The sequence below is a fragment of the Nicotiana sylvestris genome, chromosome 8 (genome assembly GCF_000393655.2).
Source record: "Nicotiana sylvestris chromosome 8, ASM39365v2, whole genome shotgun sequence".
Taxonomy (NCBI): Eukaryota; Viridiplantae; Streptophyta; class Magnoliopsida; order Solanales; family Solanaceae; genus Nicotiana; species Nicotiana sylvestris.
Window position 1 is genome coordinate 8,596,265 of NC_091064.1, and position 72,089 is coordinate 8,668,353.

General features: G+C 38.3%; 5 protein-coding genes across 5 annotated transcripts; 1 reads left to right on the forward strand and 4 right to left on the reverse strand.

Moving 5' to 3' along the window:
* The first annotated feature begins 1,927 nt into the window (after window positions 1-1,927).
* Window positions 1,928-8,984, forward strand: LOC104249751 (serine/arginine-rich splicing factor SR45). The gene is made up of 12 exons (XM_009806233.2): window positions 1,928-2,227; window positions 3,326-3,394; window positions 4,439-4,527; window positions 6,128-6,174; window positions 6,270-6,350; window positions 6,452-6,617; window positions 6,699-6,933; window positions 7,008-7,073; window positions 7,507-7,623; window positions 7,925-7,991; window positions 8,103-8,140; window positions 8,723-8,984. The coding sequence occupies exons 1-12, from the start codon at window positions 2,016-2,018 to the stop codon at window positions 8,781-8,783; spliced, it is 1,248 nt and encodes a 415-aa protein (XP_009804535.1). The 5' UTR covers window positions 1,928-2,015; the 3' UTR covers window positions 8,784-8,984.
* Window positions 8,985-15,440: 6,456 nt separating this feature from the next.
* Window positions 15,441-19,564, reverse strand: LOC104249752 (uncharacterized protein At4g15545-like). The gene is made up of 10 exons (XM_009806234.2): window positions 19,166-19,564; window positions 19,002-19,070; window positions 17,288-17,341; window positions 17,051-17,114; window positions 16,835-16,906; window positions 16,491-16,748; window positions 16,190-16,235; window positions 16,024-16,102; window positions 15,829-15,941; window positions 15,441-15,711 (listed from the first exon to the last, which is right to left on the reverse strand). The coding sequence occupies exons 1-9, from the start codon at window positions 19,472-19,474 to the stop codon at window positions 15,849-15,851; spliced, it is 1,044 nt and encodes a 347-aa protein (XP_009804536.1). The 5' UTR covers window positions 19,475-19,564; the 3' UTR covers window positions 15,441-15,711; window positions 15,829-15,848.
* Window positions 19,565-32,949: 13,385 nt separating this feature from the next.
* On the reverse strand, window positions 32,950-33,567 carry LOC138874653 (secreted RxLR effector protein 161-like). Its single transcript, XM_070153426.1, has one exon. It carries the CDS (start codon window positions 33,565-33,567, stop codon window positions 32,950-32,952), a length of 618 nt encoding a protein of 205 aa, XP_070009527.1.
* A 15,379-nt stretch (window positions 33,568-48,946) lies between these two features.
* On the reverse strand, window positions 48,947-49,714 carry LOC138874654 (uncharacterized). The gene has a single exon (XM_070153427.1). The coding sequence runs from the start codon at window positions 49,712-49,714 to the stop codon at window positions 48,947-48,949; it is 768 nt and encodes a 255-aa protein (XP_070009528.1).
* Window positions 49,715-52,479: 2,765 nt separating this feature from the next.
* LOC138874655 (uncharacterized) lies at window positions 52,480-54,976 on the reverse strand. The gene is made up of 5 exons (XM_070153428.1): window positions 54,761-54,976; window positions 54,623-54,691; window positions 54,232-54,351; window positions 53,704-53,862; window positions 52,480-52,557 (listed from the first exon to the last, which is right to left on the reverse strand). Exons 1-5 carry the CDS (start codon window positions 54,974-54,976, stop codon window positions 52,480-52,482), a joined length of 642 nt encoding a protein of 213 aa, XP_070009529.1.
* Between the last annotated feature and the right edge of the window lie 17,113 nt (window positions 54,977-72,089).

Below are 72,089 nucleotides of genomic sequence, written 5' to 3' on the forward strand. Positions count from 1 at the left end.
TGCAAAATGCAAGAGAACCTTCCTCTGTTTTTGCTAGTATAGAAAGAGTACTTAGAATTTCCCCCCCAAAATGTGCACCTTTTGGCTAAGAATTCCAGTAGACTGCGACTTAAAGATATACAAAATATATTTATTTTAAAGATAAATCATAGCAGAAAAATAGACCGAATTCCTCAATAATACAGGCCGTAGGCATATAAATTTTATTAAAATTAAATCCATAAAATAATTTGGATTATATTTTAAATTCAAGATATATTGGTCCAAATAAATACTATGGGCTAATATAATAGAATTAATTATATAAGTCCAATATATATGGATTAAATAAATAAGTCTTAATCCATTGGGCTAGCCCATTTAATTGGGCTAAAGTGATGAACCCACTTCATTAAGCCCAAGATGTCATCTTCCTAGAGGCCCAGTTTGGCGCCACGTGTCAAATGATGTGACACGCCAAGTCAAACGAAAGAGTCAATGGGATCATGCCACGTGTCAAAATGACAAGGCTTGCCAAGTCAAATTAAAAGGCGAATGAAATCATGCCACATGTGCAAGCGACATGTTTGGCCAATCAAATATGGTCTTGTCACTCTTCAATCTGATTGGTCGGAAAGAGTTTGTTCTTATCATAACTCTTCCCTCCCACAACTATAAATAGGGGTCTTCATAACCCAGAAAAAATACCAAAAGTTATAACAAGAAGCAAGAGAGATCTCGTGGATCAAACGCCGCAAATTTCTCTACAAGTTTCAAGCTTCAAGCTCAAGAACGAAGAACAAATCAAGGTTCAAGTAGTACGAGTTCAAATCAAAGTTCGTGCTAGTTGAATTCAAGATCATCGTTTGTGGCAACAAACATAAATTCAAGATCAAGCTCAAAGGCCCTGGAATTTATTTACTATTGAAAAGAAGAATCCAGAAGATTCATATAGATTGTAACACTCAAATATCGAAATAAAATACTACGATTGTTGCGATATTTTCCGGTCCCGATTTTATTTTCTCGACGCAATTTATTGTCTACACAGGCCATTGATTGTATATGCCAAAAGGCATTTGTCAATTACGTATCTGTCGTATTTGGTAATTTTTATAAGTCGTAATAAGTGATAATTGCGATTTCTAAGTCGTATTTGGTTAAATGCGATTTATACATCGCAATAGCCAATTGCGATTTATGAGTGGAATTATAAGTCGCAACTTCCAATTGTGTTTTATAAGTCTCAACTTCCAATTGCGTTTTATAAGTCATAATTCTCAATTGCTTTTTATAAGTCGCAATTGTCAATTGCGCTTATGAGTCCAATTGTCTACTTATAGAACAATTGCATTGTATAAGTCGCGTTGATTACATTTATATTGGTCCATTTAGTGGATCCTCGCTAATAAAAAATATCATATTGAGCTGCAACTTCGAGGAAGATAGTACTGAGACATGCTAGTATTTGTCCGAGTGGGCTCAAGCTAAAGCAGATAAGAGAGTTAGCTTTCTTGTGAATGAGCCCAAACAGGAGCAGACACGCACTAGATCAGAGCAAATTTAGCTGGTCCAATAGCGGAAACACCTACTAAGATAAGGCATAGCGAGAATTGAACCAGCATCTCGTTGAGCTGTTCCAGTAAGCACCCCTTCAGAAGCTCAATTTGTAGGACCGGGGTAGAACACTGGCAGACGTGCAGCCTTTTTGAGAGGGCGCAAAATTCTAACTTGTGTAAATGCGTCAATTGCATTTCATAAGTCATATTTATCAATTGTGTTTTGTAAGTCACATTTGCCAATTGCGTTTTATAAGCCATTTTAATTTCCAGTGTCGTACTGCTTCCGGTTAAATGCGCTTTGGGTCACTTTACCCAATAGCGCACTCGGTCGGCCCATTTTAATTTTGGCCCGTTTTATATAGTAGCCATAACCCGATAACCATTTCTTGCCCAAATGTACATCTGACGTCTCTTTCTGTCGTTAGGGTTTATCCCAAGGGTTTGTAGTAGTATCAGTAAACTGTAGCTGTGCCAATGGCGAAACCAGGCCGAGGCCGTGCGGCTTCGCCGTCAGGCTCGTCTTCTCGTTCTCCATCGCGGTCTCGCTCTCGCTCTTACTCTTCTCGCTCCTCCAGTTCCCGCTCTCCCTCTCGATCTAGATCCCGCTCCAGATCGTTTTCTTCCTCTTCCTCAAGTGGAAGTTCTCGCAGCCCTAGCCCCCGCCCTCCTCCTTCTCAGCGAAAAAGGTTCTATACTTTATCTAAATACGTAGTTGGTTGCATAATACGCTTTTATTGTATTTTCCACTTCATTTTGCTTTAAGGTCAAAAATCCCTTGTTTTATCTGTTTTAACGTGAAATTGGCTGTTTAGAGATTTATATTCTAGTAAAAAACCTGTAGTGTTAGATAATTAAAAGAGAAACTGTAGAGTACTGACTGAAATGGGGCTAAATGGACAGTAAGGATTCAATGAACCACTCTCAACTTGTTTGAATTGAGGTGTAGTAGTTTGCTGTTGTTTGTTAATGTGCACACGGTTACTGGAAATATATTAGATACTCAGGGGTTTATGACTTTGAAATGTTGTAAGTTTGTCATGCTCTGTTATATGTTATGCTGCCAGTTCACTACCCTTTTAAGTGTCGTCGTTATTTTTGTTTATAATTTCGGTAGCATGTTAAAAGTGTTCAGTCATGCTGTTGATGCATTAAGAGAGCTTAGCTATTACATTTTTAGATATCTTTAAGGTGGTTAAAGTCTCCACACATTTGAACTCAGTAATTAGAAGAACATTATTAGCCATTACTTATCTAAATTTGGATATATTGGGCCTAGAGTACTTCAGACTCACCTTAAAAGTGCTAGTTGCTTTTGTTGGTGCTGAATTTGAGTTATTGGGCTGTGTGAATCATTTCTTTGGTATTATTCAGTTCTACAAGTGCAGATAGCTTACATAATCTTGTAAATATGGATTTTCCTGCTGCTTTCCTTCAATTGTCCCAATATGCAAGTGGCAAAACTAGAACATTGGTTGCATCCCTCTTTCTTTTCTTGCTCTTCTTCCATTTAGACAGCTAAAAACTTATTTTCATCACTATGGGACATTGCATAAGATGAGCTGTAAACTAGCTATAATAATGGTTAATTTTGAAGACTGGACTTGTTTTCATCTTCATATATTTTTATTAATTTAAGCTGGAGAAGTGGAAGTAGAATGAAGATTTATTCTAATATTCCTGTGCTATTAGTTATCCTTTCAGGAAAAACTGTTAAATTACTGCTAGAGTTCTCTCATTGTTGAATGATTCTAACCTACCTTTTGGTGTCAATATGGTTTTGCTAGCCCTGCTGGAGTATCTAAGCGAGGCCGTTCACCACCACCACTATCTAAGAAAGCTTCTCCACCTCCAAGGTAATGGTGTTCTTTTACTCTGCGACCGAGCTTCGGTTCGTTCATGCAATAACTACATGCAAACCTTTTCCTATATTTAATGTTACATTCAGTTTCTTTTTGGGATCCCTTTTTTCTCCTTGGTTCTGTCTTTCTCCTCTTCTTCTGAGTGAGAATAAACATACTGAAGGTGGTTGGATAATGATGAGACATGATTTATGAATAATTGGGGTAAAGAAGACCGTATGTAGTATACCAAAAGAGAACCTAAAAAAATTCTAGTTTTATACAAACGAGAATCTCATGGGTGCACCAAAAACTACAAAAAATTAGAAGAGATCCTAATCTCACAGGATCATATTCAGTACCATACGCAATTTTTTGCGAGTGATGTCACAAACCAGTGGAGAAAGATTAATACACCTGTTATTCCTAATATCGACAATCACAAGAACTAAGTAATCAGAGATTATAATTAAACTTATCAACCTAATTAACAATAACCCATGTACTGGCACCTCCATTTTGTTACGATGATGGTAAATTGAAAAATGAATTAAAGAACAGTCACTTCCAAGTTCAAGCTATGATAACCCGACAATTCCATTAACCTCCAAAATAAATCACACACACCCAGCAAAAATACATTATAAATTAAACTATCATAATTATGTGGATTCATCATGAATTGGCAAGTTTACAATGGCTGTTAGCCTACCGCAACCATCCTCTTTATCCGGGCTTGGGGCTGACACTGTGAGCAAACTCACAGTTATGGTCATGAATAAATAAAACAATAAAAACTTAAACACTTGAAGAAAAAGATTCTCTTCAAGCGGGTGTTAAAGAAATAGAATAGCCGGTAAAGTGAATTAGTTCTAACCTGGTGGAAACAATAATAGGATCCCTCACGAGTTCTTTGGAAATTGGACAGCTATATTCGTTGAAGTATTTTATTATTCATATTCTTCTTTTTAAAAAAAAAAAAATGAAACTGCATGTAGCACTTCTGGCAGATGCCTTTATGCGCTTTTGTGATGTGTAACACTTGAGATATGATTCCAGGAAAGTCTCTCCAACTCCTGAGTCACGTGTGCTTCATGTGGATCAGCTCAGCAGGAATGTCAATGAAAACCATCTGAAAGAAATATTTGGTATGTTCAGCACTTCGTTCTGATTACTGAAGTGTTTGTTTGCCAGAATTGTTGAAATTCTAGTCTGAGCTAGGGCAATTACAACCCTTAGCATTGCAATCTGGCCAGAGTTCATTGAGTTAGGTTTACTGGTAAATAGACAGGTCAAGATGCGCTTGGCCTAAAATTTCTCTACATAAGTTTGGTCATAATTTTTTATCCTTTTTAAGTATCCACGAAAAAGCTAATGTCAATATGTTAGTCCTGGAAGAATTGGGTAAAATATAGTTTATTCCTCCTTTTGGGGTAGTTTTTCTATGGAGAAATAAAAAATCTGAGAAATGTTGAGGATGCATAATCCTTTGATCACAATGAAATGACAAAACCAAGTTGATAATTTTCATTTTGTTTTGAGTCATATGTTTATTCCTTACAGGACAACAAATATTTTACATTTTGAAGCCATAAAGTACCACTCTAAAACTGGTTAAGAAGTTCGTTTCAATGAAATGCATATCTGCTTTGCCAATAAAGATGTCTAATATACATCTCTTGGACTCTTAGTTTTCTAAAATAAAAGGGATATGAAGTTTTCCTACCTCAAATCATTGTTTATATTGGTGTGTTTTTTAGTTTTTCCCGGAGAACTTTTTGATGACAAGACTCCCAAGGAAACTAGTAGTTCTCACTTCTCATTTCTTGGTTTTTTAAGTATCAGAGTCGTGGTCAAGGATATGAATCCGTTTCAGGCAATAAAAAGTGGAGTATCGTGCATATATTAAAAGCTAAGGAATATGATTTGTTCATTGATTATGTTGGGTCAGTACAGTTGCTCCCAAGGAAAATTAATAGTTTTCAGTTCTTTGATTCTTAAGCATGGTGTAAGGTGTAAATTTCCTGCTTCTTCAGCTAGATTGCACTCGTTTAGGTTTTAACTTAAATTTGGATTGATAACTTGTATTTATATAAGAAAATATAGAAGTCAAGCAGCTAGTTTGCGCTTTGACACAAGTATTTGTATTGGGCATATGACCCATGACTGACCAGCACAAAGATTTCTCGTCAATGAGCAAGGGAGTTTGGCCCACTATTGTATACCTGTTATTACCCACTAAGTTTATCCAACTCGCTCAATTGCCACCCATAGCCAACCCTTTAGTTATAGATGTTACTTGTTCTGCTCCTTAAGCAGTTATATGATATGCCATACGTTCTAGTCTGACCCTGTTATTGCAAATTATAAGTAACCGTTTAAGGGAAGAGATAATTTCATATAAGTGTTACTTTGGAAGCCAGGGTGTGCTTGTGTACCTTCATAATGACTCTTCATTTTCTCATTAATTTGGTTTTCCAGCAGTAGCTTTTGTTAGTAAAACATCGACATGTTTGTATGGCGTGCTAGTTCCAATGTATACATCATACGATGAGTTCAAGTAAAATATATAAATGGGCATATAAAAGAATGAAAAAGACTTGCTCCGAAAATAGTATCTCCAGGTTTACAGAAATGTTGACTGGATTCCATCCATTATTTGATTTAAATACAAAGACAAGTTGCTGTCTCTCTGTCCAGCTCATGATCTTCATGATGGTTAATGTCTATAACTTTTCTTTTCTGCAGGTAATTTTGGTGAAATTCTGCACGTGCAGTTGGTCATTGATCATGTTGTAAGTTAACAAGTCGCATATTCTTTAGCCGGTGTGAGCTCTAGGAATTTTTTTCTTCCCCCCCCCCCAATATTACAAGAATAAACTTTTTGCAGGTTAACCTTCCAAAAGGGTTTGCTTATGTTGAGTTCAAGACTAGAATTGATGCTGAGAAAGCCCAACTACACATGGATGGTGTATGGTTTTAAGATTTGCACGTTCACTCAGTAACTGCATCCCACCATTTTCATTTTTGATATGGGGGATTAACTAATATGCTTTGTTGGTGTTAATGCAGGCACAGATTGATGGGAAAATAGTTCATGCCAAGTTCACCCTGCCAGAGCGGAAAAAGGCTCCCTCACCACCAAGGGCTGCTGCAACTATCTCAAGAAGAGATGCTCCAAGAACTGATAATGCCCCTGTTGATTTGGAGAAAGATGGACCAAAACGGCAACAAGAGTGTATGATATACTTGCTATATTAGGGATTGCTTATTGGCTCTATGATGCATTGTTTAATCTGGTTTACTTTGATATGATCAGTATCTCCTCGTCGAAAACCTCTCTCTCCACCTCGAAGGTCTCCTATAGGACGAAGAGGATCTCCTAGACGTGAGCCAGATTCTCCTGCCCGTCGACGTGCTGAGTCTCCTATTCGTCGTCGCGCAGGTTCTCCTTATAGGCGCGGCAGTCCACCAGCCCCAAGGAGGAGGCCTGCATCTCCTGTTAGACGACGTTCACCATCCTCTCCACCAAGACGTTATCGAACACCTCCTAGGTTGGGTATTTCACATTTGCTTTTGAATTTTTGGAAATTTGATCTGGACCTTTACTAATTAAAATATTAAGCAGGGGCTCTCCCAGAAGAATTCGTGGCAGTCCTGTTCGAAGACGTTCTCCCCTTCCGCCAAGGCGACGGTGAGTTAGTGTTTTAATTGCATAGACTTGAATAGTTGAAGTAAGTGATAAAAAAATATCTTCTCCCTCACTCCATATCTAGAAAGTCCCTTTAAAGATTTGCATAAATGATGATAAACATGATGCTACATGTTTCAAAGCAGTTCTTTAAATTGTTAAACCTTAGTTACTTATAAAAAAATTGGTAAACCTGTGTGGCAGCGTAGATATGTGTGACATATTTAAAATGATGTCGAGTAGTTGATTCTGCGCAACTGTCAAACTAGTGTTTTCCCATTATGAGTGGCAGTTGTCTTTCTTGTTTTTAGTAGTACTTGTTATATTAAAAATATAGTGAATTGTAGCCTGAACAATGTAAATACAGATTTGTGCTGTGTTAACTAATGTTCAAACTGAAAGTTGAAGCTCATGGTACCTTTGTGTTTGTTTGTAGTTCTCCACCACGACGTGCTAGAAGTCCACCCAGAAGATCTCCGGTTGGTCGCCGGTCTAGCCGCTCACCTATTAGGAGACCTATCCGTTCACGATCAAGATCCATCTCTCCTAGGCGGTAATGCATAAATTTTATCATCTTTATCATTTAAATTTCTAATATCGAGTTATAGCAAATTCTTTTCTGGTGTCTTGAATAGGTGGTCTGCTGCTATACTTGTGGTCTGTAGTTTTTCTCTTTATGCCCACCTTCCTCATTTTAAAATTAATATACTTTCTAATGCCTGCTTTTTTGCTCTTGGGTGTATCTTATCCTCCACAATATTGTCAGAGAACATAACGTTTGTTACATTTCTGAAAGAATTCATTTCTTATTTATATGAAATTTTTTATTTATTTGTGATTGCTTCATGTAATAGGGGAAGGGCTCCAGCCGCAAGACGTGGGAGGTCATCATCCTACTCTTCTTCTCCCAGTCCTCGAAAGGTCTGTGTTTGAGACTCTAATTTAACAAACTTATCGGTTAGATCATCTGATTTTTCTTTGGGTCAACCTATTGATTGTTTGATGTGGATATAATCTGTTTGATTATTTCAGGCACCCCGCAAGATTTCAAGGAGTCGTAGTCCTAGAAAGTGAGTTCCTTGTAATTTGTTGCTAGTTTGTACAATTGGATTGTCTTATGTGCTTGTCATTGTTTTGGATTTTAATTCTTGCTTTAGTCATACATACGGTAGGTTTTTCCTTACAAGTAGGGAAAGCTAAACTCTAGAACTAAGACACTTAGGGGTCGTTTGGTTGGAATACGGCTTATGCCGGTATAAGTTATGTTGGGATAAGTTATACTGGGATTAGTTATGCTGGTATTGTTGTTTATTCACTGTTTGGTATGTTGTATTAAGAATGACAATTACATAATTTTTAAGAAGAAAATATAAGTTATACCGGTGCTAATTACACCACCCTCTATAAGGTATAAGTTATCCCGGTGTTAAAATTAACATCGGGATAACTTATACCTGGTTTGCTAACCAAACAGAGTATTAAGGTGGTATTAAATTTTTATACCACCCTTATACCTTCTTATACCTCATACCAAACGACCCCTTAGTAGACAGTTCTGCAATTTGTATACAGAAATGGCTGAATACCTGAAAACCACTTGAGAATTATCTTATGTTACTGCTTTTGATGTCCCGGTACTTCATCAAATGCAGGCCTTTAAGAGGGAGGAGCCCCAGCAACAGTGACAGCAGCAGTTCGCCTCGTAAGCCCTAGGTTATTGCTCTTGCAAGGAATCTATCTTAATGGATGATTTTTCTGATCTTATTCTGCTGGAGAAGTCAATTAGGATACCCTTCATTTCACTTGATGACTTGATGTGAACGTATGAATGTGAATTCTTTTAATGGTTGTACTATTGTCCAAATCCCCATTTACTTTACCTTACCTTATCAGAGGAAAAAACTATTGTCCAAATCCACTGTGTTTTTTGGTTAGTTGCACCACCCAACAGTGAACATATAAATGAAAAAGGAGGAAAATATGAACATCAGAAGACTAAGTCTTGCTCGTTTAGTCAATGTAAACTCTTGCCTTAAATCCATAGCTTGTGGCATTAACTTAAAGTGAATTGGTTCATCATCGTCGAACCAAAAAATCCCATATAACAATATCTTGCAAGTCTTCTCTTAGATTCCTATTACTTACCTGTATCTCGTTCATCTTCAATAATGCTACTCTGAATTTCTATCACGAGGTCTTGGAAAATTGGAGTGTTTATGAGCTTGACAATATCTTGTATGGCGCTTCAATTCGATCTCAAGCAACAACTACGTCTCAGTCTCAATCCAGACTAGTTGGAAACGAAATTGGCTATGTGAATCATAAGTATTCATTCAACTCCATTTGGATTCATTTCATCTCAATTCTCGATAACCTTAGATTCTCTTGTACAACGCTGCCTTGCCTTTCCTACATCTGAAAATTATTTCCTTGCAAGCATAGACTGACATTACGCAATTGGAAGTGTAAGTTAGTCAACCATGGAGTTACCTATAGGATTAAGTTCCTTAACAATTGATATGAATCAAATTCTTTTCTCAACTACTTAATTAACCTGATGCGGAAAACGGGTTAAAACTCACAACTATACTCTTTATGCATGAAAATAGGAATTAGCTAAATTAATACTACTAAATAAGCAACTTCAGTTTAGGATAAAGAACAGTATGATCAGTGAAGTGCCGTGAGATACAAAGTCCAGTAATGTCCATGAGTTGAGTTTTTGAATCTCCAGATGCAATTCTTCCAAAATGCACCTCAAGTCATATCTCTTATATTTGTCTTTATGACAAAACCAAATAAAACTGGGATTGTTACATAAATAGGCGGCGATTTTCTTTTTCTAGCCGGTATATATAGATTATACACTGAGTATACACAATTATACATAAATTATACATGTATAAAATATCTACCAGCTATTTTTAGTTTAAGAGATTAGGTAGGCCACTATTTGGGTTAAATCTTCGATAAAAAACTCAAACTGCAAAGGATAATAGTCTGTTCTGCTCTTTTTTAAAGTGATTATTTAAGATGTTGCTGGTTTTTTGATATCGAAGAAGCAATCTATCTATCTATATATAATAGGAGAGGCAAAGCAAGGATAGAATGACAAGTGTCAAAACCAAAATTCTACAAATGTCAAATTTTAGGACAAACCTCCTATAAAATTGGAGATTCAAAAAATAATTTGAAATAGAAAATAAGTTCAAAAGTTTAAACCTTCCTATTCAGTTAACATCAAAATTGAATCTCACGTTCAGTATTTTAAATTAATTATCCTAACCTCAAATTAAAAAGACATTTGGTCAACATTTCCTATATAATATCATCAAATAACCAAGTTAGGAAAACTTACATTTTTTTAATCCTTAGGGGGCCTTTTCTTGATTGGAACAGCGTTGTCTGAGACTGTAGATGATGCCATAGGTGCTTTGAAATGTGTAACTAAATATGCATAATAAGATATAGATATCTAATAAATATGTAACCATATAACTATTGTATCAATGTAATTTGATGAAATGATATAGAAATTTAGTTAATTTGTTGAAACTGCTTACCAAGAGCAAAAGATATTTGCCTTGATGAATTACATACTCATATATGTTTTTGCACACAAAATGTGTAGATTCTGAATTTGTGAGTAAAATGATTTACCCAATAATATTACTAATATTCATAATTGAGAATGAGTTAACGATAATAACTACATCTCAATTCAAAAATATTATTAGGTCTAACTTTATTTATCTATATCTATATCTATATTTTTATAAAAGTTAGAACCTCAAAATTTAAAAGTTAAATATTATAGATATAGATATTTATATTTATATTTATATCTGTAGTATTATAAAAGTGGAACCTCAAAAGTTAAATTACCACAATACCTTTCTAAATAACTTAAATATTTTTTTTAAAACTAAATAACCTAAATATCATCTTTTAAAAATAAAAAAATAAGGGAAAAAAACTAATTAGGCCGGTATACTATGGTCTCAAACATATTAGTTTCCTCATACGACACAACTTCTCATGCTAAGGTTGGATATTGTTGATTTGTGGCAGTAAGAATATTCACTAATTTTGCAAATTTCTTATGATTTTCATTTCTCAAATCCCTCTTTTCCTTTAATTTACTTATCTTCTTCTTTTTGTTTGGTCGTGACTATAAGAAAGTGACGAGTATCCAAATATGGAAGTGTAAATTATGTTTAACTATTGAAGTCTTCATCTTTCTTTGTTTGGTCGTGACTATATAAGAAACTGACGAGTTCCAAATATGGAATTGTAAATTATGTTTTACTATTGAATCTTCATCTTTCTTATCTCTTTTTTTTTTTTTTTCTTTTTTCTTTTTAACCGTTCCTTCTCTTTTCACATTTTCTTTTGTGTTTTACTCTATTTTTCTTCTTTGTTTCTTTATGTAGAGTAAAATACTAGAGAAAACTATTTTAATTTTATACACATGAAATATTTTTAAAGGCAAAATAAATTTTATAATATTTACAGTAATGCCTATAAAAGATAAAGTTTCAACTTAATATTCCAAATGATCATTGAGCAGGCGTGGTGTGTGTATATATATGTGTGTGAAGGGGGCAGGGGAATCCTTTTAAACGTTATGACAAAGTTAATAAAAATTATGATGGAAATTCGAATTTGTATAACAAAAGAAAATTTTGAATTTAAATAAAAAGATAAATTATTTGCAATAGATACGAAAGTGTTTAGCTTCAATTTCAAATTATAACTACTTCTAACAGAGTGGATTAGACTGAAGTCTTCTTCTAATCTATATTTGATTATACCACTTTTATTGTGTGTAACAAAACTCATAAAGTCTTCTTCTTTATTTTTCTGCAGCCTGGTACCTATCTAGACCAGAAAGAAAAGTACATCTTATACATTGAATTTGTTAACAAAGAACTTATTGTGTTTTCAGTGGCTGGCCTTCAAAGATCTATTCCATCCGAGAATTAGAATATGATCAATCATCTAAGATTGCAATTCTTTTTTTATAAATGCTTTCCTCACTAGCTGTTTTCTAATGAGTACATGTGTTTCTAATGGGTACATGTGTCTCACTAGCTGGACTCTCTTAATCTACTGTATTTCTCAAGTAACATTTCTTATGAAAAATTATATTTAATATTCTCCGCACAACATGCCTGCGCAATGCGCGGGTACAAATATTAATACTCAAGAATATCACATCATACCCAATGGCATCAATTTGTGGGCTAGAAAATGTAGTGGCAATGATAAAAAACTGAGTCAAATATAGCAAAGGCTTCACAAAGATAACCTTTACACGCCATTTGCAGTTTTAGCCACGGCCTATGTTGCACGGACTCTCCAAAATGCTACTGCACCCCGATTAGTTTCTCCAAAAATGCATTAATTTTGGATGATCCGACACACCGGGTGTCGGGTGATAATTTTAAGAGAGTCCAAGGACTACAAACTGCAACATTCATTAAACTACAAACTAATCTTTTCCCTTTCTTATTAGGATGGGAGAGACCACAATAAAGAACCTTTGTAGTAACAAAACAAGACTATCCTTTAACATGTAATTGACATTGAAAATAAGTGTGTAAAGTTAAGTTTGTTAAACAAGACCTTCTTTATTGTTAAAAATCCTTGAATGCAGAACAACAAATTTGAGATTATTACACAAGACTAGGGCTGTATTCTGGGCCGGGCCCGGGCTTTCGTGGGCCAAACGGGCCGGGCTTCGTGGGCCTGGGCTCTGACGGTTCCGGGCCTGGCGGTCCCGGGCTTCGTGGGCTCAACGGGTGGAACCGGCCCGTGACGGGCCTAAGCCCACATGGTCCTGGGCTTAACAGGCCGGACTCGTGGGCTTCGCGGGCCTAACGGTTTTTTTTAAAGGCAATTTCTTGTAGTATCATGGCTATATTAAAAATATATATGTAGTATATATGTAGATCTAATTATTAAAGTGCTTGACGAAAAAGAAAAATAACAAAACAATAGTAAAACACTAAATTGTCATGCATAATATATTGTCTTGTAGTATATATATTGTATCTTATGTATATATATTCTCTTATATATTTTCTTGTAGTATATATATTGTATCTTATGTATATATATTCTCTTATATATTTTCTTGTAGTATATATATTGTATCTTATGTATATATATTCTCTTATATATTTTCTTGTAGTATATATTGTATCTTATGTATATATATTCTCTTATATATTTTCTTGTAGTATATATATTGTATGTTATGTATATATATTCTCTTATATATTTTTATAAGATATATATTGTATCTTGTAGTATATATATTGTATCTTAAAAACAAAAAAAACAAAAAAAAAATTTAAAAAAATATCCGTTGGGCCCGTTAGGCCCGGCTGACGGTCCCGGGCTAAACAGTCCCGGGCTCGTGGGCTAATCTATGAAGATCGGCCCGTCACGGGCTTCTCAGGCCCACCAGGACCGCGGGCCCGGCCCGGCCCGGTTCAGGCCCAGCCCACCAAGCAGTCTTACACAAGACCTTCTATTTTGTGCTTGAGCATGGAACATGGGCTACATTTTGCAAATTTGATGGTAAGCAGAGAGATGAAATTTTCAATTTGAGAGATTTTAGCACTAGTCTAAACAAATTGGTCTTTAAAATCCCAAATAGTTACTCCCCGTCACAGAATGATGTATTATGAAGGGTCAAAATATCTAATTTTGTGTACGGTTTAGGATACAAGATTCCTCCATTCTTTTGAAAAAAATTAGTACATAAGTTGGATCACAATTCTTATATACAGAACATTTATTTAAAAAAAGTATATAATCTTTATAAATGCAGAAAATACAACTTGAGTAAGAGCTCAAACCATATGCAAAGCAATTCTAACAAAATGTTTGGCAAAGCTTATCTCAGAGTCAGCTAAAAGTAAACATTTTATATCGATCAAGACCATGATATAATACGTCCAGGAGATGAAATTTTATTTTAAGAATGATTCATTTTAGGCCAACATTTTATATCGAGCGAGATCATGATATAACACGTTCCTGAGATGAATTCAGAGTGTATTACTATTATCAATGTTTTAAAAGGCGAAAATATTTTAATTTTAGTTTAAAAAATGGATTAGTATATGGAGAATGCATTATCTTTAAGCAAATTAATGCTTAGACTATTAGGAAAATGAATATTATTCACAACTGAGAACGGGCTGCAATCCTATTAATAGCAATTGTGTATTTTTTTGTTTTTAAAGGTTGGTCCCGAAATATGTCAAAGACTTAGGCTGTTCACGATTTGACAGAAAACCGATCCAAATCGAAAATCGAACCAAACCGATTAAGTAAATCGATATTTTTTTTGATTTGGATTGGTTTTGGTTTTAAATTTTAAAAACCGATAATATTTTGTTTGGTTTTGGTTCTATTATAAAAAATCGAAAAAACAGAACCAAACTGATTAATTATATAAAAAAATAAATAATTATTGATATATAGTATAATAACTTTCTGTAAATAATTTTAAATACTTTATGCATTTTAATTATTATTTTGAATTTTGGTTTATCCTACTTATATCTTAAAAGATTGCCTAAGCCCAAAGAATAGGAATCGACCAATTTTCTTTTCCTTAAGAGAATCTAATTCTCTACCTACACACATACTTTTTCCTAATAGAAGAGTTAGGAAAAAAAAACCTACCACAAGAGTAAAGAAAGCAAACTCAAATTGCAAGACTATAGTAGCTAAAGCTTGAGAAAGCAAACTTTTAGTTTGTTTTTTGTTCATTCTTTTCGTATAAAGAAGTAAATAAACTTTCAGTTCCGAAAGAAATATATAGAAAAACACAAATTTAACAAATTATTTTCAGATTGTTGTCTAGTGTTGTTTTACTATTATCGACTTATCATTAGCTTACTAAGAACCGAAAAACCGAACCAAACCAACAACAACCAAACCGATGGTTTGTATGTAATTTGGTTTGGTTTTGGTTTTAAAATTTCAAAAACCGATTAAATTAGTTTGGTTTTGGTTTTAATCAAAAACCGGTCAAACCGAACCGTGAACACCCCTCCATCATGTGTGCATGTTGCCATGGGACTAATATTTGGGCTATATGTTCAAAAAATTGAGTATTATCACTTTTAGCCCACGCCAGAAACTAATTACATCTGATAGCCAAAAATGTGTATAATTTTTCATATAACATACAAAATGTTATTTTTTCAGCTATTACTTTTAAAGCGGCTATACAGTATCATTTTCTCTCAGAAAATAGGGGCATATATATGTAAGATATACAATTACTGCAGATTGTTTGTGTGTGTGTGCGTGTGAAAGACGGGTTGGGGGATCAAGAGATGGAAATCCACTTGGAAAAATCATTCAATTAATTATCATTTCATGCTCCCACTGCTTTCAGGTGTGGGGCTATGATATAGTAGAAACAAGAAGGCAATAATTTACAGAATGTGTCTTGTAAAATTGTGAAAAATTGAAACTTGATATCAATCATTCAGCAAGAGCATACTCTTCATCAGTCCTTATTGACTGCATTTCTTGAGAACTTTTCTGCAGCGAGGAAGATCTCTAATTGCTGATTCGGTTTGTACTGCTTGTACCAAGTTGGACCGTATCTCTGAAAATTTCACAAACCTTCAGTCAATTTTAGACACATGGAAAAACAATCAGACACGAAACATGAATGGTTCCATAAATTTTATAAGCAAAAAACAATATTGGAAATCACATGTACCTGTGCTTACTCCGTTGCTTTCACCGACTACTACGGTTAAGCAAACCTTGGAATGACAGATAAAGATCTTTGTTATCCATTCCGAAAATATCTTCTGCTTTTTTCAAAGTTTCCTATAGGAGAAAGCATTCAGATAACGAGTAGACAAATAGGAAGACCACATAGGATGCAAAAGCAACTAATTACATTCATCACCTCACGAGATTGCTTGTGCGAGTTTAATTCCTTAATGTTGGCCAGAAATGCACTGAACTGTTCATAGGATAGACGACTCCTGCATCAACAACATGCAGATACTGTCAGGTGAAAGATCCTTCCTTACCAAAAAACTTAACTGAAAGAAAGTAGTTTAGCCATCCACCTAGCTTGACGGAAGAACTCCTTCCCATCAATTCGAGGAGTTTGAGCTGGTTCACAATATCGAAAAACGGATCAGAGGGATCATATGTAAACCAGTCAGTAACATAATTTGTCAAAATGGATATATAAATTGAAAAAAGCTGGCTGATCTGTAGTTGACCAACATTTATGTCAAAATCACCATTTTATTTCTCAAGCAAGAATGACTTAGTAAATGTGCAAAAACAGAAGTGCAATACAGCAGTAGCAGTAAAATGTGCACAGCTCAAAAAAGGAAAACTGAAAAATGAGTCATCAGAAACCTGGCAATGGGCGTGCCTTAGGAGGAGAGTTAGCTGCTGATGACTGTTGACTTGATGGAAAAAAAGATGACATTGAACCTCGTCCGTCATATTGAGGGTTTGTTGGAGAGTTGGCGCCAGATGTCCTCTGAGGAGAACCCACAGCAGAATATCTTCTAGGAGATACACTAGTGGAAATTATTTTGGGAGTTCCAGTTGGAGTCAGACGCGGTGTTATGTAAGGTGTCATGGAAAATCTTTGCACAGCTCGCTTTGAGGCTGGATCCAAGAAAAATGGAATAAAAGTTAAACAGCTTTGCAACATTGTGATATTATAAGAAGCAGACAAAGTAATGTATGAATACCATCATCATTAACTACTGTGCTGTCTAAAGAACCGCCGAAAGAATGGTGTACTGCATAGCTGTTCACCTCCTCTGCAGGATATAATTATCAAGACCAATTTAAAACATCAAAGACAGAACTCCATATCTTGAGGCATCCAAACTGTGACATAAATCTTGAATATGATCAGATGGAAACATCAGAGGGAATACATAGAAAATGAAGCCAAGACTTACCCTTTATGGAATAGGCTTTATGAGCCGATTGGTCGTAAGTGCCGATATCAACAGTCTCAGCTGGCTGAAGATGCAGAAACAAGGTTTGTAATTTAATCAGCAGAAGCACAAAATCGAAAAAGAAAAAGCTATCAGAAAATTGACTTTCACCACAAAATTCTTTTAGAAAGTTTAAGTTACCCTCTGCATGATTTTCAAAAAATGAAATGCTAAGAGATTAAGATTCTGAAATCTTACCGATGAATTCTCATCACTCAGAGACTGCACCAATTGCCTTTTAAAAGTCTCCAACTGTCAAATAAAGAAAGCAAGTTTATGCTGTTGCAATCAAAGTATTCAATAAATGATATAGCAGAGGCAGAAGCAATAACGGGAGTTTTAGTCAAACAATCGAACCATGGAAACAACTTTTGTCAGGTTGGGGGTACATTGATAAATCTCTTTCTCCTATTATATGTTGACTCTGTCATCAGAAGCGGCTTTCAATGAAGTACTAAGACAATCAAAAGGCGAGACCGCTTTCTAATCACAAGGTAGAGATATGGAAGTTGACATGGGTAATCAACATGAACTAAAACAACAATTGAGCCATTGTTAGTGCAAAGGTCTATCAGCCCCCACATCAATCTTTGAACCTGGCTGCATTTAGGAAGAGCATAACATGACCTGAATCACTCTATCTCAGAGATGGACGACATTCCTAATTATATAAGTCAATTTATGCCCATTTCTTACTCTAATGTAATTAATGATCTCTAAGAGAATGACCAAAGTGTTAATCAAACCCTTGGCACGTGGTTACATACATAGCAAAAGTATAATTGATAGCAGTTATCTAGTCCAATTGTAACCTATTCTCTTTGATCCACAGATGTTTCTTAAGCTGTTGAGCCTTTTCTCATAAGCCATACCCACTCTCCATATTGTTGAGCCTATGCTTTTAGCTCAAGACCAAAACTTCAGCCTGTTGAGACACTCTGAATTTATCAAAAGCTCTAAGCTTGTATAACCTAGTTAGGGTAACTTCAAATAACATGCAAAAAGAAAAGAGTGCTTTCAGCAATGCATATAAAAAAGGGGGAGGAAGTCCAACACATTGGAAAAAGGGACTTCAAAGTTCAACCAACTAGGTGGAACTCGATGTATCAAATCTTGCTTCCATGAGAGAACCTAGTAAAAATAACTTTAGGGGCACAACAGTATAGAAAATCAATCTACTAGTTGTCAGTGACAGGTTTCACGTTAATCTATTTGAAAAGCAAATATATATTCCAAGGAGTTGGTATATATTACCCAGAAAACAATCTCCCGTTGTCCCAGTGTACAAGTGTTTTCATTTTAAGACATCCCAAAATGTTTGGAAACATTATATAATTATAGTGTACTCTGTAACTTTCAACAAAGAATTCAAATTTATTTACATACACAAACTTTAAATCTTGATGTGATGTTATTTCAATCAAATTAGCTTTTCAGTTATTACAATAATGTTCGGTTCACTATCATTAATACAAAATATACGCCAAATTAACATGCTCATCTCAATGTAGTCAAACACCATCCTATAAAGTGGGACAAAGGGAGTGCTAAGCAGTAGCATTAGCCCAAGACCAATCAAAGCATAAACCCCCAAAGAAAAGTCACGAAACAACATTCAACTTCCTGTCTTAAATAAGATATTCTTCTATATCCAAAACACAAACTCCAATAATCCCACAGGAGAATTCAACTACAAAACCCTTTTTTATAGCAGTGGCATCCAGGCCAACTTGCACCAACCTCGACAATTCCACCGGCTACTGCTACCTCCCACCAGCAAGGTATCGGATTACTCTGCCCACCAAAGCTTAGCTAGGTGGGAAGAAAGCACTTAGTATTTTTATTTATTTTTTGCCTCCGCTGGGTTAAAATCTTAGAAAAGGTAACAGGGAAACAGTAACTAATTAATCACCTTTGCTAAATCTCGACCCATTTTCTTCGCTGTCAAAGCCAACGAATCCCTCTCCTTCGAAAGCTTCACCTTTTATTCACCAAAAAATAAGGAAGATTAAGGCCTTTTCATTTCAGACAAATGCAAGAGGTAGAAATGAAAGGCAAAGCTAATATAAATCTTACATTATCTTCGCAAGTGAATTTTAACCGTAATTCGGTTTCCTGACAAGCCTGCTCGAGCTGAGAGACCTTATCCTGGAGGTCAACGATAACCCGATCCTTATCATGAAGCTTCTGCCGAAGCCTCCCCATTTCCGACTCCAGCTTCGTAACGCGAGAAGCTATGGCCATGGAAGTAATCTTCCTAGCTAAATCCAACTGCTCGTACGGGTCCGTTGGAATAACCGATAGTATTTCATCGGAAAGATGAAAGTCCGGCCCCGCCGCCGCACTTCGACTACTGTCGCTACTACTGCTCTGTGACGGTGACATTTCTCCCAATTTCACCAAACCCTAATTTGGATTGTTGAACAAGGGTTTGGATTTCGGAGAATACAATGGAAAAGGAGCAGAAAATGGGTAATTAAGGAGTTAATTGGATGTCAACTTTTTAACAATCCGATTAATTAAATTAAATATTCTGTTTTGACTTATTTTTTTGAATTTAAAAATTAATTGTCAGTGACATGTTTTGCGGTGGTTTGTCTTAATGTCTGGGGTTTGAAATTATTTTTAGATTTTCCCTCCAAAGCGTAAACGTCATTTTCTGTTTGGTACGCTTTGGGCCTGGGCCCTGGCTTACTAGGCTAAACCCGATAGTACTGTACTTGAAAACTGACATTTTACCTATCAAAAAGTGAAGTAAAAATATCACGGTATAGTCAGTTTTCGGATTGGTCATTCAAAAATAGTCAGCATTTACGAAGTCAATGAAAAATAACCACTATTTTGCTGCAACAGAGACCGGTCCAGCATAATATACTGGAGTTCGCTGCACCTGTGTATGAACTCCAACAGATTATGCTGGACCGGTATACTTTGCTGACTCCAGTATAATATACTGGAGACTAGAGCACCGGTGCTCCAAACTCTAGTATATTATACTGGACAATTATACTTGCTGAAACTCCAGTATATTATGCTGGAGTTCTAGTGTACTTATGCTGGAACTCCATCATATTATGCTGGAGTTCCAACATACTTATCCTAGAACTCTAGTATAATATGCTGGAGTTCAAGCATACTTATACTGGAACTCCAGTATAATATACTGGCGTATTTTTCGGGTTTTGAACAGTATTTTCGCTCAGACTTATCTTTACATGAAAAGTGGCTAAATTTCAATTACTTTTGAAACTGGGCTATTTTTGAACGACCAGTTGTAAATCTAGCTATTTTTGAATTTCTCCCAAAAGCGAAATATAAAATTAACCGACCGTAAAAATGGCAAGTGCACATATAACCTTTTTTTAACGATGCTATTTAAAGATAACTGTAAAAAATTTATCCTGAAATTTTAAACTAAAAAAAACTTAATTTCATGACATTTTTATCCTAAAAAATTGAACTGAAAATTGAAATTTATGACGTACTGACCAATTCCTAAATAACAACCCTTTAGAGTGGCTACCTAGTGTGTTTTCTACACCGTAAAATAGAAATTTAACTTGCCCTCTGCAATAGGCGATGACAAGATAAGAATTACATGGGTTGTTTGGGTTATATTTGGGCTGGTCATGATGGACTGACTCATTAAATGAGTCATTGTCCAACCCTGCCTAAAGTTCACTTAAGTTAAGATGGGCCGGATCAAGATGACTTAAACAATCGGTTAATCCAACCCGCCCAAATTGACTCAAACATTTGCATTAATCTTAAAGAGTCCTAATATTGTTTTATTTTTCTCATATAAAAGATCAAGTCTCCACATAACGTGAAGGAATCAATAAATACCAACTCCCAGGGGAGGACACGTGTCATCCGACACCACTTTGCCGGAAAAGTTCACCAAATATGTGTAACTTATTGATATGTAAAACAACTGATAAATAATAAAATGACACTGCTTTTGATGTATACTTCCCTTGCCCTCCTGGTGACGCGCTCCTCCTCTTTAGGTGATGTTTTGGGGTCGAACTTAGTCAGCTGCATGTTGTTTTATAAAGTACAGTTTTTGTGCCTTTTCTGCTTAAAATTAACAACAATAATTTTTCCTGTAACTTAGTTCAATGGTGAGTTGTCTTACTATTTTTTTTTTCTTTCTTCTTTTTCTTGGGTGATAAAGTTGGTCGAAACCATTTAAAAAGTCAGATAATGATAGAGTTTTAAGTGATTGTTTAGTATTTTATATAGAAAAAGAAGTATTTAGTATTATTTCCGGTAAGAATATTATGAAAACATTTTTTTTAAATTATCAATAAGATTTCGTTTTTTCTTAAATAAGATTCGAATTATTGTTGTTTTAATTTGTTTCATTACAGTGATTTGACAATTGTTCACTCTCTTAAATATCGAAACCCCTGGCTAAAAATTCTGCCCCTGCCAACTCCCTTCCTAGATGTCATGGCGTTCATGATTTGATGGGACACAATTATTCTCAATGAATACGCAAATAAGTGTTAAAAAAAAGTTACCAAACTATATATAACGCCACAAATAGTGGCGCTATACAGTAACGTTACCAAAGTAATGTTTATATAAAAAAATTTGAATGAAGTTGTGGCGATTCTACGATGTTTATATAGGAAATGGCTAGTCGGTTTTTTTTTTTTTTGTACATAGCGCCACAAAAAGTGGCTTTATACGCTTTTAAATTATTGAACCCATAAATTATTGGTGGGGTCAGGTAATAAGGGTATAACGCCACTATTAATGGCGCTATGTAAGGTGTGTCAGTATAGCGCCACAAATAGTGGCGCTATACAGTAACAGTGCAGTTAATGTTACTGTATAGCGCCACTATTTGTGGCGTTATATATAGTTTGGTAACTTTTTTTTAACACTTATTTGCGTATTTTGAGTAAAAAAAAAACCACATTTTGGTTCGACATTCATTTGTCAGTTCATACCCCATTTGAGGCAAGAAAGTGGAGAAAGTTGATAGCAAAAGACGATTGACTAATATAGCCTATTTGTCATGAGCTGTTAACGTTATAGCCTAAAGCTTTTAGAGGTCGTTCGGTAGAATCTATTATAGAAAATAATATATGTATTAGCCTTGGTATTTCTAATCTCTTGTTTGGTACTCTTTTCATTCTAATTTATGTGAACCTGTTTGATTGAGTACGAAGTTTAAGGAAAAAAATGAAGACTTATTGAATTTGTGGTCATAAACAAGTCAAAAAGGGGTTTAGAGTATTTGTGTGGTTATAAAAGCTTTTCATTAAGGGTAGAATTGAAAGTTTAAGCTAAATTATTTCTAAATTTAGAAAGGGGTCATTCTTTTTGGAATTGACCAAAAAGGAAATAGGTTCACATAAACTGAAACAGAGGGAATAATATTTTTCATTCTATGTATAAATAATACTTGTATTAGTTATACACTCAATACTATTCTTATACATAGCAAATCACAACATTAGCAATATTATGACTTGTAATACATAGATAGACATGTATAAAGAACTTTCATGAAAACAAAATGGTCTCTTTATTATGGGGTAAAATAGAGAAAGGCCTTCAAGAATCAAAGTTTGCTGCTTAAAATTGGATGATTTACAAGAATGACCTTTGAAATTGGTAGTCTTGAACTTTTGACCACGCTTATCCCATGGGCGAATTTCAAGTTTTTTGCCCCATGAAAAAACTTTTGACCTTGAAGGTTTTGCCCACGGGGCAAGCTGAGAGACAAAAATTCAAGAGAATTTTTCATAAAGTACTACCTTTTAGTAGTAATTAGCTATCTATAGATACCATTTGCTATATTACGGATTATAGATACCTTTTATGTGGTTATAAGATGTATTTAGGCTATCGTATTCATGAATACAGTAGCAAAAATAGGCGTGAATCAGGGAAGTCCAGCTAATCAGTTGTTGTATTCGAGTGTATTGGATTGTATTCATGGAGTAAAACATGGGATTACAGCTGGACAGATTATTGTATTCGACTGTATTCACGACGTGAAATAGGGGATTGCACTGTTTTTAAAACGGAAAGTGAATCAATTAACACAATAGACTCCTAATATAACTCAACAAACTCAATTATAACACACAAAATTTGTATTTTCAGTTATAAAAAAAGATTCTCAACCGAAAAATACCCCAAAAACATAGCAATTTTCAGAGAAATTAAATAATACATTTGAATACATAAATTATTTATTAATTAAAAAAACTTATGAATACATTCATGGCATATAGCGAGACAGTGAATACAATGAAATACATAGAATACAACGGGATACATTGAAATACAATGAGAAAAAAAGACAGTGAATACAATGAAATACATGGAATACAACGAGATAAATTGAATTACAATGTAAAGGGAACGAGAAAGATGGGTAGTAAGGGCGGAGAGGGACGCGGCGGTGGTACGACGGTCAAGAATGATTTTAACATTCCGGAAGATGAAGTATCAAGGGAAAATTTTGTTGCCCATTTCATTCCAAGGTTATACGAAGACGATCCGGAATTCAACCCTGAAATTATGAAAATGGCGTGTAAGAAGATCAGACAATGGTTCTGTCCAGCCCAAGCAAAGAAACCACGCACGCGATTTACTCGTCCTTGACACTGAGATGTTTGACATGTGTCAGCTGCTTCGGGATTAGTTTATAAAAAAATCTTGATGTTTGACCTGTGTCAGCAGCTTTGGGACTAATACAGATTTTTAAAGAATTTTTTGAAAGAAGACACTGTTGTCACCGCCAGCGTAGCAGAGAAATTTTAATGGGAGGGGAAGAGAATGGAATGTATCAAAGTAGAGAGAGAAAGAAAATAGTGTAACTAATTAGCGTATTTAGTGGCTTAGGGCTAGAGGTAACCAAAATTAAATATTTTGCTATAAACCTTAAAAGGTATTTATAGAATATAATTTTTTTTAAATGATATTTATTTAAAATAAATATGGTATTAATCTTTCTATAGGAGGTAAAAATTCCAAAATTCAATACCACTCCTTATGGTGTCATATTTTTGCTATACACGGCCCAATCCTTATGGGCTAATCAATAGTCCAAGTGGAGACCAAATTTATAGAATATAGCTTCTCATGGTAAGAGGTGCACCGACAGCCACTTCGAGGACCCCTATTTAAGGCACAACCGAATTTGAAATAAAGTTCCTTTGCATGAAGTTTTGGACTAAAGTTTTTGGGCTTTTTTCAATTTTTAACCCGCGTCAGAAACTATTTATAGTTAATAGTCAATAAAATGTCTAAAATTTGTTTAATAGTTTTATATAACATACAGAATATATAAAATTTGTTTAATTTTTTCGGCTATTATTTTGAAAGCGGCTATGTATGCGATCAAAATCAGGGAAAATCGATTTAAGGCTTCCGTGGCAGCTCAAGCCCGACCTCGGTGGAATCAAAGCACGGTCCAAGGCCCGTCCTCGAAGCACTCACCTCGGCAGGGTACGTCGAAGATTCACCATGATGTACCTTGAGGTAGTATGAAAGTCAATGTCCGTTATGGAAAGGCGGTAAACCCCCGAGGGCACACGATGATGACTGACAGAGTCTGCAAGAATAGTACAAATCCGTACTGAGCCGTTATATAGATGTACTAGTAGCATTTCTTCGTCATTTATTATTCATGTGTTGTGTTGGGATTTACCCCTCCTATATAAAGGGGACCCTTATCATTTTGTAAACTCTCTTGGATTATTACACGACATATTGAATACAATACAATATTCTCTGCTCTCTACTTAAACAATTGTTCTACGCATTTATTTCTTATTCTTACATTGTTCATCCATTGTTCATTTGTTGTTCTTCATTTATTGCTCATTATTAACCGCAAAAGGCCATCTTTGAGGCCCTTATTATCATTAATTCTTCATCAATCGTTCATCGCTATTAGCCCAGCTAGACCTCGAGTCCCCGCTCCAGCCAGCTCGAGGCCCGGCCTTGTGACCCTATTAGTTTGCATTTCTCATTTCCTTTACTTACACTTAGCATCTACTACATAACAACTAGTATTAAGATAAATCACGTATTTTAAGAACCACAAATCAAATATAATTGTAGTTATCATTTTCAAGGTAAATAGTTTAGCGCCCACAGTAGGGCTAAGAATAATAGTGATTGTTTTGGTGTTAGTTTTCCGATAACACACGTTACACTTCACACTTTTTCTTGTCAAAGATTCTTTGATTTCAGGCTTAATCATGTCTAGCACACAAAATGCACCTCTTCACAACAGTGAAGAACTTGGAGAAAATAGCGGCATAGGGCTGAGTGTACCACCTGTAAACCTTGAGGGAGTACCAAATGTGGAGCCAGTTGATATCAGCTCCCACAACGTTCTAAACACAGAAGCAGGAACAAACCCCGTGAGGAACGAATGCAGGGATGACCGTGCTGGAGGCCAAGAAACACGAGGAGTAGAAGAAGGAGGAGTCATCCTCCAAGTTATTTTTGAAATGTTGCAAGCACAACAAATGGATATTGCTCAGTTGTAAAGTCAATAAAAAACTCCAAGCACAGTGGCACTGGAAACAGCTACTCAAGTCGAGCAGATACCGGAGAGATCGAGCAACAATGGGTCAGCAACAGACCCCGCTATTATGAAGATGCTCGAGGATCTCTCCAAACAAATTGAATTAGGAGAAAAGAAGATAGAAGATAACGATAAAAGAGTAGAGACTTATAACTCGAGGCTTGACCAGATCCCCGGGGCACCCTGATTCTGAAGGGTATAGATTCAAAGAAGTTCGTGCAGAAGCCATTCCCATCAAGTGCGGCTCCGAAGTCCATCCCGAAAAAAATTTAGAATGCTCGATGTCCTGAAGTATAACGGGACCACGGACCCCAATGAGCATGTTACCGCCTATACTTGTGCTGTAAAAGGGAACGACTTGAAGGACGACGAAATTGAGTTCGTCCTGTTGAAGAAATTTGGAGAAACACTATCAAAGGGGGCTATGATGTGGTATCATAACCTACCCTCGAATTTAATTGATTCATTCGCCATGTTGGCAGACTTTTTTGTGAGGGAACACGCTGGTGACATCAAGGTCGCCACCAGGAAGTCCGATGTCTTCAAAATCAAACAAAGAGAAAATGAGATGCTAAGGGAATTTGTATCTCGCTTTCAGATGAAGCGAATGGAATTACCATCAGTCTTCGACGACTGGGTAGTGTAGGCCTTCACTCAAGGCTTGAACAAACGAAGCTCGGTAGCTTCAAGGCAGTTAAAACAAAATTTGATCGAATATCCCCCCGTGACCTAGGTAGATGTGCACAACAGGTACCAATCAAAGATCAGGGTCGAAGACGACCAACTAGGAGCCCCCTCAGGCTCAGTATATCCCAATAGGCTCTTTACAAAAGAGCAAAGGTTTACATAAAGGGAGCCAAGATCAAACAAAGAAAGATACTAGTCGTATGTAGAAGATCGAAGAAACGCGCCAGCCTCGGGGCGATCGGAGGGAATATCAAGGTCAAAATTCCTAGGGACTCATGAGTAAAGCCGGGTTCGATAGGCACACTAGGTTGGTAAAGGCACCCCAATTATCTGAATGCAACTTCAATATCGATGTCTCGGGAATCGCGTCGTCCATAGGGAAAATCTAAGATTCCAGGTGGCCAAAACCCGTACTATCAGATCCTTCATAGAGGAACCATAACTTGGTGTGTCAATATCACGACACTCATGGCCATAGGACCGAGGACTGCAAGCAGCTTCGAGAAGAGGTAGCCGGACTGATCAACGAGGGGCACCTTCGAGAATTCCTCAGCGACCGAGCTAAAAACCAATTTCGGGAAAGAGAGGCGAACAAAAAAATGAACCGGAAGAACCACAACACGTCATCCACATGATCATTGGAGGGGTTGACGCCCCACAGGAACCCATTTTCAAATGGACAAAAATATCCATTACCAGGAAAAGGCAAACTCGGAGTTACATACCAGAGGATGCTCTCACATTCAGCGAAGAGGACAACGAGACCTTGTCTCAACCTCATAATGACGCACTGGTAATATCTTTTCTTATGAATAAAATTCAGATTAAACGTTGCTCGTGGATCCAGGTAGCTCGACCAACATAATCAGGTCGAGGGTAGTGGAGTAGCTCGGACTGCTCGACCAGATCGTACCCCCCTCTCGAGTCCTCAATGGATTCAACATGGCGAGCGAAACAACAAAAGGGGAAATCATCCTCCCGGTCAACATAGTCAGAACAATCCAAGATACCAAGTTTCATATTATCAAAGGTGACATGAGATACAATGCCTTGCTTGGAAGGCCATAGATACACAGTATGAGAGCAATACCCTTAACCCTTCATCTAATGATGAAGTTTACAACCAAGGATGGAGTAAAAGCAGTATATGGGGAGAAACACGCAACAAGAAAAATGTTCGCGGTGCACGATGCATCGTCGATATCTATGCCCTCTACGTCGAAGAGGACAAAAGACAAGCAAACAGATAAATAGCAACCACAACCTACGTTCTCGGTTTCACCCAAATGATTAAATAAAGGACCGTTCCCCATCCTCGGAGCAAGCAATAAAAAACGGATCGAAGCTCTAACACAATCAATGCTAAGGCACAACCTTCTCCCTTTTTCATTTATGTTTTATACTAACTTATTGCAGGTGTCTGATTGAGAGGAATCAAAGCACCCTCCAGCTCAAAAACCTCGAAGTCCTTGGGTTTTAAAGCATGCGTTGCACCTTTTTTCCCCTTAGACCAGATTTTATCCCGAACGGATTTTACCGGTGAGGTTTTTAACAAGGCAAAACCCATATGCTACCTAAGGAGAACTCATCAAGTATTCAAGGCTTCCCTTCGATAAACCTCAAATACTGGGGGGCATCACCCCCGGAGGTCGCCTCTTCAAAGAACTCAAACTATGCCAAGGAGGACCCTGATAGGAGAATGATGTATTGGGCCAAACGGTCGAATGAACCGTGTCCATGTAGAATAATTGGCCTCCGAAGGCAAAAAACATGTACATATACATCAAATAATTGAGGAAGCCTCTTTTATTATCAAAACACTCGAAGAAATTCAATGCTTTCACGAAAAACGACTCAAGGGCCAAAAATCCTCGAACACTCGGGGACTGTCATCGACAGTCAGCTCGTCGAAGCCATCGAAAACTCAAATTCGTAAGACCTCAATAAGGCAATTTCGAGCTCATAGGACCTCAGTGAGGCATGCCAAAACTTATAAGACCTTAAAAAGGCATAACCCCGATATTAAGACCGAGGCTATATATCGAACTTGTAAGACCCCTAAAAAGGCATACCTTCAATATAGACGCCGAGGTCATCTCACCCGGGGACTATCAACTACGGTCATATCAAAAGGCTCTGGCCAAATTAACGCGGCTCGGAGAGGTCCGACTGCCGCCATAAAGCTAAAGGACTCCAAATTACTTCGAAAAGAACAGGTTAATGAGGCTACCCTCAGCATAAGCAAATGAGCTTCAATAATATCAGCTCCGAACAATGAAAAGGCTTCGAAAACAATCAACCTTCGATGAAAAGGTTTCGAAAACTCAACCTTCTAGTGAGCCTCCCGAGGTACTCAGCTATCGTCACATATCGACTCATAATTGAGGTTCTCGTTTGAGCCGTAGATGAGTCAGACGAACATAAAATGTGCCAAAGAATAATCAAACTTCAAAATCTTTAGCCAAAATGAGGGAAAAACTATAGCCATATTAGAGGTCGCATCGACCCAATCTAAAATTAGCCTAAGGGCCAATGCGTAAGAGTCTAAGGGCCAGCCTAAAGAGCTGATAGTTTGTATCGATCCACCAAGTCTTAGAGTACCTGGTCCTCTACAAGTTTCTGCTGAGAGCACTTAGTAAAGTAGTAAGTAAATGAGGCAGAGGATTTTTACATGGAAAAATCCCGTACAAGGGGATAAAAAAACCACGACCTACACTTGTAGGCTTTTAACTTTACTAATTTGTAATCTTACCTATTACAAGCCACTTTACAATACTTCCGATTGCAAAGGATTTACTCAACTAACTTGTGGTACCTTTACCACAAGCCACTTTGTGACTATCCTAGTTACAAAGGCTTTTTCTAACTTGTGGTGCTATCACCCCAAGCCACTTTGCAATTCTACAATTACAAAGACTTTTCTTTATGACTAAATCTAGTCACAAACTAAACTCAGCGAGTTTGAGGATTTACAAGAGAACTCCTAATCAGTATGCTTCTAAGTAAGCGATTTAGGAGATATAGTAAGTACAATAACAAGGTTACAACTCAATTAGGACAACAACAATCAATCTTTTAGGAACTGGTCCATAGTGGCGTTCAACCTTGTTCTTCAAGCTTGAGAGGATGATAAGTTTTCTGTTTTTGCACAAGCTTGAATGAGAAACAGAAACCTTCCAGTGATGTCTTTGTATGAAGCTTCATCGGGTACATCTTGATCACATCACTTGAGGTGATGTGAGTGCTCTGTTTGGTTAGAGAGTGAGTGGGCTGACAATGTATTACAGTGCGGCAAAAATAGTGCTGTCAGTCACATCAGTTCCAGCTATGTCCACATGACTTTGTACTGCTACATAGGAACCACAGGAGCACCAGGTCCTTGATTGGTTCCTAGCTCCTGAATCTATAACAGTTCATCCTTAGCTAGAATCCATTTAGGTTTGCAGCAATCCAAGTAGGTCAGGTTCCCTGTCTGGTTCTTATTAGTAAGTTTGTTAGATTATCAAAACACAAGACACGAGTATTTAAGATCTATCAATTTCCCCCTTTTTGATGATGACAAACTGAAACAGTTATAAATTCAGAATTAAGGCAACAAAGAGCAGTGTCAAAGAGTTCCCCCTGAGACGATGTCTTAATCTTTTTCAATTTATATATAAAGAACCAGTTCCCCAATGTGATTCCCCCTGAGTTCATATTAATCTTTTTCCTCCTTTGGGCATCATTAAAAAGAATAAAGGCACAAAGAAGTCTAGCCAAGCTAACTCATGCCACATATGTGCACACTAGCATGAGAAAGAACAGAACGCAAAGAGAAAGTAATAGACAAAATAAAAGAGGATTTAGATTAATAATAGTTTCATATTCCCCTTCCTTTGAAAAAGGAAGATACAACATTTGGACTTGATCACGAGAGCAGCAGTAGTAGTAGTACATCCCAACCACAACGAAAAAAAACAACAAAAAAATCCACCAATCATCAACAGGAAAAAAAAGAACACATCCAGATGACTGGTCACTGAGGGGAAACTTAGGGGGCACTAGGAGGAAAAAGGCTTGGAAGCAGCGACGAGTGTTTGGAGAACAAGGTCTATTCAGGCATTTCCCGACTTTTGCTCGTTGAGCAGTTCGGCTTTCAGGTACTCAACTTGCACCCTGAGGTCAGCATTTTTCTTGAGTCAAATGGATCACCTCATCATTCGACATGGGAACCGCTTGAGCTTGCTGGCCTTTCAGGATGGCATTCCTGGCCTTTAGTCGACGTATCTCCTCAGCTGCACTGTTTTGGGCATTGATGAGCTGAGACACAGTTGAAGTTCTTCCTACACCCCCATACTTCTCAATACACTCGCACTCTTCCAAGGTTGTCTGTGAAAATGTCTGCTTACAGGTCCCTACTTTACCTGTTCCCAGTGGAACCTCAAAGTATTTGAATACTTGCATGAGCAAGAATCCATAGGGAATCCCGTGATTGCCATATTTGAAATTAGCCACTTTCTGCATGTGCTCAATCATTATGGCAGGCAGACTTACAGGGTTGAAACTGTCCAATTGCTCCATTAAGAATAAATCAGATTTGGAAGTGATAGATCTCCTTTCTGCTCGAGGCAATAGGACTTTGTTCACCAGTTCAAACAACAACTGGTAGATGGGAAACAGTGCTTTCTTATGAACCTGGTCCCCCTTCTGATTAGAGTTATCTTTCACGACTGCATTTCGGAAGTTGTATTGACAAACATCTCTCACACTAGACACCCCAACAGTAGGAACCTGCAGAATTTCCCCAAGTAATTTCATGTCAAAGACAATATCCACCCTATTTACTAAAGCACACACATGGTCAGTATCCACTGAAAAGAGACTGGCGAAGAAACTCTTGACCTCCTCCTCATACACTTAGGAGCGTCAATGTAGAACAGATGCGTCCATTGCTGAAACTCTACCATTTCTAGAAGCTGACACATTCCTGCCATCTCAGAGATTGTTGGGTCAAACATGCGACCCAACAAAACCTTTTGATGCCTTAGTCGCTCAGATCCAATGCAGATATCACTTCTGGCTTTCTTCCCAGAACTAGGTTCTTTAACTGTTTCCCATTTGTGTTTCCTATGCTTTTCTCCACTAACTTTACCTTTCCCCTTGGACTTGACAAGAATATCTTCATCACTCACTGCCTCCTTTGTCTTGGACTTGGAAGTAGATCCTTTTTTTATGGAGACAAACTCAACCTTTTTCGAGGACCTCCTAACAAGGAAACTAGGTTCCTCAAGGGTTCCTTCCTCCACCACAACGATAGTGATAGCTTCATCACTTACAGGGACACCATTCTAACCAACTTTCTCCTTTTGGTTTTACTACTTTTATTGCTCTTTTGAAGTGCAGAATCGTAGGCTTCTTTGACTTAAAGCGTGGTAGTAGGACTCTTACTTTTAGACTCAGGAGTGGTGACAACCCTGCGCTGACTCAAGAATGCATCTAGGGCCACATTTTCCAGGTCTTCTTCATCACTAGACCTCATTTCTGGTGCTTGAATTTCCAGGGGCACAATATTGAAAACAGGTACAACACTATCCTAGGGATGAGAGTCCTAACCTAGGTCCTCCGGAGAGGGATCAGGTTCCTCATGAGATGTCCCAGTAGTGTATATTGTTGCATCCCCTTCAACAGCCAGAAGGGTCCCTTCTACCCACACACTTTGTGACTCTTGTCTCTAAGAAATAACTTCATGCAGTATGCCATCCGCGGATATGACAAAAATAGTCTTTTCTTCCTCAACAGGTGCTTCCACGACCATGGAGTCGACGGTAACGATGGCAGGGCCTTTTGTGAAGTCAGTATTTTCACCTTATTTTCCAATAGGGTTTTACTAGTGTGGGCATCAGATGACGTTGAGGATGGAACAGTAGTTTCAGGAGTTTTAGAGTAGGGAGGAGGTTGGGAAACTAGGGAAGGTGTGATTGTAGCAGTGGACGTGATAGAGGGTGACATGGACTCAATGAAGGGGAGAGGTTCCATGGATGGGTCGAAGGTTTTCTCAGCCATTGGAAGAGGAGGTGTGATGATCCTTCCTTTTTGGTGAATCTAGAATAGGGCTTATGGTTAGGAAGAGTAGACGAGAAGGGTTTTCAAATGGAGAGGACAGTTATGAAGTGAGAAGAATAGGTACCGGTTCTGAAACGGTGGTTGGGCGTGGAGAATCGTGACGTTTCAGAGGGAGATGGAACGTTTTGAATTGAAGAGACGTGACAGCCAGATCTAAAAAGTTGATGACATGGCAGTTGTATTTTGTGCCTTTTAAGACGTGTATTAAAGGATGTACAAAACTACTAACCTTTAGTACAAGAACCTGATTCTTGCGAAACATTTTCTTCAAGCCCTCATTCCCCCTTTTTTTGAAAAGAATTTAATCCTCTTTTATCAGTCATGTACTTCATCTACTACTTCTATGCTCATCATGCGTGTTTACCTGCAATGGTATTGAAGTGAGTTAGGCAGGGCCAGAAAACACTTTGAACCTATTATTTCTTAATAACTCTAGCCAAATCAAAAAGGGATTAGGTTCTTAGTTTGGCCTCAACAATCCCAACTTTACTCTGTTTCTTTCGAACTATTCCCTACTTAGTGCCTTGGTAAAAATGTTTGCAATTTGATCTTCAGTGCTGCAGAACTTCATGCATATCAACCCTTTCTCCATATTATCTCTCAGAAAATGATGCCTCACATCAATATGTTTGGTCCTTTTATGTTGGACTGGATTCTTTGCCATGTTGAGTGCACTGATGTCATCACATAGAAGAGGCACACTCTTAGTGAGAACTCCAAAATCCTCCAGTTGTTGCTTGATCCACAGAAGCTGAGCATAGCAGGATGCTGCAGCCACATATTCAGCTTCAGCTATTGAAAGAGCCACTGAGTTTTGCTTCCTTGTACCCCAAAAGATAAGACATGATCCTAAGAAGTGAGCCATCCCAAAAGTACTTTTTCTGTTCACAAGATAACCTGCATAGTCTGTATCAGCATACCTAATTAGATTAAAATTGTCGCCTGATGGATAATATATCACCAGGTCCTGCGTGCCTTTGAGATATCTCAGTATTCTTTTGAAAGCCTTCAAGTAAGATTCCTTGGGGTTTGATTGAAACCTCGCACATAACCCCACACTGAAAACAATATCAGGTTGACTGGTAATGAGATAGAGAAAAGACCCAATGATGCCTCTATACATTGTTTGATTCACACGAGATCATGTTTCATCCATGTCCAGTCGAGTGGCAGTTGCAATTGGAGTGTCTATCACCTTTGATGCTTCCATGTCAAACCTCTTCAAGAGTTCCCTAATGTATTTTTACTGACAGATGGAAGTATCTTTTGGGGACTGTTTTACTTGAAGACCCAAGAAGAAATTTAATTTCCCCATCATGCTCATTTCAAATTCACTCTCCATAAGTTTTGCAAATTCTTCACATAGAGAGTCAGCTATTGCTCCAAAGATGATATCATCAACATAGACCTGAACAATGAGCATGTTCCCTCCTCGTTTCTTTAAGAAAAGAGTATTGTCAATCTTTCATCTCTTAAAGCCATTTTCTAAGAGAAATTTTGACAATCTTTCATACCACGCTCGAGGAGCCTGATTTAGCCCATACAGGGCTTTGTCCAATTTGAACACATACTCAGGATGCTCATGACTTTCAAACCCAGGTGGTTGCTTCACATAGACTTATTCCTTAAGTAGTCCATTCAAGAATGCACTTTTGACATCCATTTGGAACAGAGTGAATTTCATATGAGAAGCAAAGGCAATCAGAATTCTGATGGCTTCCATGCGAGCCACTGGAGCAAAAGTTTCATCATAGTCAATCCCTTCCTCCTGATTGTAACCTTGAATCACTAGCCTGGCCTTTGTGGTAATTCCATGCTCATTGAGCTTGTTTCTGAATACCCACCTGGTTCCTATAATGGTTCTATCTGGGGGTTTGGGCACCATGTGCCACACTCTGTTTCTCTCAAACTGATGTAGCTCGTCTTGCATGGATGTAATCCAATCTGCATCTTTTTGGGCTTCCTTGATATTTTTGGGTTCTATCTAGGAGAGAAAAGCTGAGAAGGCAAGTGAATTTCTAGCTCTTGACCTGGTTTGGACTCCAGAATCTAGAGGAGTGATTATGTTGTCTATGGGGTGAGAACTTTGATGTCTCCAGTTAGATGATTGGGGTTCATTCTGAGAAGAAGAAGGTATGCTTGGCTGATTTCTATCCTTCTCTCAGATGCAAGTGGAGTTCCCTGAACTGCATCAACCACTCTTTATTCAACTTCAGTGGTTGTAATTGAAGTGCTTGGTTCTGTAGATGATGAGGCAGTGTTGTCTTCATTTGCCTCCTTCATTTGACTCATCATATCTACCTTTCCGTTTGTCATGTTAATGATTTCGCCAGGAACAAGTAAGGGTTCTCCATCTTGATCTTCCTCAGCGTTCTTCTCAAATGATGGGTGAGATTCATCAAAGATAACATGGACGCTTTCTTCAACACATTGAGTCCGCTTGTTATATATCTTGTAAGCCTTGCTTTGAGAAGAGTAGCCAAGAAATATCCTTTTTGTCACTTTTGGCATCGAACTTACCAAGCCGAACTTTTCCATTATTGAGAACATAACATTTGCATCCAAACGTTCTTAGGTAGGTCAGCTTGGGTTTTCTTCCATTCAGCAATTCATATGGTGTCTTGTTCAGAATTGATTTGATCATGCACTTGTTCACTAAGTAGCAGGCAATGTTGACAGTTTTAGCCTAAAAGTTCTTTGCAAGTCCACTGTCAATCAACATTGTTCTTGCCATTTCTTCTAGAGTTATGTTCTTTCTTTCTACTACACAATTTTGCTGAGGAGTTTTGGGAGCTGAGAAGTTGTGAGAGATACCATTTTCATTGCAGAAATCATCAAATTTGACATTGTCAAATTCTGTCCCATGATCTGATCTAATGCATACAACTCTAGACTCCATCTTCACCTGAATTTTCTTCACAAAGGCCACAAATACTTCAGCCGTTTCATCTTTTGTTCTGAGAAACAAAGTCCATGTGAATCTAGAATAGTCATCCACGATCACGAAAATGTATCTCTTTCCTTCTATGCTTTGCACCCTCATAGGTCCACACAGATCCATATGCAAGAGCTCAAGTGGTTTTGAGGTGCTCACATCTCTTTTTAACTTAAATGAGGACTTTACATGTTTTCCTCTAGCACAGGCATCACAGACTTTTTGAGTTTTGAATTGTGACATAGGCAAACCATGGACCAGGTCCTTCTGAATTAGTTTGTCCGGAAGAGAGAAGCTTGCATGGCCCAGTCTTCTGTGCCATAGTTGAGCATCATCATCAACTGCTTTCAGATAACTCAGATCACCACTCTGTAAAGATTCGAAATCAGCAACATAGATGTTCTCGTATCTTTTGGCCACCAGGACTATTTCACCAGTCACAAGGTCAGTGACTGTACATATTTTGGACAAGAACTCCACCTTGTTTCCCTTATCGCAAATTTGAGAGGCACTCAGGAGACTGTACTTAAGTCCATTGACATAGTACACATTTTCAACAGAGTGAGTGAGTGACTTCCCAACTTTTCCAACTCCAAGAATGTACCCCTTTTTGCCATTGTCAAAAGATACACTCCCTCCTTGCAGGGCTTTTAGTGAAAGAAAGTTTGTGGTGTTCCCAGTCATGTGTTTCGAACATCCACACATGCACAAGAATTTTAGGATTTATTTTTAGGAACCCAAACAAGTTTGGGTCCCTTGTAGTAACCAAGAGAATGAATAAGAGCTCTTTTAGTCCATGCAGGTAATGTGCGTTTTCTATGAGTGGAACCTGGTCCCTCTTTTGTGATCACAGTTTCAGCAACCACATTATCTTTTGGTACTGATTGATTTTTGGCCTGGACACCTTCCTTAGAGTGCTAGTGTTCCCACATTGGATCTGAGGCCAGTTATCGGATGCAGTGGCGCTCTTACTGTGAGGGTTGTAAGGATCCTTTTTCCTTGAAAACACTGCTCTCTGCCCTTTTTCACTATCATTAATGATTAGGGGAGTGGTAGCCTCTACGGACCAGGTCCACTTTAGAGACTTTTCAAGGTCATTCATTACTTTTTCTAGATTGGCTTGGAGGAGCTCGGTTTTCTCAATTTCAGCGCTCATCCTACATCTCAAGGCCTTCACCTCATATTCAAGCCTAATATATTCCTCACTAACTATCTCCTTTCCTCTTTCAAGGTTTTCAGGTTTTGACTTAGTCAAGGGCTCTACTATTTGTTCCCTTTGGTCAGCAACTTCTGCCAAGAGATCACTCTTTTCTTTTCTAAGAGTTTCTATGGCATTCTTTTGATTAGTAATTATAGCCACTAAGTTTTTCCTAGTATGTTCAGATTCTTCTAGTTTTAAGAACAAGGAATCCCTTTCCTCCGCAAGACTACAAAATGCAGTAATTAAAACATCAGTTAAACACACGAGTTTTTTTGGAGAGTAGGATTTCAGATTTTTCTGAACATCCATGAAGTTTACCTCTTCATTTCCATTGTCTTCATCATTGTCTGATTACCCCCATCAAAGCAAGCGTTGAGACATATCCAGTCTCCACGCCTTCAACTGCAATTGTAGAACTATGGTCAGTATTAGATTTATATTGTTTTACTTGTATAGTTCAATCATAAGCTATTTGCAAAGCCTCCCATATTTCCTTAGTAGTGTCGCATGTAGAGATTCTGTCGTACTCATTAGGTTCCAAACCATATACCAGAATATTCTTGGCACAAGCATTCTTCTTCAATGCTTTCTTGTTTGCTTCAGTGTATTCTCCGCTGGTCTTGATTGGAACAAACGGACCATCGCATATAATATCCCAAAGCTCGTAATCTTCAGCCATGATGAAATCATGCATTCTAGATTTCCACCACCAATAGCATTTTCCATCAAACTTGTGTGGGTGGTATATGGATTGACCTTCTTCAAGATTTAGTGGAGCCGTCATGAGGATCCTTCCTAGGTGTTAACTTGATAGGAGGAGCCTGCTGTGATACCAATTGATAATTTGTATGGGTCCACCAAGTCTTAGAGTACCTGGTCCTCTACAAGTTTCTGCTGAGAGCACTTAGTAAAGCAGTAAATGAGGCAGAGGATTTTTACGTGGAAAAATCCCACACAAGGGGATAAAAAAACCACGACCTACACTTGTAGGCTTTTAACTTTACTAACTTGTAATCTTACCTATTACAAGCCACTTTACAATATTTCCGATTGCAAATGATTTACTCAACTAACTTGTGATACCTTTACCACAAGCCACTTTGTGACTATCCTAGTTACAAAGGCTTTTTCTAATTTGTGGTGCTATCACCCCAAGCCACTTTGCAATTCTACAATTACAAAAACTTTTCTTTATGACTAAATCTAGTCACAACCTAAACTCAATGAGTTTGAGGATTTACAAGAGGACTCATAATCAGTATGCTTCTAAGTAAGCATTTTAGGAGATATAGTAAGTACAATAACAAGGTTACGATTCAACTAGGACAACAACAATCAATCTTTTAGGAACTGGTCCATAGTGGCGTTCAACCTTGTTCTTCAAGCTTGAGAGGATGATGACTTTTCTATTTTTGCAAAAGCTTGAATAAGAAATAGAAACCTTCCAGTGATGTCTTTGTATGAAGCTTCATCGGGTACATCTTGATCACATCACTTGAGGTGATGTGAGTGCTTTGTTTGGTTAGAGAGTGAGTGGGCTAACAGTGTATTGCAGTGCAGCAGAAACAGTGTTGTTAGTCACTTCAGTTCCAGTTGTGTCCACATGACTTTGTACTACTACATAGGAACCACAAGAGCACCAGGTCCTTGATTGGTTCCTAGCTCTTGAATTTGTAGCAGTTCATCCTTAGCTGGAATCCGTTTAAGTTTGCAGCAATCCAAGTAGGTCAGGTTCCCTATCTGGTTCTTATCAGTAAGTTTGTTAGATCATCAAAACACAAGGCAAGAGTATTTAAGATCTATCAAGAGCCTAAGGGCCAATGCGTAAGATCCTAAGGGAAAATATGTAAGAGCCTAAGGGCCAGCTTAAAAGAGCCAAAGGGCCGATATGTTGAAAACCTAAGGATCGATGAACCCGAGTCAAAATTTGACTCAAGGATTGAATACCGAATGGTCAACTATTATCAACTACTCATCAAGCATGAAAACCTGAGGGGTTTACAATATAAGTCCAACACATCGAACTGGCTATCAACAAGCATCGAAATTTATTCCAAAAAGGCAAAAGGAAAACAAGAACTGACGAAAAGCAAAATCCACACACACACACACATATACATACATATATATATATATATATATGAACAGGTTTCACAAAGTCATATTTACACGGCTCACGCTAGGAGCCCCTGCACAAAAAAGGAATAAAGGAAAACCTAATCTACCACCAAGGTTGCTTAACCAGACGGAGCCCCCTCGGAAGTGGTGCCTTCAATGGCCTCGGAAGACGACCTCCTCCCCCTCGAGTACTTCACCTTCGTCTTCATCATCTTCCAAGCCACTAGTCGAATCGCTGGCTAAGCCATCATCAGAAGAAAATAGAGTTGCTGATTCTTCCTCTAGGGCCTTTACCCTCTCGATCTCAACAGGCAAATCGATGCCCCTTGCATATGCATCCCCGAGGGCTTGTCTCTTAGATCTTAATCAGGCATATTCCAAGGCTCGAGATAGTTTAAGTTCGGCTTCTTCGAATATCTTCCTGGCTCGAGCATTTGTCGCAGCATCATCTTTTTTATATGAGGACATGAGCTCAGCGGCCTCGGACTTAGATGCAGATGGCTTAGAAACCAGTTCAGAATGGAGATCTTTGTACTTAAGGTTTTCTCCCCTCGCCCCTTGAAGTTGGCACTCAACCAAGGTCAGCTTCTATCGAAGAGTTTCCTTATCAGAAGACATCTCATCCATGCGCTGCTTCAACCCAAGGATTTCGGTATCTCTAACACTAAGCTCCTCTCGCATTAAATCATCTTTTTGCTTAAGCTCAAAAGTCAAATTAAGGTATCAAACGCTCAATTGGACAAATCAATAAAATAAAGGTAGTATTACCTGCTCATCAAGATCGGCTCGCTTTTGAGATATCCTCTCCAAATGAGCTCGAAGGTCACCTAACTTCCCCTCCTTTTGGGCATGAAGGGCCTTAAGTTAATCCAATTCAGAGACGAGCTTCCTAAGTTCATCCTCACAACGAGCCAACTCTGCTTGTGACTTGGAAAAGGCTTGATTGGAGAGCTTTAAGGACTGAAAACACAAAAGGAGAGAGTCGGAAAAGCAAAAATCAAAACTCAAAACACAGCAGTCGAATTAAGATTACCAGCTGTCGAAGCTTCTCGGCCTCTTCAAAGATCAATAAGGCGTCGATATCGGGGTCTTCCTCAACCCCAGCAAAATATCCTTCAAAAATACTATTCTCCCTAGGGGATGCCCTCATTACAGGGGTTTTCATATCTTGGGCATCCCGTATTTGTCCAGGAGAGAACGATGGGCCTGGTAGAGGCTCATCTACGTTTATCACTTCGACTGGGTCGACGGGGGCCTTCTCCCTCATACGAAGGGCTTCATCATTAGTTTTTGAGTTCGTCAACCAGTTGCCCCTCAGCACGTGATGTGTTTTGGTCGTTGGTCGGTCCAGGGTCTTTATCTAAGCCCTCTTGAACAAATCCCTCAGGTCAGGTCGGGACCACCTCGGCGGCCTCGGTTCCAGTGACCTCCGGCTCAGTCACCTTCAGCCCAATATATTTCGAGGTAGCATCACTTCTTCTCCCCCTAAGTACCAGCGGGCAGTCATCACTCTCTTCGCCGTTGGAACAAAAACTTTCGGCAGCCCCCTGAGTTAAGGCCACTGAATCGGCCTCGGGCTTTTGAACTTTAGCCTTTTTTGGCTTTGGAAACCCGACCGATGATTTCTTCTTTCTCTTTTTCTCCTTGGCAGGCTTTGAAGTATCAACTTCCCTAGGCAGGGGTTCCCTCATCAAAACGGCCTCTCCAAGGCCTGTATAGGCACAAAGGGTGAGAATACTAGCGAGAGATATCTTCTCTAAAGAGCTCAGGTATGAACTGAGATAAAGACTCACAATGATTTTTGGTCTCCCAACGGTTCTTAGCCAGATCATGCCACACGCGCTTAGCATATGGGCAGATCGAATCAAGTCGTTAAATACAACCTGCAAGATCATTGACAGCACCGGGGTACCACTCGTCAGCTGTATCATCGAAGAAAGTTAATTAAAAGTCAAGAAAAGGTATCCGATCAGTGAAGTATGTTTACTTACGATTTATATTCCATTTTTCGGGGAATGGCATTCTCTCAGCAGGGATCAGGTCCGAGGTCCTGACTCTTACAAAGCGGTCATGCACCCCTCATCCTTGTCTTCATCAATGCTAGCAAAAAAGGGCTTCAGGGATCGATGTTTCAACTTAATCAGGCCGCCTCGGTAAAGACAGGGGCTATACAGTCTAATTAGATGGTCGAGGGTAAAATGTATCACCTCAATCATGTTTGAGAAATACCTAATCATATAAACAATACGCTAAAATGACGGATAGAATTGCCCAAGTGTCACCTGATAGTGGCTGCAGAAGTCAAGGATCACTAGATCTATCGATGGTAAAGAGGTTTCTACCAGGCCTAAGGTGAAAGGATATGTGTATACATTAAGGAAACCAGCCTTGTGCTTGGTTATGTCTTCTCCTCATGAAGGAATCTCTACGTGCACCGTCTTCCCCCAACGGCTGTCGGCCTTCACCTTCTCAATTTCAGTTATTACACTGATATATCGAGACATGGGTTCGCATCTCCCCGGAACAGAGGAGGGGTTTTCAACTTTGAAATCAGAAAATGTATCACAAGGCCCTGCAGTACACTCATCAATATTAGGAGATACTACCGGTTTACCTTTAGTAGTACGAGAAGACGATGAAGTTTTTTCTTTTTCAGGAACAGTTTTAGAGGTCTTTGCCATTTTTAAAACGAAGGATCCGAGAAAATGGAAATTGTCATTATAAAAGAAAAGAAAGAGTTCAAGGAAACTGAAAGTGGCTAAATGAAATCTTGGAAGCACTAAGGGAGTAATATCGACAAAGTTATGAGGTTTTGTCTATTTATAAATATCGTTTGAACATGCGGAGGAAGCTAGAAGGACGAACGTTGGCCGCCTACAATTAATGATTTTGAGAATCGCGCCAAAGAAACCTTTCAGTCACTTCAACCGCTTACGTCATAATGTTGGCATCAGAACCAAAGCATCGGGAATCGGATTGTCAGAAACTATTGAGAACAATCTATGAGTTTGGCTCGAGTAGTCATTCACTCGATTATTTAGCCCCCGGACTACCCGAGTTCTCGCCAGTTCTCGCTTGGGGACTATTTATAAAGCCTCAGGTCTACTTTTTTCTCCCGAGTTCGAGCAAATGCACGCTCGATTATATAGCCCCCGAGCTACCCGAGTTCAAGCCAGTTCTCGCTCGGGGACTATGTAAAAAGCCTCAGGGCTACTTTTTTCTCTCGAGTTCGAGCAAACGCACACTCGATTATTTAGCCCCCGGGCTACCCGAGTTCGAGCCAGTTCTCGTTCAGAGACTACGTATAAAGCCTCAGGGCTACCTTTTTCTCTCGAGTTCGAGCGAACGCACGCTCGATTATTTAGCCCCGGTTTACCCGAGTTCGAGCCAGTTCTCGTTTGAGGACAATGTATAAAGCCTCAGGGCTACTTTTTTCTCTCGAGTTCGAGCGAACACTCACTCAATTATTTAGTCCACGGGCTACCCAAGTCCGAGAAGGTTCTCACTCAGGGACTATTTATAAGGCCTCAAGGCTATCTTTACTTTAAGTTTGAACAAATTTTTGCTCAATTGTGGGTTGCCCGAGTTCGAGCAAATTCTCGCTCGGGGATTATTTGTAAAGGAGGCCTAAAAGGGGATAGCCTTTATTTCAAAAACCGAGGCCCCACTCTTGCTCAATCCGGGCACAAAGGTCCCGGAGACCTAAGTTCGCATCAAATTAGTCCAGGCTTAGTCTAAGGGATAGCAGAAAGCTCCGAGGAATGTAATGTTAACCAATTAAAAACCTAAGGGTTATTATGACCGGGTCCAATATTCAGACCGATCGATAAAGTCATGCATTTGGATTTCTCACAAACAAAAGCGAAATGGAGTTCAACCCAAATTGAAGGCAAAATAAAGAAACTCTTATATTAATAAAAGACGATTACAAAGATCCACGAAGGGTCCTTATTCGAGGACAACAACTGAAAAGCCTAGTCTACTATTCGAGGGTATATCCTTGGGAACGACATCTTCGCGAACCGTTTCCTCGAGGACCTCATTCAGATCTGCAGAGCGTTGTCTTCGAGAACCTCCTTCGAAGCAGCAATAGATGAGGAAGAGGCTATAGCCTATCAAAGAGCAAAAGCTTTTAGCAAGCAAGGGAAATTGTGACCTAGTGGAAAACTTGGCGAGTATGGGTCTCGTCAGCACTACTATTGTGAAGCCACTTCTTGAGATATTGCACTGGTGTGGGATGCAAAAGTTAGTAGATGGCTCCATCTTACTCTATGGAAAGCAAAAGGGGTGAAGCGCCACACCAAGTTGAAGTTAAGAGAGATGAACAACAGTTTACAGTCCATATATCTTCTGATGCGGAAAGAATTTGAGGCATCTCTCTCATTATTTCGGAACAACTACAGCAACAACAACAACAACAACAACCCAGCATAATCCCACTCAATGGGAAAAAGCTCTGAAAAAGAGCCATGGCATAACTGACAAAACCGCTGCCGTGTGACCTTACGGTCATGGGTTTGAACCATAAAAGCAGGAGTTAGGAGAAGGATGTAGAGAAGAAAAGGGCTAAAGGCTGTTGGAGAAAGATTGAGTGGAGTCTTGACTCAAAAAATACCCCATTTATAGAGAGGCAGTAACGTAACCGACAGCGCAATCAATGCCTTTGGGGAAACATATCAACGACGCAATTAATGCTTTTGGGGAAATGGATCAGCGGCTCAATCACCGCTTTTGGGAAAATGAACCGGCGGTGTATTCAATGCTTCTAGGGAGACAAACCGACGGGATGTTTCAATCACCTCGAACACTTACGTCACAAGTATGACGTCATCATGAGAGGCTTGAGAAAATCGAGGTCAGAGTTATTTCATATCATCCTATTCTAAGAAATGCGGGGACTATCTGTATGCGGTCGAAATCAGGGAAAACCAATTTAAGGCTTCTGTGACAGCTCAAGCTCGACCTTGGTGGGATCAAAGCACGGTCCAAGGCCCGTCCTCGAAGCACTCGCCTCGGTAGGGTACGTCGAAGATTCACCATGATGTAACTCGAGGTAGTATGAAAGTCGATGTCCGTTATGGAAAGGCGGGAAACCCCCGAGGGCATACGATGAGGACTGACAGAGTCTGTAGGAGTATTACAAATCCGTACTGAGCCATTATACATATGTACTAGTAGCATTTCTTCGTCATTTATTAGCCATGTGTTGTATTGAGATTTACCCCTCCTATATAAACGGGACCCTTGTTATTTTGTAAACTCTCAGATTATTACACGACATATTGAATACAATACAACATTCTCTGCTCTCTACTTAAACAATTGTTCTACGCAGTTATTGCTTATTCTTACATTGTTCATCCATTGTTCATTTATTGTTCTTCATTTATTGCTCATTATTAACCGCAAAAGGCCATCTTTGAGACCCTCATTATCATTAATTCTTCATCAATCGTTCATCGCTATTAGCCCAGCTAGACCTCGAGGCCCTGCTTCAGCCAGCTCGAGGCCCGGCCGTGTGACTCTATTGGCTTGCATTTCTCATTTCCTCTACTTACACTTAGCATTTACTGTCTAATAACTAGTATTAAGATAAATCACGTATTTTTAGAACCACAAATAAAATATAATTGTAATTATCATTTTCAAGGTAAACAGGCTATACAGTGTCATTTTACCAACAATTTTTTTTTTTTTGCAAAGTTTCACAATGTTCATGCGGCACCAGAAAATAGATTTATTGTCCATATGTCTTCGGCAATGCATACTGCCCTAGTTTACTACACTTCGTTTACACTACTACATATAAACGAAGTATAATTTATGCTGGTCTTATTTTTGTCAAAAGACAAACGAGCGAGTAAAAAACCAAGAAAATATAGCAAAACACGAGTAATTAATTTGATAGAAGTAAACATACAAAACAATCATTGGGAGAAGATCGCAGCCTCATCGAGATGAGTACGTGCCTTAACGAATGACATACATTGTACAAATGCATGTTATTAGGTAATGTAAAAATAGCACGGTTTAGCCAAGAATTGGTCATTTAAAAATATCCAGCATTTATCAAGTTAATGAAAAATAGCTATTATTTTGCGGCAACAGAGACCGGTCCAGCATAATATACTGGAGTTCGGTGCACCTGTGTATGAACTTCTAGCATATTATGCTGGACCGGTATACTTTGCTGGCTCCAGTATAATATAGTGGAGACTGGAGCACCGGTGCTCCAAACTCCAATATATTATGCTGGACCGGTATATTATACTGGAACTCCATTATATTAGAATTGAGTTCCAGTATAATATACTGGAACTTCAGTATATTATGCTAGTGTATTTTTCTGGATTTTGAACAGCGTTTTCGTTCAGATTTATCTTTACATGAAAAGTGGCTAAATTTCAATTACTTTTGAAACTGTGCTATTTTTGAACGACTACTTGTAAATCTGGCTATTTTTGAATTTCTCCCATAAGTAATGGATAATATTTAATATTTGGAGTGGCAATTTGAGTCCAAACCTATATAATTTGCCCAACCCGTTCAAGGTTGGGCTGGTCATTGACCCGCTTATTTCTTGAACTCAGCCCATTTTAACCTAACTTATCTTAATCCATCTAAAGTTTGGCTAGTTTAAGCCCAAATTGTGATTCATGAGTAATTTTGTTAAAATATCTTTAAAACATTTTTTTACTTGATATACTATATATGACCATAACAAAAGAAGAAAAAATTTATATTTGATAATAAAATAATTCATAAGAAAATAATATATATTAATTAAAGCTTGATAAGAGTTGGGCGAATTGGGCTATGTTCCACATTTATCCCATACTGACTCAGCCCATCTCAGCCCAAGTAACTTTTAGGCGGATTAATTGACTCACCCATTTATTGACTCGGCCTATCAGAATTCAAAGTCAGTAAAATCAGAGTAAATATGCTATATATATATATATATATATATATATTCAACACAGATCTATTATATATACTAAGTGTAGTATAGTGTATTATATAATACGCTATATATATATATATATATATATATATATAGACATATTATATTCAGAATTCAAAGTCAGTAAAATCAGAGTAAATACGCTCTATTTTAAGCTACTTATTAAAGGAATAGGTCAATGGCACCCATTGTCTGCAGTATCAATATACATGGAAAGCATTTGTTCTGAAGATATATAAGGAGAGTCAAAGCGAAAGGAGAGTGGGTAAGCTACTAAATAATATATTAAATTTAGGTCAGGCCAGTAATAAAAGTTAGGTATCCAAATGAATGAAGGCATTAAATGCCCAACTTGTATGAACCATACATAAGATTAAGATATATCCCAGTATATCCCAGATTTATGCAGCATTCGATGAAATTAACTTACACTACTAATCCGCTAAATACCGACCAAAAAAATCGACCAACTTTGGTCGGTTATGGCCAATTACCGACCAAAATGCGGCCAAATACGCTTGGACTATATTTTGATGGTCGTTTTAATATACCGACCAACATTGGTCGGTATATTAAAACGACTATCTGAAGAATTAATAGATTTACCGACCAACTTTGGTCGAAAACATATTTTATTAATTTAATTTTACCGACCAAAGATAAATAATTGTATTTAATTTTTTTTATTAATTGTTAAAATTAAAAAAAAAACCGACCAACTTTGGTCGGTAACTAAAAATAAATATTTTTATAAAATAATTAAAATTTAACATTATCGACCAACGTTGGTCGGTAACCTCAACAATGCAGGTAACATACCGACCAAAGTTGGTCGGTAATGTTGAATTATGGGAATTCATTGTTCATTAACTGACCAACTTTGGTCAATAATAGTTAATTAATTTTTTTAATAAATACCGACCAACTTTGGTCGGTAATATGCAATTATTTTTTTATTTATTAAAAACCAACCAACTTTGATTTTTTTTTTCTGGCTTTAATTTTGGCATAAAATACTTGTTTTGGTAACTACACCACCTACCAGCATACCAATACAACAACACAACACAACAACAACTGATGTTTTATACTTCAATACCACACAAGAGGGGGGGGGGTGATTTGTGTGGTACCCAGTTTTCGCTTAACTTGATTATAGAAGGACATGGTTCTTCTATGTATTTCAACTACTACTGCTTGCGGAATAATAAGTAAAGAAAATAAAAAAACATAGAGATTTTTACGTGGAAAACACATGGCTCAAAAGGTGAAAGAACCATGACCTACTACTCCGTAGGATTTTCCCCAAACTTCCACTAAAATCACTGAGCCAAAAACTGCATTTACAAAAACTCTTTTGTAAACCTAGGATTAACTCTTATCCCGTTGTTGCACACAGCCTCAACTGTTGCGACAACTTCAAGTTAACTCTAACTTAAACACTCTAAGTACCTAATACAATTGCTTCTATAAAAGCTGAAAGGTACAATGTAAAATCACCTACTACAATTGAACTAGAATAAAAGATAGACACTTGGAACTGGTTCAAGTAGCTTCAGGATTGCATGCTTGGATCACACATAAATTGCTTGCAAAATTGGCTTGCTATTTTGCTCTCAATTCACGTTTAACTTCTGCTTATACGCATTACCTGTAAAAGAGAACAACATTGATGTTTAAGGGGTTAGTAATTAGAGATTGACTGTGATACAGATGCTACTCTTCTATGGTAGAAGAGTTCTAGTTGATCTCATACTCTAACTCTATTCTCTTTCTGTGTTCTCTTCGTGTAAGGAGTCTTTCTCTCCTTATCCAATATGCAACCTTTTCGATCAGATCAGGAGATATTACTTCTGATAAGTTAGATTTATATCCTTCACGTGCATCTCAGAAGTTTGGGTTGATCACGACTGTGCTTCACAATATGGACCTGGTCCATGTTTGAGTTCTTTTGTCAGTCTTCAAAACTTCACATTTACTTGGGCCAACAAATTCTCCCTTTTTGATGATGACAAACTCTGTACTTTTTTACTCACTTAGACCCTGTAAGAACTCAACTTAATCATCAATACAAAGTTTAGAAAAATGTACTTATCATCAAGGACCAGGTTAATTGGGTTATAAATATCACTTATTCAGAATATGTCAAGCACAATATCTCTTCCCCCTTTTGACATCATCGAAAAGTTGCATAAACAAAGTGTGAGTCCTAGATTTTTAATAAGTACTCATGGCCATTGGGGCATGGATTAATCATCAGTAATCAAGCAAACATATTTAAAATATCAAGAAAATATTAACATTCAACAAGAGCAAAAATAGTAGATACCATTGATAGAAGATATGCTGCTACCACTATCCATAACCAGAAAGTAAAAATATTCAAAGAATGAGCAAAAAGAAAGAAAAATCCCTAATCCGGGTCACTAAAGGTACTAGACAGGTTCAAGAGATGAAGGCTAGAATTCCTAAGGCTTGGGGGAGCTAGAGGGTTAGTTTTGGGTTTGGAGAAAATTCAGCATATTATGAAGAATCCCATCATTCTTCTCCTTTTCCTTGGTAAGCTCAGTTCTGAGAGCATCCCTCTCAGATTCAACCTCTGCTAAGCGAGCCTTCAGCCTAACTATCTCAGCATCCTTGGCCTCACTTTTCTAAACAAGAGCCCTGACTTTACTGTTGATAGTTGTCTTCTTGGATGAACCAGGTTCATTTGGAAAGGCATTGACTAAATAGTCACAAGCAAGCAAAGTATTAATGCCAAAGTAATCCTTGCTTATGGCCATTTCCCATTTCTTCAGAGGCACATTGCACCTATCTAGAACCGTAGTCAAAATAAAGCCATAGGGGGTGGCATGAGCCTTGGAGCCATTGATAACCCTGTCCAGTAGCTTGATGATGAATGCATGCCAGTTAATTTGCCTTCCACTTTCAAGGCACTCCATCAGAACTAAGTCCATATAATTTGCAATATGCCCTCCTGCCTGGGTAGTAGGCACTTGTTGACAAACTCAAAAATGACTTTGTGTTATGGCTTCATCTCACTCTTGTGCACAAACTTGGTCTCATTCACTTCTTTAACATCATAAAATCTCTTAATGATTTCAAGGGCAGGAGGAAGGGAATCTGGACTTGGCCATCTCTGTCTGGTGTAGTCATCATATCCCTCAGCAGGTATGTCTAGAATCTCTCTCAGCTTCTCTGCATCAAATGTCACTTGAACTCCTTTGATTTTGCTTGTAACTCTGTCATCTTTGACCTCAGTATTCGCCATGAATTCAATGATTTCATTTCTGGCCAATCTCCCATCCATCTGAAGGAATGACCATGTCCTTCCAGCCCTGAGCAGCTAGGGTGTCAACCAAACGAACCATTCCTGGTTCCATCAAATCTTTCAACAATCTTCCCTTCAAAATTTTCCTTTTGCCAAACTTGGCTAGCTTGTCTTGTTCACCATCAGACTCACTTTCTTCTTCGCCACTCCATTCCTCATCTTTAAAAATTCTAACTTGTTTGCTTTTCACTGCAAACCTTGTCCTCTTGGCCAATGAAGGTTCATCAGCCTTAGACACGGATGAAGACTTCTTAGAGGAAGTCTTGAACTTTTTGGGCTTGGGGGTCTTAACCTCCATTGTTGTATGGTCCTCCTGATGAACCTGTTCCATCTCCTCAACATCAACAGCTTCTGAGGACTCTACAACCTTATCTTTTCTTTTATCCATCATCTTATTCTTACTTTCAGCCAAAACCTTCTGTAGGTCTTTCTCACTCTGTTTCACCCTGCTTCTTGTGGCTCTTCCCTTTGGCAAGGGAGTTTGAGTAGTTGTTAGAGAGGAAGCCTTTTGTTTCTTGGAAAGTTTAGCAGCACTGAGGGCTTTTGGTGTTGGAGTTTTCCTTTTCTTTGGATCATAACTAACACCTACTTTCTTTATAAGGTCTGCTAGGGTCTCCTCAATAGATGAACCAGGTTCATCTGCCTGTGAACTTAGATTAACCAAACCTTCAGGAGCCTCCCCAGAACCACTTCCCCCTGACTTCTTTCCACTTTCTTCCATAGTTTCCTGTGCAACCCCACAAATAGCTGGTACATGCTATTCAGAAGTGGGCGAGGAATCAGCCACTCCTTTTCCTTTTCCCCTCACATCACCACATTCACCCTCTCTCTCTTTTTCTTTTACAATTTTCTTTTTACCTCCACTCCTTCCAAATTCAGGCATTTCTACATCCCTAACAGGTCTAACCAAAACAAACTTATTTTCTAGATTTTTAGCCAAAGCAAAACTTATCTCAGAAAAGGGGGTTTTGTGCCTTTTCAGAGTCAGACGACCCAGGTCCTTCCCCTTCACTCGCAGATTTGAATGAATCGTCTGAGTTCTCAGAATCTTGGGCTTGGGAAACCTTCAATTGTGCGTTTAATTTCTTTGACAATGCACCTGAGGCTACAGTTTTTTGTGCTAGCATTTTAATACGTCTTTTTTTAGGCTGGGGGTTTGTACTGGGTGGAGAAGGTGTGGAAGAACCAGAAGGGGATGGTGGTGGAGGAGTCCCTGAGTTATCTTGAGGGTTCGACATTGTAGCTGATGACTTGAAAGAGTTTGGGAATTAGGCTTTTAGAGAAGAAAACAATTTGGAATGAAAAAGGATTTTTGACGGTTTAATATAATGAGGGTGGCAGAAGGTAATAATGGGTATTTAAAGAGAGAGGTCCATTTAATGGATAACAATAGCTTTAGCAGTCAATTAGAGGTCTAATCAACCTAAAATTACAGGTTGAATGAACGGTTAGGCTTTCCTAGATTTTAGGCATTTTTGTGGTGAGAATTCTAACGAGGATGGAACTGGTTTAAAACAAATGGATAGGATTTTCTAATGTGTTGGACAATGGTAGAACTCTGCTCATGATTTAATTATTTATATTTCTAATTGTGCAGCGTATAGAAAACATACCTTGGCATTCAGATGAACCAATACTGATGAACCAGGTTCTTTATTTAAAATTCTCTTGATCATGCCTCAATTTACCACAATAGAGAAAATTTTATTAGAGATCAGTGAGTCATATTAACACATGTCACAGGAGTATACTATTTAGAGTATGAAGCTGAGTAAAAATTAATCTAGATATTTACACAAGTTCCAGATTTCCTAGCCATTTTTTTTCATTGTGCTTTCTGAGCTGATCCCATTAGGTGATCTTAATAATCCCTAATTCTAACATGTTCCTTTCAAAACTTTCTCTACTTAGTGCTTTAGTAAAGATGTCAGCAATTTGTTTATTAGTAGCACAAAATTCTATGGTAATGAATCCTTTCTCATAGTTGTTCCTTAAGAAGTGATGTCTAACATCTATGTGCTTAGTCCTCTTATGATGAACTGGGTTCTTTGTCATACTTATAGCACTAGTGTTATCACAAAAAATAGGAATGCAACCAAATTCAATGCCAAAATCTATCAGTTATTGTTTGACCCACAGCAATTGAGCACAACAAGAGGCAACATCAATATATTCAGCCTTAGCGGTGGATAAGACCACTGAATTCTACTTTTTAGTGGCCCATGATACAAGACATGAACCAAGAAAATGAGTCATAGCTAAGGTGCTCTTCTTATCCATAAGGAAACCTGCATAATCAACATCAGCATATCCCACTAGATTAAAGTTACTACCTTTAGGATACCAAAGACAAAGATCAGTAGTGACTTTCAAATATCTCAGTATCCTCTTGACAACAGTCAAGTGAGATTCCTTAGGATTTGCCTGAAAACAAGCACACAGCCCTACACTGAAAACTATGTCAAGTCTGCTAGCAGTAAGATACAAAAGCGAGCCAATCATACCCCTATACAACTTCTGATCAACAGATGAACCAGGTCCATCTATGTCTAATTTAGTAGCTATTGCAATGGGTGTGTCTATTTCCTTTGATTCATCCATTTTGAACTTCTTAATTAACTCTTTTTCATATTTCTACTGATGGATCATGGTTCCATTTGGGTTTTGTTTGATCTATAAGCCTAAGAAAAAGTTAAGTTCACCCATCATACTCACTTCAAACTTACTCCCCATTAATTTGGCAAAGTCCTTACTCAGTTTGTCAGTGGTTGCCCCAAAAATTATGTCATCAACATATAGTTGTACTACAAGTAGATCCTTATCTTTTTCCTTCAGGAATAGAATACTGTCAATTTTACCTCTCTTATAGCCATGTTCAAGCAGAAATTTGGACAGTCGTTCATACCATGATCTAGGAGCCTGCTTGAGTCCATAGAGAGTCTTGTCTAATTTGTACACATGTTCTGGACACTCCTTGCCCTCAAACCCTAGATGTTGTTTGACAAACACTTCTTCTTTTAGGTAGCCATTCAGGAAGGCACTTTTGGCATCCATATGATGAAGATTGAATTCCATGTGTGCTGCAAAGGCTATGAGGAGTCTTATTGCCTCCAGTCTTGCAACTGGAGCAAAGGTCTCATCAGAATCTATGCCCTCCTCATCAAACTTGTTTCTGAAGACCATTTAGTGCCAATTACTGATCTGTCCTTGGGTCTTGGAACTAGATGTCAAACTTGACTTCTCTCAAACTGATTAAGTTCATCTTGCATTGTATTTACCCAATCTACATCCTACAAAGCCTCAACAATTTCAATAAGAGATAAGAAAGCATCAAAAGCACATAGATTCTGATGTTTCTCCCATGTTCTGTTGCTGAGGAACATGCTCATGAACATGTTCCATTAGGGGATTGGTTTCAGTTCTTCTTTGTTCAATTCCCCCTATCTGGTTTCCCTGGATGGAAGAACCTATTCCATCACATGTTCCTTATTTTGGTGCATCTTCAGCTTGAGCTGTGACTTCACTCAATTCTTTTACCAGCCCAATAGCTTCATCTTCATATTCCTGTCTCTCAGAAAGAATGCTAGTTTCATCAAAAACTGCATGTACACTTTCTTCTACACACAAAGTTCTTTTGTTATACACTTTATAAGCTTTTCTATATGAAGAATATCCCAAGAATACTTTCTCATCACTTCTGGGATCAAACTTACCTAGGGAGTCCTTTCCATTATTGTGCATAAAGCACTTGCATCCAAATGCCCTAAGATGGGATATATTTGGTTTTCTCCCTTTAAGTAACTCATAGGGAGTCTTCTCTATATGAGGTCTAGTCATGCATCTATTAATTATGTAACATGCAGTATTTATAGCCTCTGCCTAGAAGCTATGGGGCAGTTTACTAGAAAGAAACATAGTCCTAGCCATATCTTCAAGAGTCATATTCTTTCTTTCAACTACTCTATTTTGTTGAGGAGTCCTAGGGGCAGAGAAATTATGATCTATACCATGCTCATCAAAAAATTCAACAAACTTAGCATTTTCAAATTCAGTTCCATGATCAGACCTAATTGATGCAAGTTGATTACCTAATTGTTTCTGAGTTTTTCTAATAAAGGCAGTAAACATGTCAAATGTTTCATCCATAGAAGTTAAAAACAGTACCTAGGTAAACCTAAACTAATCATCAACAAGTAACATCACATAGTTCTTACCACCTCTGCTCAATGTTCTCATTGGACCACAGAGATCCATATGAACCAGTTCCATCATCCTGGTTATACTTACAATTTTCTTGCTTTTAAAAGATGATCTTACCTGCTTCTCCCTTGCACACGCCTCACAAACTTTGTCTTCCTTGAACTTGATATTAGGTAACCCTATAACTAGGTCCTTGGAGACTAATTTGTTGAGTTAATTTAGACTTGCATGACCAAGTCTTTTGTGACACAGAAGGGGATCATTGTCCATCACACTCAAGCAAGTGAGTTCATTTTCTGAAAGAGTGGACAAATCTACAATGTAAATGTTGTTAACTCTTTTTTCCTACAAAACAATCTTATCAGTGGTAAGATTTATCACAAAACATTTGGTAGAGGTGAATGCTACCAGGTTACCTCTGTCACACAATTGTGATACACTGATTAGGCTATATTTCAAGCCATCTATCAAGTAGACATTCTCAATGGAATGTAAGTCTGTCTTACCTACCTTTCCAACCCCAATGATCTCACCTTTCTTCTCATTTCCAAAGGAGACATTACCTCCTTTTAGATCCCTAAGTGAAAGGAACTCGTTCTTACTTCCAATCATATGCTTTGGGAAGCCATTATCCATGTACCATATTTGGCTACTTCCCTTCACTTGGACCTGCAAAACAAAATCAGGGGTTAGTCTTAGGAACCTAAACTAGTTTGGGTCCCTTTCTATTAGCAAATGGGTGAATTAAACACTTTTGGCCCATCCAGTAGGCAGCCTATTTTACTCTTGAACAAAGGTTTTGTTCTTTTGACTGGCCTTGTCTTTTGCATTACATTCACTTTTCTAATGACTAGTCTTGCCACAGTGTGAGTAGATTTTATTTTCATGAAGTGTGATGTACTTGCTTTTAGGATCCCACTTAGGTGATGGGGTCCCATAGCCAAGTCCTCTCTTGTTGCTACTGTGGTGTTCTTGTAGCCAAGATAGTGCATTAGAAGACTTATTCCATTTGTAAGTTCTGTCTAGTTCATGCTTTACCTTCCCTAGGTTTTCTTTTAAGACTCTTATTTGTTCATATTTCTTGTACAGCTCATCCTTCATTTTTCCTAGATTTTCTTCTAAGGTGATATGTGTGTGATCAACCTTCTTCTTACCTACCTAATTTCAGTTTTAAATTTTTAGATCTAAGTTCTAAGATGCTAGTGACAAGTTTAAGAACCTGGTTCTTCAACTCAGTATTTTTACTATCACTCTCACTAGCCCTAGATTCTAGATTTTTGCAATTTGCTTTTAAGATCGCACACTCCCTAGACAGTTGTTCCTTCTCATTGTTTATTACCTCAGACTCATCAATGAAGTCTAGCAATAATTTAGATAACCTTTATTTTGACAAAAATTTAATCTTGTCTTTGAGATGAATCACACTTACCTCTTGTTCATCATCTGATTCTCCAATGGCCATAAGTGCTTGTTCATCTCCAGCTTTATCTTCTGAATCCTAATCTGATGTTTCTCCCCAAGTAGCAACCATAGCCTTTGTTGATCATTTGTTCCTCTTGGGTTGAACCAGTTCCTTCTTCTTGTTCCTTCCTTCGGCCCTTTCCTTCTTCCATTCAATTTCCCATTGAGGACAATTTTTGATGATGTGGTCAGTCTTGCCACATTTGTAGCAGCCCTCGTTGGTCTGTTTCTCAGGAGCCCTTGGTTTGTTGAAGGTTTTACCTCTTGAAGAACCCTTTCCTCTCATCAGGTACTTCTTGAAATCCCTTGTGATCATGGACATTTCATCATCCTCTAGATCTACACCTTTGGCTAGAGAGCCAGACTCCTCTCCTTCTTAGGTGCATCCATTTTCATGGTTTGCCTTCTCAGTCCATAGGCAGTGAGATTTTCAATCAGTTCATCCAACTTGAGAGTAGCAATGTGATTTGATTCCTGAATAACAGTGATTTTGCTTTCCAATTTATTGGTAAGACCCTTGTCAAGATTTTCTCAATCTTGTCTTCTTCAAGGATAATTCTTCCAAGAGATTTAAGTTCATTTGTTAGTGTTGTGAACCTTGTGTACATCTCCTAGATAGTTTCTCCTTCCTTCATGGTGAAATTCTCATATTGAGAATATAACAGTGTTCCTCTTGATCTCTTTACTTGAGGAGTTCCTTCATGGGCCACTTGTAAGGTATCCCATATCTCCTTAGCAGTAGTACAACTTTGAATCATGTTGTACTCGTTTGGACCTAGTCCACACACAAGACATTTCTTGGTCTTGGCATTTTTTTCCCATATCTTCAAATCTTCAGCAGTGCAGTCAACTCTTGTCTTTGGCACGTCCACTCCTTCAGCATTCTTCTTTGTAGTAGCCAGGGGACCATCAATGACTATATCCCAGAGTTCATAGTCTTCTCCTATGATGTGGTTTCTCATCCTATTCTTCCACCAAGTATAGTACTGACCATTATAGAGTGGGGGCCTAGCAGTGGATTGCCCTTCTTAGTTTTCAGGTGGTGCACTCATCTTGATATGTTTCTAAGGTGTTAGCCTCTTCAAGGATAACCCGCTCTAATAACAATTGATGTTTTATACTTCAATACCACACAAGAGGGAAGGTGATTTGTGTGGTACCCAATTTTTGCTTAACTTTATTATAGAAGGACATGGTTCTTCTAGGTGTTCCAACTACTATTGTTTGCGGAATAATAAGTAAAGAAAATAAAGAACACATATATTTTTACGTGAAAAACACCTGGCTCAAAAGGTAAAAAAACCACGACCTACTACTCAGTAGGATTTTCCCAAACTTCTAGTAAAATCATTAAGCCAAAAACTCTTTTGTAAACCTAGGATTAACTCTAATCCCGTTGTGGTACACAACCTCAACTGTTGCGACAACTTCAATTTAACTCTAACTTGAACACTCTAAGTACCTAATACAATTGCTTCTATAAAATCTAAAAGGTACAATGTAAAATCACCTACTACAATTGAACTGGAATAAAAGATAGACACTTGGAACTGGTTCTTCTATCTGGTTCAAGTAGCTTCAGGATTGCACGCTTGAATCACAGACAAATTGCTTGCAAAATTGCCTTGCTATTTTTCTCTCAATTCGTGTTTAACTTCTGCTTATGTGCATTACCTGTAAAAGAGAATAACACTGATGTTTAAGGGGTTAGTAATTAGAGATTAACTGGGATACATATGCTACTCTTCTATGGTAGAAGAGTTCTAGTTGATCTCATACTCTAACTCTATCCTCTTTCTAAATTGTGTTCTCTTCGTGTAAGAAGTCTTTCTCTCCTTATCCAATATGCAACCTTTTCGATCAGATCAGGAGATATTACTTCCGATAAGTTAGATTTATCTCCTTCCCGTGCATCTCACATGTTTGGGTTGATCACGACTGTGCTTCACAAGATGGACCTGGTCCATGTCTGAGTTCTTTTGTCAGTCTTCAAAACTTCACATTTACTTGGGCCAACAACAACCAAACATTCAATAAATACTTTAAAACTAACAAATTAAAGTTCAATTGAACATAACAATCCAAAACCAAGTTAAAACTAATTACAACAAGTTCAAAACTGGTTCTATTTCTCTAGTTCAAAGTATGCAAAAGTCAAGGGATGTTTTTTACAACATCATTATCACCGTCTGATGAACTTCCATCTTCAAGACGGTATAGAGAACGGTCTTGTGGAGGACGGGAAGAACGATCATGGGGAGGACGGGAGGAACGATCACGAGCAGGATGGGAGGAATGATCATGTAGAGGTCGACCCTTTGGTGATGACTCATGAGACCGGGGCAATGGAAAAACTCCAGTAGATAGGAGAGTTTTGATCTGAGCTTGCATGCCAAGGAATTGAGCATCTCTGACCCTTTCTCTTTCTTTGGCTGCTTCTAGCTCGGATGTGAGCTTTGTCAATATCTCCAGCATAGCGAAGAGACTCTCCCCATTAAGTTTCTCGCCTTGCGAGGAAGTCCCTATTCCTTACATTCCACACTTATAGCGATGAAATATTTTAGTAGGAAGCCTGTATACCTTCCCCCATTTTGGACCGCCAACAGACTCCAACCATATTCTTTCAGCATCCTCGTCTGAAGGTTGGGTTGGCTCGCCCAATTCACCAGCTGGGTGACTACAAATGAATTCCTCCATGTTACTTTGGTAGCAACCCTATATTATTTTAAATTAAATCAGTATCTCAAAATTCTTATAAAAGTAAATTATAATATTTAAAGAAAATTAAAAGCTTACATATGCATTCAAGGCCCGGTCCTAGACCCACCTTTCTTGATCTGTCTCTTTCTTCTTCTTTACAATATGCGTCTCCGTGAATAGCTCATCATGGCTCATTGGACGCCCCAACTTTTTTTCCTGAAAACAAATTAATTTAGTTAATAAACAGAATAGATATACTTAGAAAAGTAAAATAATTTAAGCAATTATGTACCAATCTTCTTTTTATTGTCCCTAGGCTGATTGCACCTCCGGTGTGCAAGGAGCCTCCCTTCTTGGATGGGCGATCTTTCTTTCCTTTTTCGCTCATCTCTAAGAACTATGAGGTAAGAAATTGCCTTTGCAAATCATCCCATAAATTCTAAAGTAACCAGCCAGGCCTCTTGTTCTTCTTTCTAGCATCGGAGAAAGCATCCGCCAATCTCTTGCGAGCTTTATGATAAAAATTTGCAGCCACTTCCGCGCTATAGCGGTCTTCCCATACACACTTGCTCTGTATTTTAAAACTTAAATATTATATGGAAACATCATAAATATAGATTATTAAACTGCTTAAAATAATATTTATACCTTAAATTGATTGAAAATTTTCTCCTTCAGCGAGAATGGGAAATCAGTCCAAGTCGTATAAGGGGCATCATAAAGCTTTCTGATGGCATTGGTGATTATCCTCGTAGTCTTGTTACTCGGCTTGAACCTGCAATTTAACAATAAAAATACATTAATATCTTAGTAAAATTTTTACAAAACAATAGATGCAAAAATAACAAATAACTTTTACCCATCACCCTCAAGGACTATGATGATCCTGCCATATTGATCATAATGCTCTTCCTCGCCATTATAGTTCAAAGCATGTGTATCAGAGTCATGTGTGGACAGTGTAGGGGTCAAATCTACTACCTTGCAAGCGAAGGCCTGAAATAGATGGAGTCGCTGATGAAGATGGTTGCGATCCCTGTGACTGCGACATAGTTGGATGCGACCCAAGTGGTTGTGATACTGATGGTTGTGACTCGAGTGGCTGTGACCCGAGTAGTTGTGACATGGATAGATGTGATCCATGTGGCTGTGATATATAGGGATGTGATATAGATGGCTGCAATACCGATGGTTGCGATCCACGTGGCCGTGAGGCAGCTGGACTGTATGTTGGACGTATAGTCATATGGCCTTGTGATGAAAGACCTGGTGTCTGGATGAAGGTGTAGGGCTCGTGATGTTGTGGCATCTCAGTATAGCTGTGTGGTGGAGGATAAGACATAGGCATCTCTGAAGAGGGTAGAAAAGAGGGAGTATTATTATCTACCCTCCTCTTTCCCTTCCTAGCCTTTTCTCAACCCCGAGAACTAGTAGGATCATTGTTACCTTGACCCTTGCCTGCCATCTGCATAATATAATATATATATTTAAATTGAAACATATAAGAAACTAGCTATAAAATGAGAGTGCTTTAAAAACCCAACTTTTTAGTGCTTTAAAAAACCAACTTTTTAATCCTTATCGACGTATTGTTCCTCGCCCGAGAATTCTTCGTCCTCACTTGTTTGAGCTTCATCAGTTGATTCTTCGTCCTCATTTTCTATAATTGCTACTTCATTTATATCAAATTCTTCCAATATGCGTTCAGGATGTTCCATATCATTTTCTAACTGATCGTCCACTATTTGGTGAACACTTGAGATATCGTTTTGACATACATCATCTAACACATTCTCGACTTCCACCCTACCTACATGCTTAGTTTTTATTACAACCCACCAATCGTACTTATTCCACCGTAATGGATAAGGAGCATAATATACTTGCCTAACGTTATGTGCAATTATGAAAGGATCATAACGACAATACTCCCTCATATGTTAACCTCAATTATATTGTATTGGTTGTGTACTCTTGTACCTCTTATTGGATTTGGGTCAAAGCACTTGCATCTAAAGAGTATCAATTTCTTATATTTCAACCTGTATATTCTAGTTCTATTATTCTTTGACCATACCATAATAATCAATATCTGCAACTTGGTTGCTATCACCACCTTGAACCCACATCCCGTTGTTGTTGCTATTTTTATTTTTAGAGCAATCCTATGTATGGAACTTATAAGCATTCACTACGTACTTAGACATTGTTGTGACCTGAAGCCCAGGTCCCCAAGATATATCTTTCAAAAATTAATTTACACTATTATTTGGATTATATACCTACATAGTGTTAAAAAAATTCATAAGTTAGCATAACTTACAAACATTATTTACCTATATAGTGTTAGAACATTATTAGGATAAACTTACAAACTGTTTGAACCACGTATCAAATCTCGTATATACAACATCATGGCCAAATTGACCCACGAAGTGACTGTGACGCATCAAATATTTTTAGTAGTTGCATCAATATGTAATCACAGTAAATTTATATTTTTATAACTAATAAATCAATACTTACTTGAGAAATGGTACAACTTCGGGATAATTTAGCAACACATGAAGTGTAGCTGACTTCTACTCCATATCACTCAAACTTTTCTTTCTAATATACTTAGAACATCGGTCTGGTTAATTGAATATGAACATTGGTGGATATAATGGATCATTCACACATTCGACTGTGTGCCTATTGGGCCTATTCCTAGAACATGGCACGTTACTCTCAAAATAATAAGAACAAAAATGTGCAGTTTTCTTTGCAAGAAAGGCTTCGCATATAGATCCTTCAATCCTATTCTCCTGCTTAACAAATTGTTTGCATTTTCCAATTGTTCTATATAATGTCATGTTAGCCAAGAATAAATAGAATAGTCAAACTTATAATATTACCTGTCAAAGGGATACATCCAGTTGCATTGAACAGGTCCCCTAAGTCGTGCCTCGTGTACAAGGTGGATTGGAAGATTAGTCCACAAAAAGTAATTCTCTATAAACCCCTTCCTATAAAGATGAAGCTTAACTTCTTTCGATTTTTTAAACTTCATACAATCACATCTGATACTAGGGAACCTAATTACTCCTTCACTTTGGTAAGGTGGAAGTGACATTGCATGTCTAATAAAATCATCAACCCCTTCTATAAAATCCTCCCGTTAGGATAATTCCTATTGTACATCGAAGTACGATGTTCCATCCATACAAATAAAACAAAAACAAATTAATTTATTCTACAATTATAAATTAATTAAATCTTTTTTAGTTAATTCAAGATAATGATTTTTTCCTAATTACACCAAAAAATAAATTATATTAAATATAATTAATTATAAACTAAAAGTTCAATTTATATCCTAAAAAGTTTCACTCATATCCAAAAGGTCTAATGTATTTCCTAAAAGTTCAATTCACAAGAACAAATCCTAAAAATTAAAAGTTCAATTCATATCCTACGAGTTTAAACATAAACTAAAAGTTCAATTTACATCCTAAAAGTTCAACCCATACCCAAGAGGTTCAATTTATATCCTACAAGTTCAATTCATATCCTAAAAGTTCAATTCATATCCTAAAAGTTCAATTCACAAGAACAAAACTTAAAAACAAAAATTTCAATTCATATCCAATGAGTTTAAACATAAACTAAAAGTTCAATTCATATCTTACAAGTTTAAACATAAACAATTCAACCCATACCCTAAAAGTTCGATTCACAAGAACCAATCCTAAACCCTAGATTCTAACTTGTGACGACCCAAAGCGTCATCGCCTGTTTTCTTACCCATTATGTGCTTCTGAGGCCTTGAAAACCTCATTTAGAGTCGCTTCAATTTGCGTGCGCACTCCGGGCACGTAGCCGGAAAGCTTAAATATGAAATTTTGTGAAAAATGCTAAGTTTTGATGTTAAAATGAATAAATTTGACTTCGGTCAACATTTTGGGTAAACGGACCCGGACCCATGATTTGACGGTCCCAGAGGGTCCGTAGGAAAATATGGGACTTGGGTGTATGTCCAGAATCGAATTCCAAGGTCCCAAGCCCGAGAAATGAATTTTCGAGTAAAATTGTTTTTCTGAAATGGTCAAGGAAAATTGAAATGAAAATTGATTAGAACGTGTTGGTATCGGGCCCGTATTTTGGTTCCGGCGCCCGGTATATGTCTTATATGTGATTTAAGAGGTTTCTATAAAGTTGGTTAAAATCGGACGTCGTTTGACGTGTTTCGGACTTGAAATCTTAAATTTGAACTTGATGAAGTTTTTGAAAAAACTCTTGAGTAGGCAAGCACGCGGGTTGTACCGGTCAGCTTTGAGCTGTCGAGTGACGATTGCTCCATCTCTTAAGAAAGGACGTGGGGGGCCTGTCTTATATTTTGAGGTTTGATTCATTGTTTTTGAGGTTAGTTTGGCGATTTGATTGCACGGATACGTTCGTATAATGTTGTTGAGTTAGTGCATGTGTTTGGTTAGGAGCCCCGAGGGCTCAGGAGTGTTTCGGAGGTGTTTCGGAATGGTTTTAGCCTTGTAAAAGTTGCAAGTTCAGGAAGCTGCAGGTCTCTGAACCTTTTAGTGCGGTCCGCGAGAAATCACGTGCGACCGCAGATGGGCTAGCGCGGCCGCGGTCTCCTTTGTGCGGGGCGCGATGGAGGCTGTGCAGCCGCAATCGCCTTTGTGCGGTCCGCACAGGGTGCTGAACTACAGGTCTTCAGGGAGGCCTGTGCGGCCGCAGTCTGTTTAATGCGGTCCACGATGGAGCTCCACGACCGCGGTCCTTTTTATGCGGTCCGCGGTGAGGGTCTGAGAGGGGTATAAATAGACGGGATTTTTAGTTATTTTTCACTTTTCAAAACCCCAACAACATAAGAGGCGATTTTTCAAACAACCTTTCTTCTCCAAATCAATTGTAAGTCATTTTTAATTAGTTTTCTTCAATCATTAACACTTTTAACATGGTTTCAACTTAATATCAAAGATTTTCATGGGGAAAATTGGGTGTTTTGGTTAGAACCTAGGTTTTTCCAAAATTGAGAATTTGGACCTCAATTTGAGGTCCGATTTCAAAACAAATTATACATTTGGGTTTGTGGAGAAAGGGATAATCGGATTTTGGTCCGAACCTCGGGTTTCGACCACGTGGGCCTGGGGGTATTTTTGACTTTTTGAGTAAAACTTTGGGAAAACTCATTTGCATGCATTGGGGTTGATTCATTTAGCACTTATTGATGTAATTAAGTAACTTGTGAATAGATTCGAGCGGATTGGGGATGGAATCAAGGGGGTAAGCTATAATTGAGGCTTGAGTGGTGTTCAAAGCTTCGAGGTAAGTATTTGGTCTAACCTTAGCTTGAGGGATTAGGAGTTGAGTCTTATTTGCTACGTTCTAATTGTCGAGTACGACGTATAGGCATGGTGACGAGTATCTATATGTTGGTGTCTAGCATGACCGTGAGTCTTTATATTGTGGATATTCTGATGTTGTTGTATCTTTCATGCCTAAATGATGATTTCAATATGTTGTAGAAAGCATGTGAAAGAAATTGTGATCTTTGAACTTCAAGAAGCATTGGCTCGAGTGGTAATACGAATTGTGAAAGTATATGAGATATATGAAACCCTTTGGAGCATTGGCTCAAGTGGTAAAGTGAGTTATAAAGTAAGAAGTGAAAGGAAGAGAAAAAGTTATTAAATTGTTCCCTTGCCGGGATGCTTGTTGCTTTGTTGATTATCTCCCTTGTCGGGATGTTGAGATTTATTAATATTGTCCCCTTGCCGGGACTTAGCTGTTTAATTGTATTCCCTTGCCAGGATTTCTATTATTATTATTATTATTATTATTATTATTATTATTATTATTATTATTATTATTATTATTATTATTATTATTATTATTATTATTATTATTTGTTTAATCCATTGCCCCTTGTTTGTGATTGTTGTTTGGGTGAGGAAGAGAAATAAAGCACGAAAGGTGATGTCGTGCATTGTTTTCTATTGTGAGGAAAGAGTGTAAAGCACGAAGGGTGATGTCGTGTCGTACGATGTATCATTCCGTACCGATATTTATTGATTATATGGTGAGGAAAGAGTGTAAATCACGAAGGGTGATGCCGTGCCGCACGATGTACCATTCTGTGCCGATTTTATTGATTATTTTGGTGAGAACGAGAGTAAAAGTACGAAGGGTGATGCCGTGCAAATTGTTGATTTCTGCTTCCTTGTTGATATTCTAGTTATGTTGTTTCCTTCCTTACTTGATGTCTTTCTATTTGGAACTATATTCACCCCCACAACATGTTTCCCCTACCCGCATTGACTGGTCATTCATGTATCTTTTCCCACTGTATATATATATGAACTTCACAGGTTTATTTGGAGTCTGGTCCTAGCCTCGTCACTACTTCGCCGAGGTTAGGCTGGACACTTACCAGCACATAGGGTCGGTTGTGCTGATACTACACTTTGTGCTCTTTTGCACAGATCCGGGTCTTGGATAGAAGCAGTAGCGCGGGAGCCAGCCTTCAGTCCAGTGAGACACCGAGGTAGCCTTGCAGGCGTCCGCAGGCCCAACGTCTCCTCTATCTTTTATTTCAGTCTGTTATCTCATGTTCCCAAGACAAACAGTTAGAAGTTCGTGAGTAATGTGACATCAGTTCTTGAGTAGAGGCATATGTTGATTTGTGCATTATTGTTCAGTTTCTTTAATTTACGTTTTCCGCATATTTATTTAATTCTGTTGTTTTCATGATACTACTGATAATTGTCAAAAGAAGTAATTTGTTAATGAAGTAGCAGTTAAGAATTAGCTTGCCTAGCTCACATTAGTTGGCGTCATCATGACTCCCGAGGATGGAAAATCCGGGTCGTGACATAACTAAACTATTCAAGACAATACAAAGTTAATAATTCAATTCTAACTAAACTATTCAAGACAATACAAACTCAAACATTCAATTTATACCATATGTAATCAATTCAATTAAAACAAGACCTAAACCCTAGATTTCTATAAAATACAATGTTAAATAATCAATTGAAACTAATTCATAGCTAATTAACAAAATATTAGATTTATACACAAAAGAAATAAGTTGTAATTCAAACCTAGAACTTTTAGGAGGTGCAGAAGGATAGGCGCAGCAGTGGCACCAGGGACGGCGCGCCGACGATGATAGAGGAGCGATGGCGACGCGAGGTGGGGAATGGAATTTGTGTGAGGGAAATAGAGAAGGAGAGGGGAAGGTATTGAGTGAGGAGTTAAAAAAATTTCGAGAAGAGAGGTATGAAGAAATGGGGGGAATCACGTATATTTCAGGTATTTTTTCAGAATTATCGACCAAAGTTGGTCGGTACAGTAAGTGTTGTCCGTTTGTGTCACGACCCAAAACCCGACCAATCGTGATGGCGCCTATCGTGAAACTAGGTAGCCTCAACTCAATAATCAACCCGATAATAATAAGTTTGAAAACATTTACGGAAGCTTTTAACAGTTAAAGAACTATTTGAAACATAAGAAATTCCAAGAATCAATACAATCCATCCCAAAACCGGGGTGTCACTGAGTGCATGAGCATCTAAGGAAAAATACATAGTCTATCATAATGTCTAAGGGAGCAACTGAAATACAACTGGAAAGTAAGGTGGACAGCCAAGGCATGTGAATGCCGTGCAGATACCTCAATAATCTCCTAAGTCAGAAGCCTCGATCAACCACCGCCACTGGATCCAAAGTGCCTGAATCTGCACACGGGGTGTAGGGGGTAACATGAGTACACCAACTCAGTAAGTAACAACTCCAACCTTTGGACTGATAGGTAGTTAAACACTCAACCTCCTCAAATATAACAAAAATAATGTACAAAAACGTAGGCATGCTTTCAATTAAAAAGCAAATCGAATAGTAAAACAGAGCAAGTATAAACAAGGTAAAGGAGTGAAACTCTGCTACATATACATGTCAATGCATATACTGTATGAAATACACCATGCTGAGTGCTTCATGTGCCCACGAATCACAAATGTTCACCCACTCAGTATTGTATATGGCTCGTACGACCCAGGGAAGATCCATCCCGGAATATAGACATCTCTGACAATAGTCACTCAGTACTGAGGAAGGCCATTCCAGCCCATGAAGAAGATCCATCTCCAGATAATATCAATAACAACCTCACAACCACTCGGTACTGTATAAGGCTCACAAGGCCCAGGGAAGATCCATCCCAGAATATATACACATTACTGATAACAGTCATCCAGTACCGAGGAAGGCCATTCCATCCTATGGAGAAGATCCATCTCCAAATATTAATACTTCTGACAAGATCCATGTCCAGGGAAGATACATCCCTCAATATCATCAACTGCGCTCACTAGGGGTGTAAAGACTCCGGAGGGGATTCTCTTAGCCCAAGCACTATAACAAGCCAACGATGGCATGTTCAATATGTCGCTGCGGTGTGTAGTCTGATCCCATACTGTCACTCAATATCAGGCTCTGGGCCTCACCCAGTCATCACTCTCCAGTCTCATACACACAGACTCAAAATGTCATGATACTAGCCCGAACAACGATATGATGTGTCAAATAACAATATTCAAGACTAAGGAATGATATAATATGCATGAACTGGACTGAGTATAGAATATTAATAAAGCAAATGATATGACAGTAAGAAACGACCTCTCGGGTCGCAACAGTATTGGCGTGAAGCCCTAACATGATAATTAGCATGATTTTCAGCTAATTAACTCAATCACATAGTTACAACACAGATATCAGCAAGAAAGAGTCACTAAGCAGTGCCATGGAATGATCCAGGCCACGATTCTCACAGTGCACGCCCACACACCCGTCACTTGGCATTTACATCACCTATAGTAATCATAGAACACATAGTTCGGGGTTTCGGTCCCTCAAAACCAAGTTTGAAAGCGTTACTTACCTCAAGCCAAGCCAAATTCCAGCCCGCGATGCCCTTGCCTCATTATTCGGCCTCCAAATGCTCTGTCTCTAACCAAAATTGGAACCATAAATCAATATATGCTAAGGGAATAAAGCCCACACGAAAATTATTAAATTACATCAAAAATCTTGAAATTGGTCAAACCCGACCCCCGGGCCCACGTCTCGAAATCCGATAAAAATTACATTAATAGAATCCTTATCTTCCCACGAGTTCATACATACTAAATACATAAAAATCCGACCACAAACGACTCCTCAAATCCCTAAATCAAAGTCTCCAATTTCAAACCCTAAACCCCATTTTTAACCACTAATTTTCATAAATTCCATGTTTAATCAGTAAAATATCACTATAGAAACGAGTTTTAGTTCCAAGAATCTTACCTCTATGAAATTCCCTCTTCAAATTGCTCCCACAAGATCCCACCCGAATGAGAAATTGATGAAATAAGCCAAAAATTCGCGAAGGCCTCTATTTATATGTTCTGCCCAGCGATACCGCACCTGCGGCCTTTTTACTCGCACCTGTGGACCCACACATGTGGTCCCAGATGCGCACCTGCGGTTTCTCATTAACTTCCTTTTCCGCACCGGCGACAACCCGTCCGCATTTGCGGAAATCATAGAACAACAGCATACCAGCATTCTTTAAGTGCCAAAAATCAATCCGTCAACCATCCGAACTCATCCCGAGGCCCTCAGGACCTCAACCAAACATGACAACACATCCCATAACATCATTCAAACTTAGTCAAGCCTTCGAATCACTCAAAACAACGCCAAAATACCAAATTAACCTCAGATTCAAACTTAAGAACTTATAGACTTTCAAATTCCACAAAAGACGTTGAAACCTATCAAATCACTTTCGAATGACCTGAAATTTTGCACACAAATCACAAATGACACTACATACCTACTCAATTTTTTGGAATTTCATTCCAACCCCGATATCAAGATTTCCACTGCCGACCGGAAAATGCCAAATTTTCAACTTCGCCAATTCAAGCTTAAATCTCCCACGGACCTCCAAAATACATTCCGGACGCGCTCTCAAGTCCAAAATCACCTAACAGAGCTAACTAAATCATAAAAATCCAAATCCGAGATCGAATACTAAAAAGTCAAAACTTGGTCAAACCTTTCAAATTTAAAGTTTCAAGCAGAGAATTGTTCTTCCAAATCTATTCCAATTATCCTGAAAACCAAAACCGACGATTCACATAAGTCATAATACATCATACATGGCTATTCATGCCCGAGAACTAGCGAGCGAAGTGAAAATGCTCAAAATGACCGGTCGGATCGTTACATCCTCCCCCGCTTAAACATATGTTCGTCCTTGAACGTGCCTAGAGTTGTTCCGGCAATCGTCAAACGCTGTGCAACCTTACCATGCACATACTCGGGGGTGATCCCACGTCACTCTATCTCATATAGGTATGATAGCACAACGTAACTGAAATTTCACAATCTAACCTAGCCCATTAACCTTAGAACCAAATTTCCACTTCCGAAATTATTTATAAGATCAGAACCTCACATCTATACTCTGAATAAGTCCGAACAAGCTGCAACAAACCATATCGGTACCCAAGATGTAATCACATAATATACCACATAACTCAACCACTCATAGCCATAACTTCTAATCACAGCAGCTGCTCAAACAACCCAATATTGGTAATAAACCCTCTTATCAAACAAGGCCTCATTCCAACACTTTCGTATACTGCCAATGATGAATAAAACACGCAGAAAGTCATAGCCATTCCTCAGATCAATCAGTCATGGAGCTCCCTCTCCTTTGGTATGAACCATAGTAAATTTCTAAGCCGAATCTCGATATTATCCTTCAAACATTGTGAAATCAAACCCTATAATATTCATTCAAGATACTAATGACCTCATCTCATCCAACATGGCTACTCTAGTTGACATGACACAACGATGCAATCTAAAACCACCACCCGTACAACCTGCACACCAATAAGCAACAATCCGAACATACTCAAATCATGACAAATGACTCAAATGAGGGAGTTGTACCGCAAGCTCACCAATACTATCACAACACGATGCTAAGAACCCATCACACACTGTAGAACCGGAACACATAAATCTAACCCGAAGGATCAGACTTCGACATAACTTCGCTGCAATGCGTGACCCTATCCAAACACTGGTCCATATGAAATACTTCAAGTCGGTATGCTCAAAATCTACAACCACGCGCAATTTGATGTCTATTACCAAAAGCAAATCATCATAACCACGGCAAAGCAAATGACATAACACCACACAAACCGAAAGGACATAATCAATACGCCATCCACCGAGCAATACCCAATACTCTTCCCGCTAAAATTCTACTATGAGACCCTAATAGGACCGCACCATATGTGCCTATAACCAACAAATTATAACGCCTCACAATACGGAAAGGTAACTCATAGATCACCCCAGAACACTAATAAGCTCAATGACAATCGAATCAACACATCCCTCAACAATAGCAACTCAGAGTCAACAAAGCCGGCTCGATGCGGAACAAACATCCATATTGGCCTACCAATGAACCCATTAACAAGGAGTTCCTGAAGCTTCTCCTCCAAATCCTTTAAATCTGTCGATGCCATACGATACGGTGCCCGACACCAAATCAATGCTGAAATCAACAACCCTGTCCGGCGGCATGCCCGACAGTAGGAGCACATCCAGAAAAATCCCTCACTACCAGAACCGAATCAATGGTAGGTGTCTCTGCACTGACATCCCTCATGAAGACCAAATAAGAAAGACAACCTTTCTCAACCATCCGCTGGGTCTTTAACAATGAAAAATCACCCTACTGGGAACACAATCCGTCAAATCTCGCCACTCAATCAGTGGCATCCCCGGCATAGCCAACGTCGCCATATTAGCACAATAGTCTAGACTAACACGACACGGAGACAACCAGTCCATACCCAATATCATATCAAAATCTAACATACTAAGCAACAAAGGATCCACCCGGGTCTCCAAACCCCCGATAGTCACCACACAAGGCCGATACACGCGACCCACAACCACAACATAACCTGTTTATGAGAACTCCTAGTCTCCAAATCCATATAGCACCCGAATCACCATATCCGATCCCAATTCCACCGTCCGAATATATAATACACCTCTAATACTTAATCATTCCATGAGGGATACTCTTAAAATTCTTTTGCGCCACCAAGCATACTCGAATATCAACAGTCGATCAAATAAGAGTGTGCCGTAATACCAAGGAAGTACCCTTAACTCAAACACATTGCCCTTTCTGAAATGTTTACCCTCATCAAGTCGCACCAATTCGTAATATCATTTACCTAGTAATCTGAAACTGCCTGTGTTGTCTAAGAAATTATGACCTTCCTTTCATAACTGAACCGCGACCTTACACTTTCAAATCTCAACCCTACACAATATACCGCATATACCATGCCATCCTATGAAAAATATGAGAACTTCATAATCCATTTCGAGCCACAAGCGACTACGTACTCTACTAGCCAAGAACTTTCCATTTGATCCAATCTAGAAGAAAATTGCTATACGTCACATGCCCCTCATGCTAGTAGAAAATATACATCTCTAATCATGGTAGAAACTATCAAAAACTCTCCGAATTCCATTCGCACAAAAACCAAACCGTCAGGATTGAATCCTTCTAACTCAACCAAGCTACGCGAGTCACCAAAAAAACCAAGAGCATTGCCACAAAATACCTGTAGAAACTCATTACCTCATAAGCACCCAAAGAACTAATCATATCCCTTATCATATCGATCCGGTCTACTACCAAGCTATCCTATTTATCCAGGTTACTTCTAAATTTCCTTTAAATTGATATTTTCCCTTGCCATAATACCGCAATCCTCAACCCAGACTCACCACACGAGACCCAAGCATGAAACTGCACCGTCTACGGCTCATAAGTCGTTGAATACTCTCTTAAATGTTCCCAAAAGTACCACATTCAAAATACTTACCCTAAAGAGACTTCCTGCGAATCTAAAGCCATTACCTTCACCTTCCTGATACCGATGTATAGAATCCATAATGATATATAAATGCCACAAGTCTTGACACCCTCCAATGTAAACCTCAGTTTCTGGGCAAATACACCTCCTGAAGATCTCCAATTATTACATATAAGACTAGAATCCATTAAAACCATTCTTGGGAGTCATCCACTCTACTCAGGTTTCAATTACACTGATCAAACGAACTGAACGATCTGTGCCCCATTAGAACAGCAACACCTATGGAAGTAACCCCACCTTAATACAACCAAATAAATTTCTGCTCTATGCATCGTACATCCTTCACCATTAACAACTCAAGTCATTCCGTGATTCCCATTCACCCATAAAGCATGACATAACATTTATTAAAATTTCCTTTACTCGAGCCATCCTTGATCTCAACCCCTGCAAGCCACAACTGATTCACTAATATACCTCAAATTGAAACAAATACAACACATAACCGTGCAACCAATTAATGAATAGCGGACTCTCCCACTTGGCTCAAAGCCATAGGTCAAAACACATAGAGCTCACAATGCCCATACTCTACTACTGCCATAATATCGTGGTGAGGTTAAACTAAATCATTCATAAGCTCGTGCAACACAAACCATCTGGTACTTCAAATCATCTGCAAATATCACATTCATCCTCGTAACAGTCAAGACAACTCTCATACGCGATCCAAACTCAAACTGCAACATATATAATTCACTGGTAAAAGAGGACTTTCAACAAACAACATAGGGATCACACAACTTCAGAACACTCCGCATGAGATAACCCACCTGCTCCACCTCAAACTAGCTTCTTTTGATACCCCTCCACCGCCATAAACATCACGCAATTACCAAATCTTCCTAAGTCTGAACTCAAATCGTGACATAAAATCCACCTCACTCCCTAACTAACAACATGAAAAAATACTTCAATACACCCTAACTCAGGCTATACATCAAATCACGGTGAAAATCAAGCACCATATAGTTCCTTCTACCTCAAGCAGACCCTTTTCGTCACATTCAAATCATATGAACACATCTCGCAGTCAAATCACTAATTGGGATACTACCGAACATATAAATCCAGAAGCAAGTGCCCACACAATTAACGCCTCAATGCTCAAGCTATAGGAAAAAACCTGGCCTCAAGTCCTCCAGATCGGCCCAACATCAACACACAGAAATCACATCTCGCCCTTCGATTAGGGAATCACGAGTCGTCAATGCATAGTTGATACCGAGCGCTCATGCGTGCACATGAATCCGTGGAAGGAATTCAAGGAGTTAAGCTTCAAGCTGAATAAACGTCGCACGATAGGAATTTAAAAATGTGAAGTTTATTTCCTAAAGGTTCTGCAGCCTCTCAAAGATAAGTACAGATGTCTCCATACCGATCTGCGAGACTCTACTAAACCCAATCATGACTCGTGAGACCTATGTAACCTAGGCTCTGATACCAACTTGTCACGACCCAAAACCCGACCCGTCGTGATGGCACCTATCGTGAAACTAGGTCAGCCTCAACTCAATAATCAACCCGATAATAATAAGTTTGAAAACAATTACGAAAGCTTTTAACAGTTAAAGAACTATTTGAAACACAAGAAATTCCAAGAATAAATACAATCCATCCCAAAACTGGGGTGTCACTGAGTGCATGAACGTCTAAGGAAAAATACATAGTCTATCATAATGTCTA

Bases quoted from the DNA above. Each gene is read 5' to 3' on its own strand.
- LOC104249751 (XM_009806233.2), top strand. From the start codon at position 2,016: ATGGCGAAACCAGGCCGAGGCCGTGCGGCTTCGCCGTCAGGCTCGTCT. The intron at 7,074-7,506 runs GTGAGTTAGTGT...GTTTGTTTGTAG, and splicing joins CCCCTTCCGCCAAGGCGACG to TTCTCCACCACGACGTGCTA. The intron at 7,992-8,102 runs GTCTGTGTTTGA...TGATTATTTCAG, and splicing joins CTTCTCCCAGTCCTCGAAAG to GCACCCCGCAAGATTTCAAG.
- LOC104249752 (XM_009806234.2), bottom strand. From the start codon at position 19,474: ATGTCACCGTCACAGAGCAGTAGTAGCGACAGTAGTCGAAGTGCGGCG. The intron at 16,907-17,050 runs GTAAGTCTTGGC...TATATCCTGCAG, and splicing joins TAAAGCCTATTCCATAAAGG to AGGAGGTGAACAGCTATGCA. The intron at 16,749-16,834 runs GTATTCATACAT...TCTTGGATCCAG, and splicing joins CACAGTAGTTAATGATGATG to CCTCAAAGCGAGCTGTGCAA.
- LOC138874655 (XM_070153428.1), bottom strand. From the start codon at position 54,976: ATGTCCATGATCACAAGGGATTTCAAGAAGTACCTGATGAGAGGAAAG. The intron at 54,352-54,622 runs GTAAGTGTGATT...AACTGAAATTAG, and splicing joins AATCAGATGATGAACAAGAG to GTAGGTAAGAAGAAGGTTGA. The intron at 53,863-54,231 runs GTAAAGCATGAA...TTTGTTTTGCAG, and splicing joins TAAAAGAAAACCTAGGGAAG to GTCCAAGTGAAGGGAAGTAG.
- LOC138874653 (XM_070153426.1), bottom strand. From the start codon at position 33,567: ATGTATAGAGGCATCATTGGGTCTTTTCTCTATCTCATTACCAGTCAA.
- LOC138874654 (XM_070153427.1), bottom strand. From the start codon at position 49,714: ATGGAAGAAAGTGGAAAGAAGTCAGGGGGAAGTGGTTCTGGGGAGGCT.